The sequence below is a fragment of the Phoxinus phoxinus genome, assembly GCF_949152265.1.
Source record: "Phoxinus phoxinus genome assembly, chromosome: 16".
Lineage (NCBI taxonomy): Eukaryota > Metazoa > Chordata > Actinopteri > Cypriniformes > Leuciscidae > Phoxinus > Phoxinus phoxinus.
The window spans coordinates 5,237,046-5,306,311 of record NC_136891.1 but is presented as its reverse complement, the minus strand read 5'-3'; the positions used below and the strand labels follow the sequence as shown (position 1 = coordinate 5,306,311).

The window sequence follows — 69,266 nt, the reverse complement described above, 5'->3', positions numbered from 1 at the left end:
TTCATTTGCAAATCAGACGCTAGACATTGATGACAGGCCTTTATATGTGACCTTCACATTTCAATTATTTTGAGTGGGGCAAAGAGAGGAGGCTTCAAACAAACACGACTGCGGGTCCTCACATAGCCTATACCCGGAAGAACAGGAACAAAAGCATGTCTGCCCATGCACTTTTTGTCATTTGGTGAAACACACAAATAAACATCAGGCAAATAATGATATACGCAAAAAAAAGGCCGGATATCAGAAAATGAGAGATCTTATTAAATACAGTTCACATTAATTTACATGAACGAGTGGTGTGATTAACTCTGATGCTGCCCTTTGTGTATTTAAGACTAACTGATGTAGATTGTTCACTGAATTAGAATTAGACTGGTATTCATGCAATTGAATAAAAAGGACAAGCTAGAGGGCTCCTTTCAATCTTAATTTTGTTTCGAGAGAATAAGTTGAATGGCCAATTTATTTTTCTTAAGTTTCTTCTGTAATAAAGCACTTTTTGTTTCACAAACAGGCCAGGATTAGTACTTAGTTCAAATAGGACATTTAAGTGTCTTTTATAAACGTGCCTCAGACAAAAACCACTGTATGTAGACATCACTGGTGTATATCGTGAGACAAAACAATGGCATTGACATATTTTAAGATATGTTCAAATGTCAATACGATCAAAAGGGCACTTTACTATAAGCTATTAAAGGGCCAGGGGTTCGAGACCCCCGGCCACCCACTCGCCACATAAAAAACAGTAAATGTGTGAACAAGTGACCGATTTCAGCCACAGCTTCAGCGTCTATTTATAGAGTAGGGGCGGAGCTTTAGATTCTAGAGAGCATTTGATTGGACAGAAATCTGATGAGAAGCTGAAGTGCAGAGTGATGTCATCAAAACCTTTGATCCATATTGGCGGAAGTGAGAGACTAAGTTTTGAATGCTGATATCTTCTAAATGTGAATTGTGTCATTGTTTTAGAGCACAGCTTATAGATAACCTTAAGGCTAACATATTCATACTAAAAGCCAAAAAACTTCAAATTTGATTTCATGGGGACTTTAATTTATTCCTGTGATTCAAAGCTGAATTTTCAGCATAATTACAGTCTTCAGTGTCACATGATCCTTCAGAAATCATGTTGATTTGCTGCTCAAAAAAATGTTTCTGATTATTATCAGTGTTGAAAACAGTTGTGCTCCCTCATATTGTGCTGCCTCAACAGAGCAGCATTTATTGAAATAGAAATCTTTTGTAACATTATATTTAAATGTCTTTACTGTCACATAAACAGTTGTTCTTTTTCAGCTGAGTAATGACATTATTGTCTTTTTAAAGAGCTGCTTTTCTACAGAATTGAATTCTGTCTTCATCATTGATTCTGCTGTAAAGCTGCTTTAAAACAATCTGTATTAGATAAAGCCCTATAGAAATAAAGGTGACTTGACTTTTTGTAAACTTGCAAAGTTATGATGCTCACCTGATGAAAACAGTCCATCACATTGCGGTTGTCCTTGTCTCATTTTTCCCAGAGTTGTTATGAAAAGAGCCACAGGGCAGCATTTGGTCAACCTCATTGACATTCATCTTTGAAAGATGCAGTTGTAAGGTTGGAAATAATCCAAGATTATTTCAATGCAACAAAGACATTTGCTTTTCTCTCAGACATTCCCAGCACAGCAGTGTTAAGAGTGCTATAGGCCTGTAGGCCAGGGATTTGGGACAATGGGGGAAATTGTGATGGTCTGATTGGTCAGTTTTGAATGTCTCACCTGGGAGTTGGGCACATGGTCTAGAGAGATGACAAAACAGGACGGCAAATGTTCTTCGCTCTCTTTTCTTTGGATGCCGAGCTGGGTGGAGGGGGTCTCTCTCGGTCTCTCTCTCTCTCTCCCCCTCTCTCTCTCTCTCTCTCACTCTCTCGCTCTCTCTCTCTCTATTTATGCTGGGCACAAATGGTTTAAATTCTCATTACATCATGTTGTAACTATTTAAGTGTAAACATAACCTTATTGCACATTGAACTTTTATTTAATTCATGGAGTCAGATTAAAACGAGATAATTGCATATGAGAACCTGTGTCTTATTTAACCAAAATTCCTGGTTAAACAGGAACACACGCTTCCTTTACCGGCTGTTTGGAGACCGGAAGTTGGGCCAAATAGCCGGCGTTTTTACACAGTCTAACATTTACTTTTCTCTTGGTTTAGTTTCACAACGCCGCCGGTCATGCTGGAACACCAGGCTGATGTTTATACCTCCTCTCCTCGGATCATATTATCCAAATGGAGATCACACCATAGCCCCGAGGCATCAGGGATCAGTCTGGTGCACAGTGTTCAAATGCCAGATCTCAGTTAAACAGCTCTGCCACTGCGAGTTCTCATCCGGATCATCATGTGTGACGTCTGATCGATTTCAGATAGGGCACCAGAGGTGCGATCAGCTGACAAGTGTGACCTCGCAGGGCAATTGATGAATTAAAGTTGATCAGCAGGTCATCTTTGATGTGGAAACTTCTGGAAGGATTGGATTAAGTCACTAAATTGGCTGGAATTGTCTTTTAAGGCAGTCTGCGCTTATCAGCTTCTCTCATTTCATCACGCTCTCATTTGATTATCTGAACGACTGGAGGCTGAGATCATCACATCTGTCTGTCTGTCAGTCTGTCTGTGAAATACAGAGACACTTTAGTTATCCATTCTCACATGGTTCTGCAGAATATCACTCTTCTTAACTTATTATTAAAGAAAAATGTATGCGAAAAGTAAAAATAAAGGCTATTGATGGTTTCAATAAGGACCATCCATGCAACCTTTCCATTTCACAAAAGGTTATTTATAGTGGAAAAAGGTTCTTTAGATTTAAAAAAATGTTTCTACACACTAAGAAAAGAAATGGTTCTTTTAAGAATGTTCACTGAAAGGAGACAAAATGGTTCTTCCGGCATCACATGTTTTGGAACCTTAATTTTTAAGAGTGTTAGGAGAAATATCTTAAATGATGATTGCATAATACTTTCATGTCGATCAGGTTATTTACATTTTTCTATAGGGGATAAAGTATGTTTACGATCTGTTTAATTCATAAAATTATATATATATATATATATATATAATGATTTAAACTATTATTTGAACTAAATCCTAAAACCCATGACAGAACCCTGCTTCTGTAGAACCTTTTATTCTTGCAACTGTATCTATTTGTGCATGTTGAGTAGATATACAGCTACAGTAAGACCAAATGGGTCACTGAAAAAAACAAGAAATAAAATTGACTAAAGTAAATTTCACATACTGAATTAATAAGTAAGATATGTCACTCTAACTTGGTGACTAAAAAGTTGTTGGGTAACTTCTTTTAGTTGAAGTTTCCTTAATAATACTTTTTACTCAAATAATATAACTCGTGTATGCTTTGTTAACTATTAATTAATAATACAAAACTGATAGTTAAGAAGATAGTTACTGCATTACAGTTTGGCGGCACTTGAACACATGAATACTTGGTACACTACACAATGACGGTTACATTCGATGGATACTTTTTGAGTATATGAATGTGACATTTTGAGTAGAAAATTAACTTCAAATGTCACAAAATGGCAAGTTACTAAACCTAACAACAAAAGCAATGATACAACAGTGTAAATACATCTGGAAAACAGCGAAAAATCAACATAATTAATTATTCATGATCATGCACTGGTGTAATGATCATGAATAATCAACCTTATTAATTATTCATGATCATTACCCCAGTGCATGATGGGAACACCAGTATCAGAAAGGTTGAGTTTTACTTAATTTTAAAACGTTGATATTTATGCTTTAATACAAGCTTGAATTGATACTGATATAGAATTTACTTTTTTTTTGTTTACTTTTGTTTTTTGAAATCTTGCCTGAACAAACTTTTTCATGTAGAAATTACATTAGTTTTTTATGTAGTATTTACTTCACCACGTAATCATTTTTATCAGTTTACATGCACAAAATATGAAAATTAAACACATTTTCCTTGTTAATTTAAGAAAACTTTTCCCTTTAATTTTTTTCACTTCCCAATGAAAATATTTTATATGCATATTTATTGTTTGTTGTGTTTGTGTTTGTACACATTGGCATTTACTTTTTTTGACTGAAAGGAAAAGGTTATTATTATTATTATTATTAATTTTCCTTGAATGCAAAATAAACAAACCAAGTGAACACTCCGAGAACAACAACTGAAAGGAAAAGTTGAGCAAACATATTTTAGTATTTTATTTGTTAAAGTAGTTTATTGTACTTTTTATGGTGATAATTTGCTTTATCGGTGTGATAGCATGATGTAAGTCTACTGTGCATAATGATACCTGAATGAAATTGTCATGGATAAAAATTTTTATGATGGATTGTCACTTATCATCATTGCTGTATATGAAAATGTATTTCATATCCTGAAAACTACGAGATATTGAGCGGGATATTCTTACAATATAATCAAGCCAATGTGAGATGTTTTTAGATCTGGGTGAACAGAAAAAACCCCATATGAAATAAATTAATTAATTTAGAAAATAAAAATGCATTTATGTTTTAGATAGGCTAACTGCATAATGTGTAGCCTATAGAGAGAGAGAACTATTGGGTGAATGAAAAAACTGTCCATATCGTGATGTTCCCAGTATGGGCCTGCAAGTGTCAAACTTTCTATTCAATAAACCCTCCACATTACAGTCAGCTTGAGTGTTTCTCTAAAATATGTTTGCTGTGTTGTCCTGAGCCTGAACTGCGGCCTGTGTCTTGGATGAATTATAAAGTGATTTCAGTGGCTAAAGGGAGAATAACTCCTCTCCTGAGCACTTCTGCTGTCTCCTTTAGTTTCTCTATTCAACATTATCTAGACTGTCTGAACGCTTCGGGTCTCACACATATTCCTCTCAGAGGATTTCATAATGAGAACAGGACTCAAAGCTGGAAAAGATGTTCGCACTCTTTCTCAGCAGATTTCTGTCTAGCTTTGTCATTGTCTGGTCGCTTTCTAACCTCAGATTTCAAAACCTTTTGTTTTAAATGAATATTATTCAGCAAGAACGCATTAAATTGATCAAAAGGGACATTAAAGACTTCTATTTCAAATACATGCTGTTCTTTTGAACTTTCTATTCATCAAAGAATCCCAGTTTCCAGGAAAAATATTAAGCAGCTTTTTAATTTACTGTTTTCAACATTGGTAATATGAAAAAGCATTAGAGACTTTAGATGAAAACATCAAAATCTTACCAACAGAAATATCATACTGTAAGTATCAGTGATTGATTGCTGTTTGCATAGATGCGCTGAACAAAATATAGGGTTTAATGGGGATGGATAGGGATGGATCTGGCTGGGGATACTTATGATGAGGTCCTGATTTATGCTAAAGGATGCTGTATTTGTGTGAGAGAGGACGCAGTACCAGGTCAACACAGGTTCGGTAGCAGTGAATACATAAAAGAGCAGCGCGCTTTCACTGCACACCTGCAGGAGGGCCTTGACTATAATAGACTGCACGTTTATTGTATTTTTTTTAACACCCTTTCAAGACCTAAACTCCTCCAAACTGTGCAGTCACTGTTTCCATCTATTTTTAAATGTATAAGATACTTGTTTGATGTAGATTGAATGCTAACAACAAGAATATGATCCAGCTATGTGTCTTATACAAAGCCTGAAGGTGCATTTTCCTGTTTTGTGCCATGCTCACATATGAAATACTTTGTTTGATATTGCAAACATCCTGGCGTTAAAAAAAGGATGATTTAAATAATATTATTTTGCATATGTTCAGGGCTGTTATGGCAACTGTCCTGAGGTTTGTGATTTTTAAAGGTACACTATGTAACATTTGGCCCTCTAGTGGCTAGAAACAAAACAAAACAAAACTGCATGCATTTTGCGGAAGAACATTGTTTTGGTTGTTCTATGGCTCCGTGTGACTGTGTGGAATATATTACCCCTCACCACTGTTAGAGAGCTATGGCAGTTTATCTGTCCAATAAAGTATATCACTCACCTGTTGAATAAATTAAAATGCAATCTCCGCATTGCTTTGACAACATTTCACCTCAGTTCTCACCATCTTAGAAAGGCCAAGCCAATGCAACGAGCAACTTTTCTCTTATTTATGACTCTAGCAACACACATGCGAGTGTGGCATTTACACAATTTCCCGCAAAAACTATACTATGCCGACAGGTCTAAAAAATAAAATAGGCTTATAACAGGCTTACAATAGTGAATTTTGAGCAACAAAAAAAAGTTAAATAGTGTAGCCTATACCTTTAAGGCAGTTTGTTCTTAATAGGCTATAATCTTTCATTAAAACTTACAGAAATTATCTTTCACTGAATGTTTTAAACACGTGAGTAGGTGTGTAATTTTGTATTCCACAATCATTTAACTCGTAATGTCTTTGCCAGGAGTATTATATTGTTTCATTGACTGTGAGATATCTGCTGTGCTGTGTGTATGCTGACAAAGCGCTTCGGGGAAGCTGTCACGCGATATATTTACAATACCTCCCACCCTCGGACCACCGGCAACATTGGATACAAATTCAGAAATATATCTCGTTTTATGATGCCGTGGATTCAAAAAAGAAGATCAAAGAAACGAACCCTCAGAGTCTTCGCGTGTGCATTTGCTGGCCTCCGTCTTTTGTTTCTGTATGCAAATGCCTTTGATTAAAGCCAGACAACCCACGAGCTCTACTCAATTAGTACATCAGCTAATATGTACCAGAGCCGTTGATATGTACAAGGTACTTTGCACCCTGCATCTAATTCTCCCTGTTTATCGTGTCTACATATGCGCGGCTCGAAAATCTTCATATTGACTGAATAAATTATGAACGTTTCGGCTTTAGAGACAAGATGTCTCTATAAATCATTGCATTCGAGCTTCACAGCTGAATAGCTAGCATGATAGATAGGGATGTGGGATTTTTCCTAAGCGTGCCAAAGGTTTGGATTTCCCAGGGGAGGGGGAGAGGTGATAATAAACATGATAAATTCTGGGATATTACTCGGTTCGTGTTGCAGTTTGGAACATTAAACAACAGTGCATGTTGGTATCTTTTAGTATGGTGACAAATATCCAGACAGGGCTATGCAATTATCACTTATTTATCCATGAGACTCATTATGCTATATTTAATTAAAAGACATCTATCAATGCTTTTCAGAGCCAGTCTGACAGTATCATGTCTCAGTCAGATGTCTCATAATATGTCAAGTGCTAAACAGTTAGTTAAAAGTGGTAAACTGAATTCAAATACAATTCAACCAGACATGCACAAAGGCACCCGCACCTTTTAATTGCAGATGTTGGCTACTGTATGTGATAAATGCAACAAACTAATTTGATTCAACACAAATCATCTTGAAACACTAGAAACTTGAGAAAATGAAAGACAGACTTTAATAGAGATGCATGCATATGTGAACACAAAAAGATAGTTACAATGATAATAAAGCAGATGTTTTGTTACTAAATCAAGCCCAAAACAACCATGCAATTTTTAAAGTACAGATAAATGCCTAAAACAATATATGATTAAGTTATTTAGGTAGCCTATATAAAAAAAAAATTATGACTCTAAAACCAAAAAGACCTATAGCTATAAAAAAAAATAAAAAAAAGTTTAGATTTTTTTTTAAACCAATGTCCATCATTACTGAAACTCTATTATTTTGGCAGATATCTAGGACTGAAATGTGCATTTTTGAGCATTAGACTTCTACCTGTACACTCCGTCTCTCATGAAGATTTAAAGTCACATTACTGATCCTTCTCAAGCCACTGCTTCCTCTGCCTGGTTTTGACAGGCTAAAATGTGGCCCGTTCCTTGTTCTGCTTGAGTGGATGATAAATCAAAGCCTCTTTTAACATTCTGCAGCTATGAAAAAACTCCAACCGCCCCATGATGTTACCACAGCAACTACAGCATCCCAGGTGCAATCCTTCTGAAACTCAGAGCACCTGTACCAAACATTAGTTTGCAGTTTCACAATTCCCTCATGACACATACGATCCATGAATGAAGTGTCTGAGAGTTGCACAACATTCTGTCTGATTTCAAGTGAAAGGAGACTTTTATTCAATTTTGGATGATAATAGGCATTATTCAGATAATTAACAATACATTTAATTAATAATATTATAAGCTGTTTTTCTCATGGGGACCAAAAAATGTCTCCACAAGGACACAGATTTCAGACATTGCCATCTGTGTGGGGACATTTTGTCTCCATCACGTATAGGGTTCATCACCATAGGGTTAATATTTATAAAGTTTATATAAAAAAGTACATTTTATCTCTTTACTTGAATTTAACACAAAACCCTGCTAGAGAAAACAAGCATTTAAAGTTGGACTTTTGACTCAAAACTTGAAAGCCAATGTGACAACTTGCCCCGATTTCCTGTTTAATGTAACGCAACACAAAACTCCTGGATTGGCAAGTGATAAATGACAATTATAAATCAGTATATGCACCGATATAAATGCATCTTCAATGATATACACAGGCTGGAGTGGAAGATTAGATCATTTAATTTAAGTGGGGGTGGTGGGGGTCTCATTATGGTTTCACATTAGGCGTGACGTAAGCAACCACGAACTCAGACCCTGTGTGTCCCGCGCGCTCAAAACAGACGCAGCGCGCACTCCGAGCAGCAACACGCGGAACGGAGATTGTCTCTGCCTCTTGAGTCTGCAAAACCAGACAAAGACCTCTCCGGATAAGATCAACAGCAGACAACATCTGTGTGCATCATGAAGTTTGCGGCTTTGGTCTGCTTGTTTGTGTTCCTCGCTGCGGGTAAGTGAAATTCTCATAAAGAATCATTGCATAAATCATTTCAGCACCATGGCCAGCGACACGACAGTTATGCTGCAGAAACAAATAGTACATCACAATGGGAATTTTCGTTTTTTTGCACAAGTAAAACGTTTGGATAATTGGTGATATCGAGATGAATAACCTTAAAAACATTTTGCATTACGATTTGCACAAAAATGATACAAAGCTTTTACTATCCCAGATGGAGATTCCATACCAGTTGAGCAGGACAGCCGAAGAGAGGATCTGGTATGCTGTTGCTTCTGTTTATGAGGGGAAAAAACCCCTAATGCATTTATTTCTCTACTCGTTTTATTTATGTACACACTTTCATTTCAGCTTACCCGGTGTTTAGTTCAGATCCTTTCAAAGGTGCTCTACAAGACTGATGATAATCCAGTGTATCCAGAATGCAAAAACATCCTTACACCAGGTACGTTGTTACTTTCCACTGTTCGTATTGTGTTGCTTCAATGTGTTTTTGAGGTAAAAGAACATTGGTTTATTATTGGATTAACTCAAAAGTGACTTCTTCTGAAAGGTTATTCTAGCATTGCACTGTTTGCAGAGCGAACTTGCATATACATTCATCAAAAATATAATTTGGACATATAACGTGAAAACAGTCAGACTACATTATCGTCATAACTTCTAATCTCAGTACATTGTGTCTGGTGGAGGAGACAGTTATGGGTCAGTGGTTTCATTCTAAGACTGTGGAATAATAATTGGATGTATTCATGCAATGCATAAGCAATGGAGTGGAAATGAGTTACGAGTCATTTGCATGTGTGTTTTGTGCCCATTTTTTTGTCTCCCTGAATTCAGGATCAGGTCATTCCACAGTTGTGAAAAATCAGGAAGATGTTTTACAACTGGCTCAAGAGGAGCTGAAAAAACCAAGAGGAGAGTCTAAAGTCAAGGATGAGGAACTCATTGAGGATCTTCTCAAAACTGACAAACGCGAAGAGCTGGATGACGAACGGAGCCAGGAAGAGTTTCCAAATTTTATGAAAAGAAGAATAAAAGACAGGCGTGAGGAAATGGACGATGAACGGAGTCAGGAAGAATTCCCAAGTTTTATTAAAAGAAAAATCAAAGAAAAACGCGAGGAACTAGATGGGGAACGGAGCCAGGAAGAGTTTCCCAGTTTTATGAAGAGAAGAATCAAAGAAAAACGTGAGGAACAGGATGATGAACGGAGCCAGGAAGAGTTTCCCAGTTTTATGAAGAGAAGAATCAAAGAAAAACGTGAGGAACAGGATGATGAACGGAGCCAGGAAGAGTTCCCTAGTTTTATGAAGAGAAGAATCAAAGAAAAACGTGAGGAACAGGATGATGAACGGAGCCAGGAAGAGTTCCCTAGTTTTATGAAGAGGAGAATCAAAGAAAAGCGTGAGGAACAGGATGATGAACGGAGCCAGGAAGAGTTCCCTAGTTTTATGAAGAGGAGAATCAAAGAAAAACGTGAGGAACAGGATGATGAACGGAGTCAGGAAGATTTCCCAAGTTTCTATAAAAGAGGCTACAAGCATAAAAGAGAAGATTATGATGATGAGAGAAGCCAAGAGGAATTTCCTCAAAAAAGACATTTTTCCATCCTTTACAAGCGTGATAACCCCGATGAGGAGCGCAGCCAGGAGGAATTCCCTCCATACGAGTATAAAAGGAGTCATCTTCTGGCCAGCAGAGAAAAACGTGAAGAACCAGACTATGATAGAAGCCAAGAAGACTTCCCAAGCTACACCCACAAAAGGAGCTACGGGGATGGAGAAGAAGAGGATGAGGAGAGTGAGGAGAGACAAAAGCGGATCTGGAAGCCATCACATAGATACCACCACAAGAAAAAGCACCACAAACGCAGTGAGAATGAGGCTTTTGAAGAACCAGACTATGACAGAAGTCAAGAAGACTTCCCAAGCTACACCCACAAAAGGAGCTACGGGGATGGAGAAGAAGAGGACGAGGAGAGTGAAGAGAGAGAAAAGCGGATCTGGAAGCCTTCACATAGATACCACCACAAGAAAAAGCACCACAAACGCAGTGAGAATGAGGCTTTTGAAGAACCAGACTATGACAGAAGTCAAGAAGAATTCCCAAGCTACACCCACAAAAGGAGCTATGGAAATGCTAGGCACCAAAAACAAATCGAGGATTTGCTCAACGAGCAATCTGAGGACATGAACTCTCAGGAAAAGAGGTCTGAGGAATTCGAAGAGGTAGACGAGGATATTGCAAAACGATACTGGAAACCCACTCATAGATACCACCATAAGAAGCATCACCACAAGCGTGGCGACTCCACAGAGCTCGAGAATGAAGATGAACCCATCTCAGAGAAGACTCACAGTCTCCATGAGTCAATAGACAAGGCCATCAAGCTCCGTTCACCTGAAGAGGAGGAAAAGGAAATTGTCCATGAGCTGAAGAAAGGACACAAGAGTTTGGCAGAGGAGAAGCTGGACAGGGAGGCTGCGTTGAGGTACCTAACAAAGAAAAAGAACGAGTTAGAGGAACGTCTACTTAACAAAGGTGATGTCTATGAGAAACGCTCCCCATGGATTTACAGAGGATACTACCATCCAGCCTGGTACAAAAGAAGCCACAAGGTGGGTGAAAGCACTGAACACCCCAACCTCAAACTAGAAGAGCTCGCCGAGACCCTCCGGTACAAAAGGGGCCTGCCTTCTCAGGAGTCGTCACCTGGGGAGGAAAAGGATGTCTCCCAACAGAAGCTTTTCACACCAAAGGAGGTATAGTATGGTAGTTTCATCCAACAGACAGTGAATTTATTACCAGGATTGCCCACCGGGAGTTACCAAAGGTTACTTGATAGTTTAACCTTAACAGTACGCTCTTAGAAAAAAAGTGCATACATTTTAGCTTTAGGGGTACAACAGCATGTCACTAGGAGGCAGTACCCTCAAAGGGACATCTTCATACCTTATTTACCCAAGAAAAGATTCACAGTACACTAAAAGGAGAATAAGGGTTTTTATATGAAACCTTAAAGGATTGTGTGCTTCATATATAGAACTTTTAGGGGTTCCCATCATGGGATCATTTTATGAATTTAGTTTTAATTCATTTTTAAGATTGATTATATTCTATTGGTTTTAACCGCTGGTAAACATACTTTATCACTATACATTTTTAAATAACCAATTACATATGAAAGTATTATGCAACAGACATTTCTCCTGCTATAGATACTTTTTGGTATAAAGGGCTCTTCAAAACTGAGTCAAGAACCCTAGGGTTCTATATAGAAAACCATTGAACTTCTCTTAAGAGTGTAGTACCTTATGGATACATACTGTATTACAACTCTAATATGCACCTTTTAGGAGTAGATACAAGTAAAAAGTTGTCCCTTTAAGGTTACTGCCCCAGTGACAAGCTGTTCTACCCCTAAAGATACATTTTTGCAAGCAAAAAAAAAAAAAAAATTGATCTGACAATGTACACATTTTGGATGTCTTCCTACTTTGATTCAACTCGTTTGTAGACACCAAGTCCTGGAATTGGTGTGCGAGATAAGAAAGATATGCAAAATGTGTACTACTGGGGAACCTTTGGGAATTGGTTTGGGAGCCCTAAAGCCTACATTCCTAGAACAAACGGGAATAATATAAAGCATGGACTGGCCTGAGATGTTTATGAATAGACAGGGATGCATTGCAAGCAAAACATGACATTAATGCAATCAAACGTTGCTCCATGGAGCGCTTGAAAAACAAGGCCAGTTTTTCTGCTTGAAGTAGCTTATCTGTATCTCTGCTTGCTGAACTTGGGCAAGTTGAGTTACTAAGAGAGGACGTGGGTAGACCGTAACCCGTTTCTCAGTTTTTATTACATGCAACTCCAACCGCACCAAAAAGTGGTTATTACCTCCCAGCAAAAATGTATCTCTGGTGACTACTTGTGTCAAATGTTCTCCTATTACAAGGTCATTTGAGTTATCAGATATGCCTGCAAGCTATGCAGAAACATTACTTTTAGTTGAGGGTGTAGAGGGAGGGATAGCTAAACTCAGAGAGAGCATGCTAAGAGCAACATTCCTCATCATGACAGGGATATTGTATAACTAAATGTACTTCCTTTTAACTTTTCTACTGAGACTGTGGAAATAGATACTTCATTCAGGGGTGTCCAATCCTGCTGGAGGGCCAATGTCCTGCTGAGTTTAGCTACAACCCCATTTAAACACACCTAAACCAGTTAATCAAGGTCTTACTAGGCATACTAGAAACTTCCAGGCAGGTGTGTTGAGGCAAGTTGTAGCAATACTCTGCAGGACAGTTTGAACACCCCTGGACTAGAGCAACGAATTGTCTTTCATTCATAAAGAAACAACCTTTGCAAACACAAAACGATTGTAAACAGATTGCAAACACACAAACACACACAAAAATTGGGGACTGATTAAGGCTGGTTTTTAAGCATCACTTAAGAGTTAGAAGTATTACATTTAATCCCTGCTCTTTTCTTTCCTCAGTTAACCGAACTTGAGAAACTGGCCTCTGTAGATCAACAGATGAAAGAGACAACTTATCCATTCCAAGAACCAGCTGAGACATCATCTTCCTCTGCTGCCTGATTGGACTTTCCATCAGCTTTATGTGCGCTCACTTGGGCTGCTTTATATGAATGCATTATTATATGTTGTACCCATTTACAACTGCATAAGACTTTTGTTATTGGTGTAAATCAGTGAATATTCAATGTGAGAGTCTGAGAAACAAGACAGTCTATAAAAAGCAAAACTAGCTCGATAATGTCATGTGAATTGTTTTTTCTTTATTACATAATCTAAAATAAGTAAGACAAATGCCCATGTACTATTGACTAGATTTAAGAGCATGCTACGTGAAAGATGCTGTACGTGTTTTAAAAATTCCTGTTGTTCTTTATGGCCTTCAATAGAACCCCAGCATTGTTTGCATTTAATAAAATGTGTAATTATGGGACCAAAGCTGATGGATTCAGTTATCATTTCTGTTTTGATGCTGGAAGCCTTTTGAACATTATTAAAAACCGATAAATATACTGTTACCCTCATGATTGACAGCTTTATTGTGAGCAAAACTTGGTTATTCGCCAAGTGCAGAGGATGGAGTCTTATACTAAAGTAAATGCATCTTTTACATCCCCCACATCTTGCTAAAAAAAAGAGAAATAAATAACGATGAAGGGAACATTCTGTAGCTCTTAAATGCAAATCTTGGCATAAAAAAAAAAGAAGTAGACTTTGAATAATAAAGTCATGCAACCATACAGAGAATAAAGAACTGCCTGAATGTGTGAGTCAACACTTATTTGGTTTCTTCTCACTTAAGCAAGTTACACTAAACTAATTGCCTTGGCAGAGACGTCACAAGATGAACTAATCTCATCCAGTTTCAGCCTCTTGGCGGCAGGCTCCTCTGATTTGTGCGGATTCCTAGCTTTGGCAGCGTCTGTAGCGACCGTGGTTCCAGACAGCAGATACCCTCCACCTCCACTCATGAGCAGCACTGGATGAGTCCGGTTGGGCAACACCTGGAACAACGATACAGAAGTGAAGAAGTCATCAAAGTCTTTGTAGGGGTGGGCGGTATGACCAAAATCTTATTTCACAGTCTTCTTATATAATAGTAATTGTATAACAATGAAGGTGTTTTTGCTGGAAATGCAGCAAAAAATGCTTTTACATAAACCATGGTGATGGCAATTTTGGGAAAATCCAGAGATTTAAATGCATCACAAATGTTGATTTATTTATTTATGGAATTTGATAGATGTACACTACCATTCAAATGTTTGGGGTTTGTGAGACTTGTTTTTTGTCAAAAATACAGTAATATTGTGAAATATTGTTACAATTTAAAGTAAGTTTTTTATTTGAATATTTGGTAAGATGTCATTTATTCCTGTGGTCAAAGCTGAATTTTCAGCATCATTACTCCAGTCTTCTGTGTCACATGATCCTTCAGAAATCATTCTAATAATGATTTGATGCTCAAGAAACATTTATGATTATTATCAATGTTGAAAACAATAAGCTGCTTGATATTTTTTTGTGTGGAAACTGTAATGCATTGCATTCAGGATTAATAAGTTCAAATATGTATTTGAAATCAAAAACTTTAAAACAGTGTAAATGTCTTTAATGTCACTTTTGATCAATTGAAATGCATCCTTATCCATTTCTTTAAAAAACAAAATCGGCAACACCTGGTCTCGGTCTCATTCGTTAACATTAGTTAATGTATTAACTAACATGAACTAACAATATTGTAAGCAACAGTATTTATTAATCTTTGTTAATGTTAGTTAATGAAAATCCAGCTGTTCATTGTTTGTTCTTATACTACAGGGCCGTTGAATGCTTGAATCTGATTGGTTGACGAACGTTCTGAGGTGTGCAATTATTTTCAGGGAACCACACGGCTAAAGTAGTTCCAGGCAGGTCTTGACCTCATTACAGTTCCATATCACTTCGCGTAGTCAACTGTAATAACGGAAAATAGGATACAATTCATAACAAGAGACACTGCAGCCCCATGCGCTTGATCTGCAATTTTCAATGTCTAACTTCACAATCAATGGAAACATGCAGTTTAATTTTAATAAATAAAGTAGGCTATACAGTCCTATACATAATCAATAAAAAATAAACTGAATATTTAAATAAATTGATAGTCCTGTTGCACGGGTTTTCGTAATTATTGAAGATAATATAACAAATAAATAAAATTGATAGGTCTATAGCCTACTTGTTAAAAGGGCTTTGTGTTTCATTTATTAGTCTAGTCTACTGTCACTAATAGAAAAAAAGAATGAACGAATTAATTAAAACGAATTGAATTAATAAATAAATAATAATATTGACGCACATGCTTCTCTCTAAGGCCGGTTATGAATGTAATTTGATACTTATGACTGATCATGCACGCGTTTTCAGCGCGTTCAGTCTGTGTTCACAGCGGTGTTTAAAATCTTCTGCATTCACAGTCAGAGAATGTTTCTAGTCGTTAAGTGTGTGTCCAGCATTACTCTGCTATCAGCGGCTCAAACCTCCGTTACTAACTCTAAAATGACGTTTTGGAATTAGCAACGGAGCATGGGTTTAGATGCGCAAGGAATTAGTCCTACTTACAAGAGCGTTTTAATGACAAAAACTTTACAAACGTCTTGAAATACATCATCTGAACAATATTCCGAGGTGTGGTAACTGTAGTATAAGCGGAATAATTGACTCCAGGCCGTTGAATTATTATAAAAATAATGCACACCCGAGGTGTAACGGCCACTCCGCTTCGCGTCGTGACCGCATTACCACCTCGGGTGTGCATTATTTTTATAATAATTCAACGGCCTGGAGTCAATTATTCCTTACATGTTAGTTCACAGTGCATTAACTAATGCTTAACAATACGCATTTGGTTTTATTAATGTATTATTAAATGTTGAAATTAACATGAACTAAGATTAATAAATGCTGTAAAAGTATTGTTAATTTTTAATTCATGTTAACTAATGTAACCTTTATTGTAAATTGTTGCCAAAAAAAATCATACTGACCCCAAACTTTTGAACAAGTATAAATCAAAGCCTGGCATTAGTGAAAAATCAACTGTGTAAAATGAATATTGAAATGAATAATGAAGAATTACCTGGTAATGCCTGATCCAGGAATCTGTTAATCTGAGACTGATTGCTCCTCCTTGTTCCCTGAGCTTTGTGTAGCACTCAATCAGCGGCTGTCCAGAACAGATCAGAGTAAATATTACTGGAAGCAGTTATCAAAACACTCCACTCAAATTGATTATGCAAATGTTTTTGAAGCAATGGTAAACCCTGATTTACAACGGAACTGAATCAACACTGAACCGACTTCAGCTGAACAACAGCCGAAATGCATCATTTTCCTGTTATCACTGTAAAGCTGCTTTGAAACAATCTGTATTATATAAAGCACCGTTTAAAAAAGGTGACTTGACTTGATTATATGGTATTCTTTAGGCCTTTGGAGAGCCGTTGGAGAGTCGATTTTTTGCTTAATAACACCATGACGATTAGTAGGCGATTATAAAATCTTCATTTTTGGGTGAACTGCCTCTTTAAAACTCTTGTCAAATCAATCGCTTTACCTCTCTGTACTGGCAGTACACTACGAACGGCCGTGATGGTGCTAGGAACTTCAGCAGACCCATTAACACGGGACAGGGGTGGAGCCGACAAGCAATCACCAACCTGAAACAAACATTCAAATCAGCTTCACCCAGTCTCAAGCGAATCACTAGAAGACTGCGGATCAATACAAAACATGACATGACAAGACGCGTCAATATTACAATAAATCACTTATATGCACAATCAAATACCAGGACATATAACATTTTAGTTGGTTTTAAATGCATTTAGGGCTGGACAACAAAGTTAAAACTAACATAATCTTTCCTGTAGCTCATACAGTAGAGAGTTAGCGCTTGCAACGCCAAGGTCATGGGTTCGATTCCCAGGGAAAGCAAGAACTGATAAAAATGTAAATGTGTACCTTGAAATGCAATGTAAGTCGCTTTGGATAAAAACGTCTGCCAAATGCATAAATGTAACATCTTAGCTATATAACAAGCCTTTAACAATAACATACCCATCTGCATTTCTCCCCTCTAGCAGAGCAGCAGCGGAGGCCAGCTTCTTCCTCTTCTCCTCCATCTTCACCTTTTTCTCTTGAGCCTGTAAGGTTAGAACGGACGGTGAATTAAATTAAGTATTTGACTTATACTGATATTTTATAGAAAAAAATCTTAAAAGACACTTCTACCAGCCTGACTAGTTCAAATTGCCCACGAACATTGTTCAACTGGTTTTTTTTTTTTTGCTGTTTTTTTTCTGTTTTCTATCTTCACACATATAATTTCACACATTTCACCTCAAGCTGCTCTTCATTTAAACTTTTGTCTCCTTGGTAACCAAGTAGACCTTTAAAAACACTTTACTGAGGGCAAAACAATACATTTTTAAACAGTTTTATTAGCTGTTGTTTAATTTTTATAATTATTGACATTTTATTCATATTTTAAAATGGACTAAATACAGCACATTTTTAAATGGTTTGTGGATATTTAGCTTTTTCTTTAAATTATCATATGTATATATATGAGAGAGAGAGAGAGAGAGAGAGAGAGAGAGGGAGAGAGAGAGGGAGAGAGAGAGGGAGAGGGAGAGGGAGAGGGAGAGGGAGAGAGAGAGAGAGAGGGAGAGAGAGAGAGAGAGGGAGAGAGAGAGGGAGAGAGAGAGGGAGAGAGGGAGAGAGAGGGAGAGGGAGAGGGAGAGAGAGAGGGAGAGAGAGAGGGAGAGGGAGAGGGAGAGAGAGAGGGAGAGGGAGAGGGAGAGGGAGAGGGAGAGAGAGAGAGAGAGAGGGAGAGAGAGAGAGAGAGGGAGAGGGAGAGAGAGAGGGAGAGAGAGAGGGAGAAAGAGAGGGAGAGGGAGAGGGAGAGGGAGAGGGAGAGAGAGAGAGAGAGAGAGAGAGAGAGAGAGAGAGAGAGAGAGAGAGAGAGAGAGAGAGAGAGAGAGAGAGAGAGAGAGAGAGAGAGGGAGAGGGAGAGGGAGAGGGAGAGGGAGAGGGAGAGGGAGAGGGAGAGGGAGAGGGAGAGAGATTTTAGAGGTAATCATTAATATTAATAATTATATTCATATTTTAAAATGGAAAAGTTTGGTTGTGGACATTACAACATAAATAGTTTGAAATCGTTTGTTTATTTATATTTTTGTTTAAATTACTTTTTGAACAAAATAATAATTGATATTTGTAATTATTCAATACATATAATATGTAAAACTGGAAAGGTTTGGTCTTGGCCTTTTTTAAATGTTTTTAGCTTTTTGTTTAAATGATCTTCAAGTAATAAATAAAATGTATAATAATTTTAATTATATTCATAATTTAAAATGTTATATTCATGTTTTCAAATTTAGAAACAATAAAATCTATACAAAAAAGCAAAATCAGCAAAAAATAAATGAAGGCATGGAAATATGTTTCCAATTCAATGAAGGTTAACAATATATGTTTTTATAAATCAACCCCTAAGACATAACAGCAGTTGCAGAAACACACAAAGACGAAGCGATATATGAGTGTTAAACTCTCTCACCCTCTGTTCTCGCAGTCTTTCTCTCTCCGCTCTCCTCATTTCTTCTTGCGGGTCGACGCTGACCTCCATACTCTGAGGTTCTGACTTCTTCTCCTCAGACACACCTGAGGTTTCCTGAGAAGAGTCAGATCCACCGATCCTGCTGCCGTTGGCCTGAGAATCTGCGTCCTTCTCCGTCAAATCCAGGGTTCCCGCCAGCAGAGCGTTAACTTTGCATAGAGGGAAGTCATGCAGCGTCTCGTGGAAGTGTGACGGGAAGCCGAAGCTCTCCATGCCGGCTCTCGTTGGCCCTCCACCGGGATACATCTGAATCACTGAGCCAAAACCTGAGGAAGAAAACATTTAGATCATCAGCATAGTGGAACAGTGGTCAGCTATTGCATGAAGATACAGAAACAGAGAAAAGTAAAGTGTGATTACCTCCCATTCTCTCCATCACTGAGCCCAACACAAGACCAGCACAGGTCTCAAACACAATGATTTTACTGCCAGCGTGGATGTTACCCAGAGTCAATATCTGAGCCAATGTGTCGTACCGCAGGTGACTAAAAGAGTGGAAAAAATACTGTAAATGCTTATGAAACATTCAAATCCTGATATGTACTAGTACAGGGTTTCTCAAACTGGGAATCTATTAGCTATTAATTAAATCATAAAAATGTTAAGTAAGCAATCAAAATAAAACACTCTTACTTGAAATGAAACGAGGCATTTATATACATACAAACTTTTATGTTAGATGCCATTAATCACGATTAATCGATTTGAAAGCACAAAAACAAACTAATTAAAATGAAAAAAGTACATAATAAAATTGGAGAAAAAAAATGGAAAAAGAATAAAAGTCAATTTGAAATATTAATACATAAACTTGTGGGTTTGAAAAGGTGCGAGTAAATGATGACTGTATTCATTTTTGAGTGAACTAGTCTTCCTAGATCCCATACCATATTTTTCCTGGTTCTCTGCCGTGGTACATCATGGCGAGGAGTCGAGCGGAGGGCTTCAGGACTGTTATGTCACTCTCGTACCTGTGTGCATATTGGCAAAGTACATGTTAATAGTTATATTTTTTCGAGTGATTGATACAATATGAGTTAAAAATGTTTATCAACTGTTTGAACTCACTTTTTCTTTTTCTTCTTGATGTATTTCGCTTGAGCAAATTCAGTTTTGTCCTTGAATGTTGTACTGTTGTCTATGAGCTGCTGAACAATCTCCTTAATGCACATGAAAGAAAGGACATGTGAGAAAAGTGTCTTTGTAACCAAATATGACAACCTAAATACCTTCTATACGGGTATCAATAACACCACAAAATGGCTTCCTGTCAAGAAGCGTGCTACTTTTCTAAGCAACTGGCCAAACTAAATTTCACCAGTGAGTGATTAAACGGCAAAAATCTCACAGGCTTACACTGAAGGGGCGACCAGTCATATTTGGATTTAGTTCTGTATTTGAGCCCTATATACGGTTACGTTCACATACAGTTCAGTTATTTACAGGAGTGACAACCGCATTATATAGCCACAATAGACTCACAACTGCCTTCTTGAAGATTTTAGGCTGCATTTACACTGGCACCAAAAAAAGAAAAAAAGAAATCTTATTTTTCACTCACCCTGACATATGAAACCTGATATATGAAATATATATATGTATATATATATCAATTCAGTCAGATTTTGCGCTGCAAACATCAATGACAGCTTTTATCGTATCCATGCTAGCAAATAATCACGGCCACCCAACGTGAATTAGAAAATAATTTTAGTACAACCCGAGGGTCAACCATAGTAAAGCAATCACCAACAGAATAATTTTGGCCGGGATTAATGTAAACACAGATATCGGATACCAGTCGTGTCTAATGTGAATGTAAACAGGTGTGGGGAAATCGCATAAGTGATAAGACCTTTCAGTTTTATCGACGTTGCCATCTTTGATATTATACTGGTCACTGTCGCTATGATTACTGGTAAGAGAATACGGGTTTGACTCCCCATATAGACAGTATTTAAGATGTTACTATAAGTTGCTGTTTGAACGGAACATTTCGAGACTTACACCTAAGTAAATGCGGCTGTAAACGTAGCCTTTACTCGGGTACATACCTGCCCCTTTAACCCTTGCTCTTTCAGTGTTTCAATATCATCTCTGGTCAGTTTTTGAGATCTGCCATCATCCACTATATGTCTGTTATCCTGGCCTGCTTCCTTAGAATCTATGACAGCGGAAAAGAGAAACAAATTCATCTCCACCGGGAGAAAATAAATGAATACACAGATAACAACGCAAATCTGTAATATCCTTACCTAAAGAGTCTCCTGCACCTTTTACTGCCTTGGGTTTGAGTGAACCGCTGGCTTCGATTTCAAACATGGTCCTGTACAGCTGCCCAACCACATTGTCCAAGAAGAACCACTGCTTCTCAAAGATCACTTTCCTAAAACACACAATACACAGAATGTCAAATCAAAGCAAGTGAGGCGAGCAACAAGCCCTTAAAGGCAGGGTAGGCGAGTTGATCCAGAAACTTTTTTGTTATGCTGGTTGTAAGTCTTTTCACATCCTGATAGCAATCACTAAGTTAAGTGGTCTAAATATATATAGTCTGTGGAAGGCGTAGGACCATAAAATACAACCTGCCTGTCAACGAATGTTTTTTCAAACCTCCACACAACTGTTCGCTCAGACATCGCATGTCATCAGCGCGCTTCATGCTATGCAGAGTTAGACAGACATCAGTCACCAAGCACATACACAAATGGCCGCCGCCGTGACATAATGCTCAGAGTGCTTTATGACTATAATTTATGCGTTTCAAAGGGAACACTATCAGCGCTGAAAATAATCTGCAGCAGTCAGGTGGTGCAGGTCAGTGAGCAGGCCTTAAACTAAGTGGATTTTGTTCATTATTACTGTAATGTTATGTGCTTTGAAACATGAGGTAGTTTGCTCCCTGGTTGCTATTGCTACCCTACCTGTAAAGTCGGCATGAGACAGAAGCTGCAATAGTATATTATTCATTATTGTGATGAGTGAAAGCTTTCCCGGACAAGAAAAAATGTTCGGCGGGACTTGATTGGATGATAGTGGTTTGCTATTGGTGGATCTCAAGTGAGTGACAGGATGCCATAATAATCCATAAATAAAGTCCATTTTGATTTCATGGTGACTTTAACTGGAGTGATATTTGAATATTATACTTTATACTATCAATTGTGAGATTTACAACAGCTAAGATTATTAGCTGCTCATTTTTTACATGGCTTTAAAAATAAGCAGTGGTCTTCTTCACAAGTCTAAGACCACTAATGAAAACACTATATATATTAGAATAATTTAAGTGCAAAGATGAATTTAAAAACTGACATGAAGTCTAAGTTTATGTCATGTTTACCTTTTGCAGATTATGACACCTAAATAGCGCAGAAAGCAATACATGTCTGGTTATTTTAATATTGTAACTTTACTTTGATGTGCAGGTTTAATTCGTTTTATTAATCCCATCGATTTTCAAGGTGGTGTATACAAAACCTCAAGCCATTAAACCTGCAAGACTTATAATTTATGACATTTAATAAAAAGTTGTTAAACTCACTTTTTATTTTCGACCAGCACTGATTTGAAGACATCTCCTCGTTTTAGCACTACATAATCTCCGTAATTTATAGTGCTCTCAGCATCGCTGTCATTTACACACTCCGCCATTTACTGTGATCAGCGTGGATAAAGCTAGGCCGGAGAATGTTTTAAAAATAGTTTACACTTCAACAAACCCGACGCGAAAGTTGCAGTTTCTGTCTGCAAACAACAGTAATTTCACATATGCTCCAGCTCCTTAGTCTCCGCACGTGTGTTGTGTTCTGTCACTTCCTGTTCTGAGAGGCCAGTTAATCGAGTGCTGATTTCTAGGGCCACAGTCTGTCAGGAAGACTAGTAAGTCACAGATCAAAACGATTTTAGTCACTTAAAAATAAACGTGTACATTAATACATATCCTCATTTTTAAGTGACCAAACCTCACATTAGGTTTATACTAATGAAAACTATATAAAATATTATATTTGTGTGTATTATCGTAAGTGTGTATTTAGGATTTATGTTTAGATGTTTTGTACAGCACTTTGGTCAGACTTGTGGCTGTTTTTAAATGTGATTTATAAATGAACTAAACTTGAAACTTGAAAAACTACCTAAACATAAGCTACAATGGTTGTCTGACACGTAGGCTACAATGACTATATCATGGAAGGAAGTGTCTCTGTACTATGGCACTGTGATTGTACTTTATAAGTTTTTGTTTTATGCGCTATTATGATTATCATTACTAAAATACCAATATTTCTAACATAATAGTGCATGTATTGCAAGTACTGTATATGTAGGCCTACTGTAGTCTATAATATACAGTTAGATCACATTTGGTTCTATTATTAAAAACTAAAGGCTAATTTTATGTCTAGTTTATACGCATATTAAGTTAGTTTTTACAAACATTCGTAAAACAGCTGTTAAATATATTCCATTTCAAATATGATAAATTACCAGTAGGCCTACTTGATTCTGAAATTCAGACAACATTGGATCTCATAAAGGAAGTGAATATCTAATTAGACTATTTTAAGATTTTCCAGCCAACATAATTATTTATATTAATAATTAATTATAATTATTACTTAAAAAAATAAATAAAAGCACATTTCTTTTCAGAAAACAAGCCAAAAGCACCAAGACATTTTGGTGATGCGCAGTGTTGGGGGGTAACTCATTACAAGTAACTTGAGGTGTGTAATTAGATTACTTTTTCAAGTAACAAGTTTACAATAAAATATCTTAGTTACTTTTTCAAATAAGTAACGCTAGTTACTTTTTCACATTTATTGACTGACAGCTCTCCTGTTCCCGTGTTGAGAGAAATAAATTGAGGTGTTGTGTGCGCTGTGTAAACTTGATGGTTATTGTAGTTCTAGACTAAATGTGAACATGCATTTACTCATCTCACTTGCATGTAAACATTCAGTATTCCTCAAAATGAATAAAAACAGTAAAATGCAATCTCAGAATTTTACGCAAAACTTTTATAATTGATTCTATTAAATGACACAAATATACTTTATGTATTTAATCTCACTTTATTAACCAATGTCTTTGCTGCTGACCTTCAGCGAACTAATTCAACCATACTAATAAGCAAAAATGACTTTAGATTAGATTTAGAAATAAGAGTGTTGAACTTCCTTCTGTATCCTATTGTTCTTTAATCCAGAGTGGCTGAAAGGTTTGTTTGAACGGCGCCCTCTACTGTACAGGCCTAAATATGCATTTCCTTCAGCCTGAGGCTTATTCATTTCCCTTTTGTTGTGAAAGGGCCTTAACATTTGCCAAAACTATTACTTTTTTGTTGTTATTAAAAAACAAACAAGCAAGCCCAGCCCAGCCTAGGTGAGAAAAAGTAAAGCAAAAGTAATGTAACGCATTACTTTTCATAAAAAGTAACTAAGTAATGCTCAGTTACTTTTTGGGGGAGTAGCGCAATTTTGAAATGCATTACTTTTAAAAGTAACTTTCCCCAACATGCGTTTAATGTAAACTCATTTAACATTCAAAAACTGACCTGTCAAAAGCTCTTTATTTAGTACACAACTTCAAAGAAACCAACAATGGTAAACTAGCAACTCATTTAAATCCAAACCCCACCGTAACCGTACTGTGTGTCACATATCTATAACACAAATTCACATATGGAAATGTACACAGTAAATTATGTATATTGTTCAGATGCAAAAACAACAAAAATAAAGATGTCAAGAGTCAGCGAATGTATTGTTTCAGATCAAAAATAAGGATTGAATAATCCGATTTATTTTCTCTTTTGAGCACAAGGCTTCTGTGTCTTAATACAAATATAAAACGACTTTGGCAGATTAAAAAACAAAACAAAAAAACACACTATACAAATTGCTTTCCTGCTACACAGAGTCCTGGCGTGTTGATGTGAGGTCAGTCTTGTCCTCCCGTGAGTTTGTGGAAGAGTTCTTCATCTAATGTTTCATTCTGGTCTTTTGAGCGCGTTGAAAGGAAAATGTATCCTCCGATATACTCGTGAACCACTTTGCAGTCGCAGCTCTGGCAGGAGAACGCAATGGACACGCTCTGGTCAAACTCAATGGCCACCTGTAACACAAATAAACACACTCACTAAAAGTCATCTTTGCACCAGCAACACGGGCTACAAAGGTCGTTTTATTCACCTGTTTAATCTCCCAGTTGACGTTCCATTGTTTCATGTTGGAGAACCTCCAGGTGGTCACAGGCAAACCGGTCGACATGTCGATGCGGATCAGCCTGTTGTAGGAAATCCCCAGGAGCTCATCTTTCTTGCTCCCTCTGAATCTGTGGCACGCACAAGACAAAGCGAAATGATTTTGATCTTATTTCATGATTGAAGGGCTCAATAAACAGTAATGCCAGGCATAAATCAATCTGTAGTTTAGTTAAATTACCTGAAGATACTATTATGTCTAATTTATGGGGGGAAAGATCATATTCAGCATGCGTTTGAATGATTCATTGACTATAGTTTGTTTAAACATATCACATGCAGCTGTGAAAGTCTATTGCATTTCAAGCACCAAAAATGATCAGTGCTTGATTATGAAATTAGACAATATAATGAAGGTAGACATATCAAACTCAATGAGAACAAAGTTACAATTGCAATCGAACCTTTAAATGGAGCGACAACACTATTTAATCTCAATTTAATTTTTGTTTTTAATAGAAAAATAGCCAAACGCACTTGAACATTTTAATGATGTGTTAATGTAAACTCATTTATTATTTGAGAAATTGAACTGAAAAAAGCACTTAGTTATGAGTACAAATCTTTAAAGAAACTTCAAATTTGAATCATATTTCATTGTTTAAAGGCTCAATAACCCTAGAAATGTCCCTGAGAAATAACAGCCACAAATCAACCTGTTGTTCAGCAAAAGTACTTGACAAATATGGCACTGGAAATGTTATGTTTTGATAAAAAAAATTATAAAAAAAATCATATTCAGCATGTGTTTGAATGATTCAGTGACTACATCATTTGTACAAACCGCTGTGAAGTATCTGTATATTTGAATAATGAAATTAATAGAAAGTTAAAATTGGACTATATGAATAATTGAATAGTCCTATGCATTTAGTATTATTGAAATACTAAATGAAAAAAAAAAAATATCTTAAAATATTTAACCTTTAAATGGAAAGACAACTCTCATTAAACGACCATTTTCATTTTTCAGAAAACAAGACTAGACAACTTCTGATTTAACTTTAGAAAAACTGAACTCTAAAAGCAACACAACTTCAAAGAATAATACAATCTTAATCATAATTTGTGGTAGAAGGGTTCAAAACCACACTCAGCCTTAGCATGTCCCTAAAAATGCATTGCACAAATCAATCTGTTGTTCAGCAAAATTACCTGACGATATATAACTTGATGCCAAATTCGGGCAGGGACTGCCAAGCTTGGATAAAACGCATTTTAGCCTCCATGAGGGAAAGCTGGGAAATATTGTGATGGGCCTCCAAGATTCGTGTGGTCAGCTAAAATAAGAAGAATAAATATTAATATTGCTATTATTGTAACAGAACTCAGTAGCCAATGATGTAATGTCATGTGAAAATGAGCAATATCCTGCCATTCTGTGTCGAGATGTAATTTCACCTGTTTGGTCTTGTACTTCTTTGCATATCGAGGAGAAACGAAGCACTCGGCGTTCATGTCCATGGACTCTACGTCAGGCGCTGCCTGGCCAGGAGGGGGCGCTAGACTCTTCATCTGCAGGAACGACTGGATGTTCTTCACCTCGGTGCGGTACGAGCTGTAAGCCATCGTCTTTCCTTTAGAGGCCAAAATACAGGCAGCTTTCCACTTGGCGTACTGCGTTTCCTGTTTTCATTTAGTTTTAGCAGAAGAAACAAATAAATGCAAACGCTCATGAAGCTTCTGGTTGTAATTTAACCCTGTAAAGCCAGACATATGACACAGTAGTCTGAAAAATCAATTTTTTAGTAGTTTATTGAACCTTTTTATGCATATATATAATGACATATTATTACAATGTAAAATAACTTTTCTATTTGAATATATTTTGAAATGTAATGTATTCCTGTGATGTCAAAGTTGAATTTTCAGCATCATTACTCCAGTGTTCAGTATCACATGATCCTTCAGAAAGCATTCTAATATGATTATTATCGTATTAGACATGTATTATTATTATCAATGCTAATATTTTGTGGAAGGTGTGGATTTTTTTTTCCAGGATTCTTTGATGAATAGAAAGTTAAAAAAAAAGAAGCATTTATTTGATACAAAAACCTTTTGTACCTTAATGTAAAAAAATTTTTTTTAAATAAATAAGTTTGCATGTTTTATGTTTTGTATCATATCTGATACTTTTATAGTGAGAATATGTAGCTAACATTTGAGGAGGATTTCCTTTTTTTTTTTTTTACTCAGAGGCCCAAACTAAACAGAAATATGCAAATTGGTGTTGTTTATTCATATGGCCAAAAAAGTAAGATGAAATTCAGATTTTTAACATCAGTATAACAGACAACTTACAAAAAATGCATTTGAAATTCAGTTGTCACTCTGTTTCCCCCCATAATACGTCTTAATAATATGAAGCTTAGTTTTATGATACAATTTCTTTAGTTTTAATCGTAGGGAGCAAATCATATAATGCTATGAATTACAATGATGATTGAGAAATTAACCAATAAACGTTCCTTGAAATCCTAATGTGTTATATTTGACAATTTAACATGATTTTTCTACAAAATTATAATCAAGTGACGTACGTTTCTTCAGCTCAGTAAATGTTTATTGTGAAATATTAATAAGAATACGTTTCTTATGTTCACTTTATAAAAAATCAAAAGGACGTGTGTAACAATCTGCATATAAAACACAAATATAAAACTCACATTGTCACAGCGAATATAAACCTCGTTCATTCCGTCAGCTGCTGGCAGTAACAGCTTAAGGCCAAACTTCCTCTCGGTGACGTTGACATCAGGAATGACCTCACATCCTGTATGATTAATGATGTGCATTATGTCGCTGATGCATTGGCTATATTAAAATGAATGATCTTCTCTCTGATTGGCCGCTCACCTCGTAGATGGAGTTTCTCAATGGGCTCCTTATTGGCAGACTCTTTGTTTTTGAAATAAGAAATGTTGGTGTCCCTAAAAACAAACCAGTACTCCTTATACGGCTTTAACGTCAATCGTTTGGGCCTGTAGAGCAAACAAATGAACAGGTAAGTAAATATGCACTGTATTTATTGCGGATTATAGCAGTTCTCTAGACACAAAAGTACTGTTTTGTACATGGAACCATGGTATATGAATAGGCTCTCATTCAGTACCATGACATGCATCTAATTAACATAGTATTATCGTCTGTATCATAGTCCTAAGATGACCTTTTTACACCTCAAATAAAAAAAATTTCAAAAGATTATTTGTTAATAATTTGCTTGGCTTTCAAAGAGAAATCTGTAACAACTTTTATACTGAAATAGTAAGTTGATTTATTTTTCTCTAACAATTTTGATAACCTTAAACTCACCTAAACAGTTTAAGTGTATCTTCCAGCTTTGGAATATCAGTGATATCTTCCTGGAAAGAAAAGCAAGTTAATATTCATAAGATGGTAAGACTTTTAATGTTTTTTGGAAGAAGTCTTGAAAAAAATGCTGCATTTATTTGATCAAAATCAGTTATGTTATAAAATATGATTGCAATTTAAAATGACTATTTTCTATTTGAATATATTTAAAAATGTAATTTATTCCTGTGATCAAAGCTGAATTTTCAGCATCATTACTCCAGTCTTCAGTGTCACATGATCCTTCAGAAATCATTATAATATGCTGATTTGTTGCTCAATAAACATTTCTTATTATTATCAATGCTAATATGTTATTGGAAGGTTATGCATTTTTTTAGGATTCTTTGATGAATAGAATGTTTTGAAAACCAGCATTTATTTGATATCAAAAACTTTTGTACCATAAATGTCTTTACTGTCACTTTTGATCAATTTAATGCATCCTTGCTGAGACAAACATTTTAATTTCTTTACAAAAATCTTACTGACCCCCTAAATTATGAACAGTAATGTATATAAACTACCTTAAATATCAGCCAGATTCATTCCAGATATAATAAGCTGGCTATTATACCAGGCAACCTAATATCAGTCATAAAGCTAACATCCTTATGAAGAAAATCTAGTCATAATATCAGGAAAATCACAGATACCAGGATCTTATCAGCGTTCCGTCCTTCCAGGGTGAATTCTAAGTTTGAGAGCGCAGCCTCGACTTCATCAATCTCTGGTTCGTTGGAATTAGTCAGTGGCTCCGTTGACAAGGTCAGTTTACAGATGTGATACTAGAAAAGATTCAAGTATTTTACATTTAAAAAGCCAATTAAGATGCATTGCAAAAACTAGCACCAAAAACTCATTTTGGTCAGTCAATAACGGAGTTCAACACTCAGAAGACACTGACAAAATGATACATTTTACCTATGGATGAATATAAATAGAGTTTTAATGGCGAGTTCTCAGTAAATAATTCATTTAGTAAATTACAAACTTTACTACATGCTAACATTATAAAATAAAAAAACTTTTTTATTAGGAATTTGTTGAATTTTAGCAACAAATGATGTGCTAAAGAGTGAGGAAAAGTTGGGAGAATGCTTGTCTGTGCGAGCATTATTCTGTCATCTGATATTCTGTCTTTTTTTGTTGTTCAGGCATGTATCCCATCATCCTGCATTCAAAACAGATTTCCCGCCCAAATTACCACCTGACCTGCGCCCACAGTGGCACAGTTAGCCAGATTTCCCATCTCACAATCATTATAGATATAGATTACCAGCACAAAACTGCGTAACTGAATGCTATTTTGTGTTGTGGAATGTCACATCCTTTGTCCTCAAAGTAAGTTATCTCATAGCTTCAGGCGAGAAAGGACGACACTAAAGAATTGACCGTAACTCAAAACCATTTAAGGTATGTCATGACACTAAATACTATTATGTAAGAGCATACTTGTCAGATGATGTTTTATTATAGTTTAACAAAAACTAAAACCATAAAAAATCAATTTCTCATTTTCCTTACTAGCTTAAGGTCAGAATTGTCTAAAAAACTTGTATTCAAATTTGTTTTAACTGTCTTTATATACCAATACATAATTAAAATGCAAGTACTCTGAAATAGAGAGTATAAAAAACTGAGTGACTCTAGTGTATTTAATCTTCAATAAACACAGCTCATTAATTCCATTCACTCCCACCTAAAAACGGGTGCGCGACTGCGCGCACGTGGGCAGAGCCAGTAATAGCGGCGGTAGTCATGGCGACGGAGAGTGACAGTCGCGCAAGCCAATCACTTGTTTCGCCCCGGTAGGAATTAATGAGCTGTGTTTTTTGAAGATTAAATACACTATAGTCACTAAATTTTTATACTCTCTTTTTCAAAGTACTTACATTTTAATTATGTATTGGTATATAAAGACAGTTTAAGTCAATTTGAAAAAAAGTTCTTTAGACAATTCTTACCTACCCAACCTTTAACTAATACAAAAAAAAAAATAATAATAATATAAAAATGTCAAAAAACAACACAATTACTAAAACTAACTAATATTAAAATGAAAACAGAAATTATAAACAAAAGCTAAAACAAAATATTAATAAAAACTATAATAGTATCTCAATGATACTAAAATAATACTGGAGCCAACGAATTTCTAAATAACTTTTCTTGCTTTCTGGAACTGGAATAAATATTCTGGAATAAATCTTAAATAAAATAATGAACAGAAACAAAAAAATATGTTCTAAGAACGTTGTGCTAACATCCTCATTTAGTTATGGAAACGTTATATCTTTTTTTTTTTTTTTCTCCTGTAAGTTAAAAACATTTTTTAAACGTTTAGAAAAAAATAATAATCTGATTTATGCAATCTATGCAAACATTAAGGGAACATACCATTTTATAATTTTGCAAACATTATGGGAATGTTACTTTTGAATGTTGTCTTAAACATTCAGTAGTAACTAGTTAAACAGTAGTAACAAAAAATGTTAAAAGTAGTAACTTTTAAAAAATGGTAGATGAACATCCAACTAAAACGGTTTAGAAAAAAAAGTCCCATGAATGATCAATAATACCGATTTTGTGCTAAGATTTTGAGAACATATTTAAAGAGCAGATAACTCTGAATGAATGTTCTATTAAAGTTTGCTCATAACTTTGAGCCACAGCTCTGAGGTTGTTCCCTGTTAGCTGGGGAACTGAGAACAGTCGTCCTGTACCTGCAGGGATGCGAACATGAGCATCTCTTCTTCAGTGCAGTCGATCTCCTCCAGCAGTATCGTCCATCGGGCCTGTTCATACAACTGTGTGATTCTCACAGCATCATACTGCGAGAAGAAAAAGCTCATTTAGACATATCGTTGTCATCCATAAACATTTGAGTCACATCTTAAAGATGCCATACTATGCCTGTTACAAAGTCTTGATTTTGTTTGTGGAGTCAACTGGAATAGGTTTTAATGCTTGAATTTTTAAAAAACATTATTTTTTCACATATTTAACATTGTTGCAACTCCTCTCTTCCCAGGCTGTCAGTAACGCTCTGTTTTAGTTCCAGTCCATACTAAGCCCCTCCTTTCGAAAAGTGCAATGTGCTCTGATTGGTCGGCTGGACCAGTGTGTTGTGATTGGTCAACCGCTTTGAGTGGTTGACCAATAACAACGCTCCTTACCATAACCTTGAGTTTCAACACACAACTGACTCAACTCAACCAGGCCTGCCCCTTGTTCTGCATATGTTTATTTAAACAAGGAATATTGTGACGTGTTTGTTCCCAGAAGAAAACTCAAGACTACAATGAAGGAATTTCAGGGCGTTCAGAAACAGTGCTCACTGATATAGAGAATAACTTTGCCGCACTTTTTCATGCTCAAACAGTTACATTACACAATGTAAAGAAAGTTGAACATGTAAAAAAGCATAATAGGTTCTCTTTAGTATAATGTGGTATAATTTACAGGAATAGTTGGTCTCTCACCTTTGGGTTGAGGTCAAAGAAGCAGTGGTACTTGAATCGCAGCAGGAGTCTGTCATTTTCCTGAATTCCCTGTTCCATCAGCGAGCGAGAGGAATCCAGCCACCTGCAGATCAACGACTCAATTAGAATACACATCACAAAAACTGATCAATAAATACAGCAATATATTATTAGTCAACTTGACAATTCTTATTTTTTTTATGTTGCCCAAGGGTTTTAATAATAGTGCACATTATTTTAAATGCATGTGCCTCGTAAACAGAATAACTTGCAGCCACATCTCTTCTCTTCTCTGATGATGTGCTTGCTGGCGTGAGGGCGGGGCAACCTGTCACTCACATGAGATCCACCAATACCAAACCACAACCATCCAACAATCCAATCAATTCCCAATAGACTAGAGATGCACCGATTGATCTCAAATTGAAGACTCAAAAATATTTATAGAAAATGTATCCATTTAAACTTGTTTTTATTATTCAGTTTGGGTAAAAGTATATGGTGAATGAGATCGAAATGATATCGTAATCGGCCTAGAAAATTGTAATCTGTGCATCTCTACAATAGACAAAATCAAGTCCTGTCCTACATATTTGCTTGGATAAAAGTCACAAGAGGGAAGAAACGATTATCACAACTTTAATTATTATAGACTTTATTATTATATTATATAACTTTATTATATCATATTATATATTATATAAATTTATATAACTTTAATAATTATTATTAATTATTATAGAATTTAATTATTCAAAGCGTGTGCTACTGTGATTTTACCATAGAAATGAATGTCTTTAGGTATGAGGTTAAATATATATTGTATAAAACAGTAGAAACAGCAATATGCTGGAAATAAATGCTGAATACATTTAAAAAAAAAATATGTATACATAGAGTAATATAGTTGTAACAATTAAATCACAGGTGTGTGGCTATTGTAATGGTGCTTAACGCTTTTGAATGAATGTCTTATCAGATTTTAGAAACAAAACTACCTGTGTTATGAACTGAAGTATGAAGATCTATTAATAAAGACATTGAATGAATCTCTATTCTTGGAGACATAGGGTCAGGGGTCAAACACTACATTCAAAAACGTAATTCAGTAATTTAATGCATCCTTGCTAAATTTAATCAAAAGTGACAGTAAAGAAATTAAAAATGTTACAAAATATTTTTATGTCAAGTAAATTACAAACCTTATATCCATCAAAGATTTCTGAAAAAAATTGTGTATCGGTTTCGACAAAATATTAAGCAGCACAACCGTTTTAAACATTGAAAATAATCTAAATGTATCTTGAGCAGTAAATCATCCTATTAGAATGATTTCTGAAGGATCATGTGACACTGAAGACTGGAGTAATGATGCTGAAAATTCAGCTTTGCATCAAAGGAATACATTTTAAATTATTTTACTGTATTTTTGATCAAATAAACACAGCCTTTGTGAATGTAAGAGACTTCTTTTTGAATGGTAATGTAAATGTGCCTGTCTGTGTCTTTCTCTTACCCAGCATTAATGGCTGCTTTGTCGTCCACAGTAAGAGGCTTGTAGAGTTTGGCCAGTTCCTCCGGTGGAAGGTTGGGCTGGCTGGCCGTCAGGGGACTCTCTCCGAACCACAGACTGGTGGACGACGCAGGAGAGCCGCTCTCAGGGTCATAGGTCGGAGTCATCGTTTTACTGTACAGACCAAGTGCTCCTGTAGAAAGTATAAATGTAAACTTGTAAATTATTATTTGTTTAAGACTTACATGTTTATCCAAACTGTTGATAACTATCCAAAAGCAATCTACAGTATTTTCTAGAATAAAAAAATGCATATTAAAGTGTTTAAAACTTGTACAAAATCATTTTTTTAATTTTATAATAAGATTTTTATCTGGAAGCCTCAATGCATAATGCTTACTTAATCACTTTACCTTTAGGTAAAATGAACTTTATTTACCTAGTTTTTGTTTAGTTTTTTTGGGGGGTATTTATTTATTTATTTTTGAAGAAAAAATTATGTAAGGTTAACAGTCTAAGAATGTATATTTATTTAAATAAATGTTTTATTGTTTTGTATATTTGCATGTTATTGGTTATGATTAAGTGTTTTTTTTGGTTTGTTGATGCTTGTTTTTTCATTGTAATAAAAAAAAAATCCACAAAATGCTAAATCCTCATGGCCATGTTCAGCAAATGAATACCTCCTGCAATTCCGCTGGCGATGTCCATGTTTAATATCTCATCAATGGCTGATTCTGCACTCTTGTCTTTTTTCTTTTTCTTCTTTGGTTCGTCTATTGGTTTTAGAAGAGAAAGTTCTTCAGATCTTCTAATGTCTGAGAACAAAGAATGAAAACATACACAGTTTAGTTAAGAATCAACTAATGTACTAATGGAAACTAAAGAAATAATGGAAAAATTAATTACTCAGCATTTTTTTTCATGTAAAAACGTATTAACTGGAATTGCACACACACACACACACACACAAAAATGTAAATCCTTATATATACATACTGTATATAAAACATTCTAACCCTTTTTTTAGTTTTAAATGTATTAAGTGTCTATTTTTTAAAGTTTCAAATTGAATTGTATAGAGGCATCTTCATTCAGCTGAGTTTCTCGAAATTCAGTGTAAAGACGCAATGCTGCATTAAAGTCAGACTAAAGTATGCCTGCTCTGATCCACCTCAGCCCCTAGTATAACAATATGCAATTCAAATTGTTGTGTAAATGCATTTATGCCACCTCTGAGCAGCATTAAACCGTTGCGTAGACACCTAAATGCCACCTCAGAAGTGCTTCTGTGCCACATTTCCAGTTCAATTTGGAAATTCCAGTTCTAGTATCAGCTTCAATCAAAAGTGTTAATCATAAACGTTTGTTTTTAATGATTGTCCATATGATATAATGTGGCATCTAAATGACACGAACCTCAATTAGTATTACAGCACATTCATACATTTTACACAATATTTAAAAATAGGTGAATTAGGGTAAATTTGGACCCTTTTGTCATGAGTGTAAAATAAAATCCCGATTATCCCAAATTAACCCAATCTCTTTTTCATGTAAGCATTTGCAATGTAATATTATATTATTAATATTTTACAATATAACAAATACATGATTTTCCTTTGCACTTGTTCTTACTGAGTGCTTTGCAGATCTCAGCCACGGCTCTGAAGACCACGCCAGAGAAGGTAACCGGGAGCTTGATGGTCTTCATGTTGGGCAGCTGGATACACAGGGGTTTGTGTTGTGGAGTGTATCGCAGGTCAGCGTCCGCCTGGACTCCATATTTATCCAGAGTCCAGTGTGTCTTCAGCAGCCAGCAGCTCTTCTGCTCCCACCAGATGGCATGATCGGACCAGTCCTGAGGAGCCTCTGACACAGAGAACGTCATACTGTGAGAACATGAGCCTGAGGCAATGCTCTGATGCCATTTATCTCCACACACACATATAGAGCACAACAGTAGGGCTCCAAAAGTTTAAAAAAACACAAGCAATTCCATAGTGAAACAGATTTTTGTAATAACATAAACCTTTTAAGACCTAGTACACGGAGGCAAAGTCCCCTTAAGGCATTAATGTCATTTCACTCAACGGTCATTCTTTGAAACGCCTCTCTGGCAGCTTTTTCAGTCATGAAAGTACAGCTCCTATCTCTTTGAATGGGGAAGCATCAAATTCTCCAAAGCTGTTTAACAAGCTTACGATTACATTTCATTTTTGAAATCACCAATGAAATCTGACAACAACTGTCTCATAAATGTTGTTTCTAAAGACTCATATCATGACCAGCCAATGCTCATGTGTAGTCATAACAGTCATAATCTGTTTATGTTATCACGAAAATCTCAGAACTCATGACTGTTTCTACAGCGTCCGGAGCTTCTGACGGCAGTTGCAGTGACGCAATGACTTTTATTTAGAAGGCGGGACTTATTTCGCCATATTGTGCATTGCACATTCTCCCATTCATAAGCTGTGTCCCAATTCAGAGGCTGCATCCTTCAAAGCCCACAGCCTCCGAATTGGGACACAACTATAGTGAGTGCACTGTCTTTGTGTACCAACAGTCTTTGACTGAGAAGACAGTCACTAGTTGCGTTTCCATTACAGATTTGCGCAAAACTTTTGCGATTTTTTTCTAAATATCGATACAAAACTATAGCGAAATGACAGCGTTTCCATTAACCGATGCTATGCGACTAAAACGTCATTTATTCCTCTCGCGATAAGTCAAAGATCATGGCAACGGACGTTGGTAGGTTTATATATCACAGCCACCGCACTGGCCATTATTATTATTAGCGGAAGGAGACATAGGCGTGTTATCCAAGCATTAATGGCAAGGAAAGACTTATACTGTGAGCGGCACATATGAGGAGTTTCTGGGTGTTACTCCCTCATTTCTGCTCCGAGGTCTTGATTGTGGCATTTCTTTGATGTTTAGAATCCAGCATTCCTGTAATTATTTTGTCTTTTATGAATTTAATAAACAACTCGTCTCGTATTCTGAACACACCGCGCATTCTAAGTCAGGTGACTGTATGTAAATTGTGTAAATGTAAATTATGCACAATTACATGCAACTAACCCTACAAATATTTTTACCTTAAAAAATGTAAGTTGAAAAATAAATTAAAACTATAAATAATTTATCTTAAAAAAATTAACAAAACGGTACACAACAAAATGATTAAAACTTAAATTAAAATGAAAACTGAAAAAAAAGGATATTTACAAAATATTATGACATACGATAATAGCATATAAATAATAGTAAAATATTTTTTTTCTTTTACTTTGCGCACGTTAATATAGGACTTTGAGGAAATTATTATTAAAGAGCTGAACAGGAAAAACGTTATGTGGAGGGGTTTAACGTGTAGTTAAACTATAACCATGACATAAACCAGACCAGATGCCACTGAGCAATACAAAAATGAGGCAATGTTTGATGACACGACAAATTCATTTAAACCTTGATGATTCTTCTTTTACTCACATTTCCTTCATCCTCCACACTGATCATCATCTGACTCACGCCCCGTAATTACTGTACCAACTAGAGAAATTCTGGGGTGCCTGTACTGTCATATACCTATTACATTGACTATAAACAGATTGTGTTCAAATGGCTTCAAGAATGATCATTTACAATTAAAGAGCTACATGGCAAAGCATAGTAATTAGCATCTGGGTCGTCTGATGAGTGTAGAGGAAAGCAGGATGTTTTGCCAACGTCTCTCTGGCTGACACAGTTATAGTGAACTTCAGACCCTGCGTATGCAAACAACGCCTGAGTCAAAGAACAAAAGCTCTGAGCACGAGGCTATACAAAGATACGTAAGGCAAACATGGGCGTACCTGTGCATTCAACCAGTGTTTAGGACTCTAGATCTGCACTTGAACGGGATCCAGAATACTTAGTTTTCTGTTCCTTTGTTTATTTTTTAACAGGGGTTTCCCATAAACTCTGACTGCTTTTTTCAACCCATCCTTACAAAACACTATTCTTACTTTGAGCTTTGGACGTGTTCTTACAAAGCTTTTCAGAATTGCACTCAGAACTTCTTTTAAATCCAAATGAAAATCTTGCATTTGTATTAAAGTAGCAAACAGAGTCTGAAACAAAACTGCAGTTAAAATGGAATGAAATTTAAAGACATTACTGCGGTAAGTGTAGTATTATTAATACATTTTTTTTTGTATGAATTACACATAAAATATGTTATCATACACACAACATATTAAGTATTTCCAGAAGCATTACTTCCCGGCCAAAAAAAGTTGCTGTTTGGATTTAAATAGGATTTAAATAAAATCAAAATTTAAGTTTTTTAGCTCTTAGGATGAACATATTAGCCTTAAGGTTATGAATAAGCTGGTGTGTTCCAAAACAATGACAAAATTCGTATTTAGGAGATACAAGCATTCAAAACTTATAGTCTCTCACTTCCGCTAAAATGGATCACAGATTTTTATGACATCAACGTGGATCAGCTTCTCATCACATCTTCTGTCCAAACAAATGCTCTCTCGAATCAAAGCGTCTCGCCCCCTATGCTATAAATACCACCTGGCCAATGCGACGTCACGGAGCAATATGGGTTGGAGATGAGTGTTCGGTTGCTCAAACGCTCAACTTTTATTCCGTTTTCTAATATACATGTATGTACGTTGATTAAGATTGAAATGACTAGAATTTATTCACAATTCTACTATTGAATCCAACATATCATTAGCGGATTCGCTTCCATGGTGCTGTCAAGTACGATTTGAAGTCTGTGAGGTAAACTAAAAGTAATTAGCTATTTGAAAAGGGGGAGGGGCCTTTTTAATATGTCCCGCCTTAGCTTCCTGAAATTCCATCAACGCATCATACAAAGCTGCGCGTTCCAAGGCACCTCAGTGGGCCTTTAAAGGCACACTATGCAGTTTCCGTCTTTGTCAAACAGCGACCACTAGAGTCGCTGTGGAGTACTTGTATTTAACGTTACTGACATAAATACCACTAAAGCAGAGCCATCTCTGAACTCACGGCCTGATCCCCTCCCCCCTGTATACCTGTATCTGTTCAGTAGGATGGAAGCGTCGGACATCGAACAGGCACAGATAGACTCTCGCCAACGAGTGAAAGCCGAGTGGGACTCTTGTCCGGTTCCTCACGCGGTCAGTTTCTCGTTTTCTTTTCCTTGACTCTTCCGACCGCGCTTTCTTAGTTTTCTTCGTCTTCTTCGTCTGAAATGCGTGCTAGTGTCTTCCATAGAGGCTGCTTCATATGTTGTTGATGTATGTGACGTTGTGCCGTAAAGCAAGTCATGATTCTCGCGAGATTTGGCGGGGCGCCACATCTCAAATCTGCATTGCTGGTTTTGCCAGCAGCGACAGCCTGCTTTGCTATCGGGATGATTCGCCCTACTACGAGTTAGTTTACCATCAAAATGACTTCGAAGCTGTTATATTAAGGTACAAACCTTGCATAGTGTGCCTTTAAGAGCCTATGATTGGATCATTATTGCAATGATTATTATGTTTCTAGCATGTTATATGTTTGTAAATTACTCACTGATCTTCTCTACAAGTTTGAGCATGAGACCCCCGACGTGGAGATCCCCTTTGACCCGTAATTTAAACTTCATGCCCTCATCTCCCTCGCGCTGGTCCACCTGGATGCTGAGCTCCCAGGAGTTGGCTATGGGAGTGGCCATGATTCTGCCTGCAATCAAATCACAGACAAACACAAACAGTCACGAACCACCACAGACACATGATATAATCTGATCCAGAAGACTATTCATGTGATTCAGTGTCACAATACTTTTTTCTTCATTCCAAACAGCATATTAATTATTTTATGATTTGAAAACAAACATTTATGTTTTGCTTGAAATGTGTGTTTTGTTATCTTATACTTCATTGGTAACACTTTACAATAAGGTCTCATTTGTTAACATTAGAAAACTACATCAGTTAACATGAACTATCACTTCTAAAGCATTTAAAAATCGTAGTTAATTTCAACATTTACTGATTTATTATTTAAATCAAAAGTTGTATTTGTTAACATTAGTTAAAATCACTGTGTGAACTAATATGAACAAACACTGAACAATCATATGGTAACACTTTACAATAAGGTCTCATTTGATAACATTAGTTAACCACATTAATTAACATGAACTAACAATGAAAAATACATCTAAAGCATTTATTACAGGGTTCCTACACATTTTCCATTTCAAAATTCCATACTTTTCCAGACTCAAATTTCAAATCTTCTCTATAGATTTTCAGACCATATTAAAAGTGACCCTATTACGGTTTTTCAAATATTCCCTTTCATGCAATGTGTAATGCAGCTCTCTGCAAAGGTATGAAAATGAAAGAGCACGCAATAAATAAAGTTATTGTTTCTAAAAAAGAAAGAATCGACTTTGAACCACTTAAAACGAGTCATCAGGAATTTGAATCCCACTTCCGTGACAGCTACACGTCACTGGGGAACCAACCCGGTCACACTAAATGCGTCCCTAGCACCTACTGTGTTTTTACCGTGCAATTTATACGCGAGAATTAGTTTTTACGTGCATAGGATACGCATGGGTAGGTTAGGGTAGGTTTAGTAGTGGTGTGGGCTTCCGATAAGCACTGTAAGTGGTAGACCGATCACAGCAGAGTAGGCTCGTGACAAGGAGGGATTTAAAGAGACTGAGGGCCCTATTTTAACGATCTGAAACGCAAGTGTCAAACGCAAAACGCAAGTAACTTTGTGGGCGGATCCCGGCGCTGTTGCTATTTTCCCGGCGGGATAAACGGCTCTTGCGCCTGGTGCAAATCTAAAAGGGGTTGGTCTGAAGTCGCTTCATTATTCATAGGTGTGGTTTGGGCGTAACGTGAAATAAACCAATCAGAGCGTCCTCTCACATTCCCTTTAAGAGCAGGCGCGCTTGTTCCACGGCGGATTGCTATTATAACGGCGGATTTGCCAGCGCACGCCAGGAGCGGTTCACAGCCGAGGAGACCGACGTTCTCGTCAGGACCGTAAAACACAGAGAAGTGACATTGGGGATGATGGGAGAAACCACACAAATTAGCTTCGGTTAAACAGGCGTATAATTTGGGTAAATGTGTAGCCTAATCTAGACTTTTCTTTTTTATCTAGATAGATCTTTTTCACATCTTCATGGACACAACAATGATTTCCCTCGTGTGTTAGTATTTTTCCTTGTAATAATGTATGATTTGCACAAATGAAAACTGCTGCGTCTGTTTATATTAGAGAATCAAAGTGGATGCGCGTTAACACACTACATTATGGCCAAGCACGCGCCCTTAAAATACCACATCACTAACACGCAACGCGCCGCTGTCTTTAGGCTATTTTTTTCCTGGTCAGTGGCGCAAGTGCTTTCTAAAACTGGAAAATAGCACTAGGGGAGTTTGCGCCGGAACACACTCCTCTTTTTGCGCTGAACCGCCCCCGCGAGTGCAAGTTACTTCCCTAATTTACAGACGTGTGTCTGTGGAGGGAAAAGTCCGCTGTGCGCTGGTGCAAAATAGGAATGATACATGCGTCGGTGTTCAAAGTCAAGTGCGCTGGGTGCAAGATAGGGCCCTGAATCATCGAACCTGTGTGAGAATCATGAAAAATGTGGTGATGTGCAATGTATATTATGACAAAATGAAAGCGTTTTTTGTAGGAGACCTCCAAAGCAAAATTAGGATATTCACCCCGCAAAAATGATTTTAAGCCAGTTATTGATATATTCTGCTGGAGTGTCAGTAGACATAGGTTATATATAAAACTATAAATTGTAATGTGCAAGCATGCAAAACAATTCACGTGCACATGTGAATAGTTTCTCGAGGGCACAAAAAAGTTTATCATATACACTACTGTGCAAAAGTCTTAGGCATGTCAGTGTTTTCACCCCAAAAAGTGTATTTAAGCCGGTATCACCTGTGTCCCATCATCACAGTTTCAGAGCATCCCTCCACCACCCCATCAGCTCACTCTTGGCTGGTTTTCTATCCCAGTCAAAGGGGGGATAAATTACTATATCTGATTTCATATATGTGTGTGAAGTGAACTCGTGAATGCACAGCATTTTTTTTTTTATTATTTTAAATTCATTAGATTTTCTATAATAGAAAACTAAACAGGGGCAATAGTCTGGAAATGCAAATATTTTTCCATACTCTGCTTTCTTTTTTCCATACTTTTCCAGACCTGGAAATTACTCAAATCAAATTCCATACTTTTCCATACTTTTCCAAACCCCGTAGGAACCCTGTTATTAATGTTAATTTCAACATTTTCTAATACATTATAGAAATAAAAAGTTGTATCTGTTAATATTATTTAATGAAGCGCAGCTAACATGAACAAACAATGAACAGTTGTATTTTTTATTAATAATTGTTAACAAAGACTAATAAATACTGTAACAAATGTATTGCTCATTGTTAGTTATTATGGCATTAATGGGACCATATTGTAAAGTGTTATTATAATTAACATTAACAAAGATTAATCGCTAAAAAAATCGGTTACACTTTATTTCGATAGTCCACTATAGACATTCTACTAACTATAAGTAACTTGTCAACTACATGCCAACTAACTCTCATTAGAGTATTAGTAGAGTGTAGTAGACTGTCATTAGACTGGTAGGTTAGGGTTAGGTGTTAGGGTTCGGGTTAGGAGAATAAGTTGACTTGTAGTTGCCAAGTTACTTATAGTCAGTAGAATGTCTGTTGGGGGACTAACAAAATAAAGTGTTAGCAAATATTAAGCAGACAGTCTATTAATACTCCATTGACAGTTAGTTGACATGTAGTTGCTTGTAAAGTTACTTATAGTTAGTAGAATGTCTAAACTGGACTATCGAAATAAAGTGTTACCAAAAAATCGCTTGTGCATTGTCAGTTCATGTTTGCTAATGTATTAACTACAAATCAGACCATATTGTAACGTTTTACCACTATTTGCATTATTGATTAGTCAGGAAATTGTTTTATATAGCATTACAGATATAAAGAATAAATAAAACAAGGGGTAAACATTCTGTTTTTGATGTAAGCACAGGTTTACATAGGCTACACAAAATGAGAGGGACTGACAGAGAACTAGGGTGGAGGAGGGATATGTGATTACAGAACAAGAGAGACTTCAGCTTAAAATTCCTGACAAGCTGAGACAAGACCACAGTCAGAAACAACAGAACGACTCACACAGAGCCGTCATCCTGCTGTCTTGTTGGGTTGTACATCAATAAACAACAAAGCCCGGGTCTTACACACAAAAACACAGAGTCAAGATCTGCTGTGTAAACTACACAATCCAAGACTTTATGGATCTTTTTGTGTGACTTAAGATGCAAAGCACTAATGTTGCATTTGAGTTCTCAATATTGCTATTTGGAAAAACCAGGTCTGTCCATGTTCACTAAGGAGGGTGGGGGAGGGAGAGATGTTTGGCTAGATTAGAGATAAAACACACTCTCTGAACTAAGACAACTATTTATCTAGCCCAAGGGCCAAGCTGGTAAGCGAGCTGGTTAACATGTCCGCAGGCGAAGAAAATGTTTTTACTCCTCCCTATGTAACAGATATTTGAATTCAGATATAAACAAGTAGGACATTTAATTCATTATACAAGATAAACTCATCAGCTCATGTTTGCATTTGAAGATCATGCCAAAATGGCTTCAAATAAAAGCAGCACTTCAACGTAAACAAAAATGCACTTCCTAGGGATTCACTTTTCCTGTTACAATATGCTGATCTGAAGGATCCATAACTGTGTCATCAACAACTCTTTTAATCTACAAAAGACCATAATGTAACTGAATAACACAAAATATATGCTGTAACTAAGGTGCTGCAAATGTCAATTAAAACCATATATGAAAGAATATACAATTACAAACATGCAGACAAATGAGTTGTGCTCAATATCTCGAAATACAAGAAATGTATGATTGTATATGCATTAGCCTATGTGTGTTTACCTCAGAACAGATCAAAGTCTTACTTTTCCCAAAGGAAAGAGTACAGAATGTATTGTAATGCATACGATCCGACGTTTTTCACAAATAACATGATGATATAAAACATTTCTTAAATAGGCTACTTAATCTACTTTTAGCCTATATATCAAACTCTCAGCATCGTTAAAACTCATTTTAAGCAACTTTTTCCAAATAAAAATAGCCCAGAGCAAACGAAACAGAAAACAGTTATGCTATATAATAATCTAAATTGAGTAAAATATATTTTTTTCCACTCACCTGAATGCGTTCCTGAGGATTTTCCCTTTGGAAAGTGAAACGGATCTCCTGTCCAGGTGGGCAAGCTGGAGAAAACACCGCCCAGAATTCTACTACGTCGAAGGCCGAGCTCATGAATATTAATTAAATCGTGCCGCACGTCTGTCAAGCTCTCCAATGGTAAACTCGCGTGCGTTAATTGCTTGTCGGTGACGTTACGGTGTTCGATTTCAGCAGCCAAGGCTTGTTTTATTAGTCACTGGCTTATAAAGGTTAGGAACACAGTCTTCACCATAGTAGCATAATAGCGGTGTGCCATAGAAATACAGGAAGGGCCCGTAACGGAAGTGACTAAACAAGCCACAACGCAAATACCTGAACACTAACTAGGTTGTAATTGTTGCCCAAACTATTACCACATAATGACTAACTTGTGCGCTGTGTCTGCGAGATTGAAACCAGTTCGAGCCAACTAAACTAAAGATTTAAACTGGATTATACAGCCAGAAGGTTAGCTACGGTTAAAATGGTTAGTCACACCTTTTAATTTAATTTTGAACAGAATATTTTATAACTTACAAGCTGTCAACCCTGTTTTTTTGTCAAATGGTTTGCTTGAAAAGTTTATGTTACACTTTTAGTTTAGTTTTGTCTAATTTAGTTTTTTAATGTGGAATACAAGACATTGATTTAGTTAGCGTTATAGCCTATATCCTACATAATACACATTAAGTTTAGCACAATCCACGTGTTAGGCTATTTGGTCCCAATGTTGTATTTGACCATTTTAATTAATTTTTTCACAAAAGTAGGCTAAATATAACTGATGCTTAAAATGCGGATAAAATAGCCTATAAGAAAATGAGAACAATTAGCCTAATTTAAATGAATAATTTGTAATTGAAATATAGAAATGTTAGGCTATATAGCCTAATAAATATAAATCTTACCATAAAAATATATTTTTATATCCTAATCTTTCTTCTTTGCTTTCTTATTTGAAGTTCATCTGTCTTCATTCAGTTAATCTGTCCAGCAGAGGTCAGACTTTGCATACTAATATGATATCATGGAATTGCCCTTTTTTTTTGTCATGCACCATATTCTTTAAAGTACATTGGAGTCCCATACAAATACCATGGTATATGAATATGGTAATCATGCAATACCATACACTGTGCTGAGAGAGAGACATCCAATGACACATAGTGGTCATAAAGTGCAGAGAAGATTATTAGTTTATGAGAAACAGACAGACTGTTAACAAGTTCACAAATAGAAACCTTTTTTTCCCTAAACAAACTTAACCATGTGACATTTTAAACAAAACAGAAATGCCTTGAAATGTTTCCCAACTGTGTTTCTCCAGCACAACACCAGGTGTTGCTGTACAGCTGGTGTGCAGCCAGAGTTTGGCCGCAATTTCGGCTAAAGACTCACATAGTTTCTGTCTCCCTATGGACATTATTTTATGGTTTGGTAAACCTTTCAGGGAATGTGGACTTGACCAAAATATCAAATGTCAATGCTCAGCCTAAAGACCCTAAACATGCGCCGTTAAAGCAGACTCCCATGGGAGAAGTGTCCTCTTACATTTATGCTAATTCAAACCATGTCCAACGCTTATGATCTTTTGTTTTCTAGTTGAAAAGCACAACGTTAACACTTGCATTCAAAAACACCAGCCGGAATATTTCATCATAAAGAAGGGGGCAGTATATATCAAACAGACGCCCTTTTCTCTGAACTCAACCAATTACTCAGTTTATAATAGTTTGATCAGGCACTCAGCGGCATCAGCGTGTCAAATAGAGAATCTATTGTGCGGATGATTAGATCCTTCCCTAGCCAGTGTTAAAACTCAGGTCGGGTCCGATTGCGATCTAAAACCTAAATCCCTGCTAGGAATCCACACACGGAGGCCGGTGGGATCAAGCTACGCTCGCGGTGCGCTCTTTCCCTAAGTGGATCAGTCCATTAAGAAAAAAGAAAAGAAAACATTGTTGTTTACATCCTCCGTATGACCTCATTTGACCTCTCTGCTCCAGCATTCCTGCCATAGTTTTGACATTTAAGCGCAAGTACACGAGGCGGACAGGGAAAACAAGGCTTAATCACACCCAAAGGGCGAGCGGGAGATAACAAAACAACTTCTTAACCTGAGAGTTCAGAGGGGTGATGGATGCCACTCCATCTGCACATCAGCCTTTTAATTTTCTCTTCTCGCCTTTAAAGACGCTCTTCCTGCGAACCCAGCAGATGATTCTTTGAAAATGTTATTTTAATAATTACGAACGCCAGGAGGGCCTCTCTGTGAGGTCATTCCATATGAACTTGAGTTTTGATGCCCAAGTAAGTTTCCACAGCATGGGATGAAGCGTGAGCACAGGGGTTATAACTTTTTAACAACTTCATGCAACAACTTTTGCCTAAAAACAAAGAAATTAACTTCCGGTTACACTTTATTTGACATAGTTACATTGTACTTACTCAAATAAGTAATATTAATTAACTATGTACTTACTATAGATTTATAGGGTTTGGTTTAGGGTTAGTTATTTGTAATTATTTACAGTTATTACTATAGTAAGTACATGTAGTAACATGTAACTACGTCACCTTAAATAAAGTATTACCCAACTTTCATTTCAATATCTTTTTAGTATCACTAAAGGTCACCCCAAAATCAAAAAATAGTTTTTGGCATTTGGAACTTTATATTTATTATGCATATACGTTTTTTAAGTCAGTTAATGTAAAGTTGAGTTGAAATGACTTAAACATCCAAGTTGATTGTACTTTAAAAAAAAAATATTTCCACTATTCGCTCCGTTCTTCCTTTAATTTCTGAATCCAAGAAACTGGTAGCGTCCAATAATTTGCATTTGGAGTGGCATTCTGCACTTTTCATTAAGTGAAGATTCATCTAAAGGCACACTTCCTCTTCCTCTTCCTCTTCTATGTGATTGCTTAAATCTCACTAGATTATTGGATAGCCTTGTTCTTTATCACTTATCTTGTGCGACATTATATATTGCTACTGAAACAAATATTAAAAAGTATCAAGTTGAGTTGTTTGCTCATAAAGCTCCCTCTCTCTTATATATATGTGTATACCAAGATTTGGATTGTTCTAGAAAAATAGTTGTAGAAAATTCCAGAAAGTTGTCAACAGTTCTAAAGTGTTTTAGGAAGTGCTACTTATAAGCAGTAACGTTTGGTATGGTTGTTCCAATTTTTTTTAATCTGGGGTGACTTTTTTAAACTTAGGGCCTTTTTCATTGTTTTTAAGCTAAAGTTAATCGATTTATGATGCAGGAAATCGTTCAAAGTCAAAACGTTATAACCCTCGTGAGCACAGAGTCACAGGACACAGAGAGAGTAAATAAACAAGCCAAAAAGTGCACTGAACCTGTTGGTTCTCATTTAGTGCCGTATGGCGACCAGTTTAAATGAGTCTAATTAATTACTTTAAGCTAAAACACATTTACTGTGTAAAGAAGGCATGGTGCAAATGTAGTGCACAGAGGGCTGATGTTGACTATTACGGGTTACATACTCTAAGCAGCGCAGTCCTTTCTAGTTAAAACTGATTTATGCCATCCCGACGTTCCCACACTCATTATTTGTGTCTCACTTGAGTTTTACAATGTGCCTCTGCTCTCGATTAGCGATGAACCCCTCTAGATTTCTTATTTACAGCCACAGATTTAATTCGAGTCAAACATGTCAACATGGCTTAGGAAACAGTTGAGATCACTTGTGTGCACGGATCAGGCTTGGCTAAGTAAATATTACTGGCCTGTAGTGAAAATAAAGCCCGGCTCAGGTTACGATAGAATTAAGCGAGCAAATGTTTGCTGTAGTGACGTTGGCATGTGCGCACACCGTACAATTATTCCACAGACCTCACCGAGTGAGCTAACTGTCTCTATCTCGCACACACAAGCACAAATTACATAGTACAACCACGCGTATGATGATACATGCTCGGTCACTAGACTGGATTTCAGCTCGATGAGTTTAATATTTAGATTACAAAACAAAACCCATGAAGCAATCGTTCAACGCAAAAGGAAAACTTTCTTTCATCTGTGAAATATGAACATTGATATATTTTTCAGCTGTTCTTATTTTATATCACGAATGGGGATTCAGGCTGCAAGCTCAAAAAAGGGGGAGAAAACACCATAAAAGTAGTCAATGCCACTATATTTCTATACATTCTGTCTAATATCTGTCTAAGATTGGGGTTGGCAAGAGTTTAAAAAAATATATATTTTTTTAGAATTCTCTTTTGCTCACCAAGCCCTCATTTATTTGATAAAAAATGACGTAATATTGTGAAATGTTATTTTTATTCGTGATATATTTTAAAATGCAATTTAATCCTGTGATCAAAGCTGAATTTTCAGCATCATTACTCCATTCTTCAGTGTCACATGATCCTTCAGAAATCATTCTAATATGATGATTTGCTGCTCAAGAAAAATATATTATTATCGAAAAGTTAATGTCAATGGCGAGGAAAAAGTTAAGTCTCAAGACAACTTTTAAAGTTTTAGACAGGTGCTGGTGAAGCTAGAACTGATAAATAAAACTAATAAAATTAAAAAAAAACATGCTGATTTATGTAACAGAGTAAAAAAACATGATAAACAGCAGCATTAAACAATAACATACTGTATATTTAGCTAAAAAGGACATAAAATGTTGCATAAGTGAATGTTTTCTTACCTATGCTTTCAAAAATGAATAATTTGTTAAATGACATTGCCAACACCACATCTGCAAGAGAGAAAAAACAACTAGATTACAAATTATTGCAATATGGCTTCATATGCGAAACAAAGTCACATAAGAACTTTTACCCCCGGTTTCACAGACAAGGGTTAAGTCTAGTCCCAGACTAAAATGCATGTTTTTTGACCAAAAGCAACTGACCTTGTTCATATTTGTTAGTGCTTTGTTTTAAGATGCACATGAGTGATGTTTTAAGGCACGTTTGTAAAAGCTATTACATGTCTTAATTGAACTAAGGACTAATCCTGGCTTAATCTAAGCCCTGTCTGTGAAACCAGGCCATAAGTACACGACTTTCAACACATTCTAATTGTTGTTAAAAGTTTTAGTCACAAATGCTTATTTTTAAACATTCCTACCAACTAAAAGTTTGGCAGACACAACTGTGATAACACACACTAACCAGTGGGTTATACTTAGATCTATTCGAATAGAAAAACAGGATCTTTTCTCTACATATCTGCATGCCAGTCTCTAAATGCCTAATGCAAACGAAAGTACGTGTGACAGTCTAGTTTAGGAAATGGTCTACCCACGCTGGATCCAGTGCTATTCGGGGCTAAAACATTCAATAGTAAAACAATTCTTCACTGCCTCTCTGCAGACCTCTGCCATGTTTCTGAAACCTTACGAAATGAAAGCCAACAGGGGGTAGTGTGCAATCATTCTCCTCCATCTGGCCTGTCCACTTAAATTAGCCGGGCCTTGCATCCAACGGCATCTGTTTCCAATATGGTGCAAGGACGGAAGGGTGGGTGCTTGGCTTTGCAGCGGAAAATACAGCCTACTGTACTTTTAAATAGCCCACGGGAGAAGCGGGACGGATGTGGTCCGTATATCGCCTTATCCCCAGATTCCTTGTTGCTGGACTGCCACTTCTTCGGCTTTGAAAGATGTCAAATGTACAATTAGGAAGGAATTCGTGTAATGCCGTCTGTGCATGTGAGCGCAGCTCTGGTGGCACATGTTTCCCATATTCCATGTTGCACTGCATGTCGGATAGAAACATGCTTTGCTTTAAAAAAACTTGCAAATAATACCGCTTCCATTGATTTGAAAGTGCTCCAGCTTCCCCATAATTAAAATCGTTTTTCTTTCGCCAATTGCGTGTTTTACACCAAACTCTTGGTGCAGCAGTGAAACTGTGTTGAAAAAAAAAGCCCAGACTAGTGATGTTATCTTCACATGGCTACAGTTGTGAACGAACAAAGCCTTTATATAGCAGTCACACATCACTTCACGGCTATACGCGAACATAAATATTCCTGTTTTTACACATGTGCACATTCTTACGGTGCTAAATCATAAATCCAGAGCCTTTTTAACTTGTTCCTAAAGCGAGGAAAGGCAGTGAAGACAGTTCATACTTCTGGACTGCTTAGCCCAGCAGGTTCGAACCCTCATCCAGTGATGCTCAGACATTTCCTGTCCCAGAGTCTGGCTCAGACCGCAGCTTTAGCAGAGCTCTGTGGTGACTGCAGCAAACCTTTCAGGCTTTATACGGAGACAAAACGACGTACAAGAGCCACTTGCAAAGATTATATCTGTGCACAAACTTGTGTGACACAAAAAGATGAAGGTTTAGTTTTATTCAAAGAGAATTCTGTCATAATTTACTCACCCTCGTGTTGTTCCGAACCCGTATGATGTTAGTCTGTGGAACACAAAAGGAGATCTTTTGAAGAATGTGTCATGCAATTACAAAACTGTCCCAATGAATGAGGACTAAAGTTTAAGGACTTTCCATTCCACTTGCACACAAGTATTCCTGAAGCATGGAGATAGCAATGGTTTTGATTCGCAAGGAATACATGAACTAATAAAATGTATTCTTTCAATGCTTTGGATAAAAGCATCTGCCAAATGCATTCATGTAAATGTGGCAAATATTCTTAGGTAATATGGAAGAGGAATGAATTTGACAATCAGTGGTTTGTTAACTTGAGAACCATTGCGAATGGATCAATAAATCAGTGAACTGAACTGGAGAACCAGATTAATTTGTGAATGAATCATTCAATCATCAACTGATTCACTGAGGATCTGACTCAAAATATGGATTTGTTAATGAAAACATTATATTATAAGTCATATAAACTACGTTCAGAATAATTTATGGGGGTTTTCTTATTTGTTTAGAAGTTTACAAACTAATTTCATAGAAAAAAAGCAAACAGAATCCACAGAAGAAAGAAGGGATTTGGAACGACAAACAAACAAACAAACCAAAAATGACATAATGCTAATTTTGTGGTTAACTACTCATAGTGACAGTAAATAAGCCAACAGATTTGTTTAAACACCATGACAAATGAGTTAATGTTCAGTTTGTAATTGTTTGTTGTAGTTCGCATATATCTCAGTAGCAAGTAAACAAAAGATCGTTGTGAAAAATGATTTGTTATTGTACACGTCTCAAGGGACACCGCGCACACAGTGCCACATTGAGTCGCGATCTTAGACACAGGGCTGAACCGGCAAGGCGAGGTGTTGTGTGAAACCATCTGGAAGAGATCTGGCATTTTTCAGAATCCATTTTTGTTTATCCAGAGTCAAAGACACACAGAAGCGAAGCGGCCATACAGTTTCCAATGTTGAATGAATGAATTCCATTTTTCCATTCACACTCAGGAAGGAGATGTACTGCAAAATCTGATAAGGCTGATGACAAATCAGAAGAATTGCTGACAAGCTCCTGACATTTTTTGGCATGGCTTTCCAGAGCCCTCCATGCATGCTGAAATATAGATCACTTTGGAGGGCTCCTCTCAGCACAGAGATAGATCCTCAAGAAATGGGGTAAATAGTTTTTTTTTTTTTTTTTGAATATCCAGTAGCCAACTGTTTAAAAAAAACTGGTAACACTTTACAATAAGGTTTAATTTATTAACATTAGTTAATGAACTTTGAACTGACATGATCAAAGGTAATAAATGCTATACAAACAATATTATTATTTTTTGTCTGATTAATACAAATAAATAAAAACTGATTTTCAGAATAGCTATTAGATGATTTCAAATGATTTTTTTTCACATTGCTTATAGTACACTTTAGACATTCTACTAACTATAAAACACTCTGTAACTACATGAGTAGTCTACATGTCAATTAAGTCTCCTTAGAGTATAAGTAGACTGTCTGCTTAATAAAATTATCTTCATAGCATCCTTCCTGTAAACGGGCCTTTACGGTCTACTAATATTTGAATGACTTGTAGTTGCAAAGTTATAGTTAGTAGAATGTCTAAAGTTTACCATGCAGTCACTTGCTTGCCTTGGCAAATGCCACTTATTACGTTTTATTTGGAGGTATACATTTCAATTGGCAAGGTGAATAGCTTACTGTTCACTTGTTCTTGACGCTAGAGTTTTGACATTTAGAAACCAACAGTAAACTGTTTAAGTTAGATGCAATGCTTGAGGCAAGAAGTGACAGGAAACAAGATTTATGGATTGCAATTTACGCTTCTATGGTAAATTTGTTTCCGAGCTAGGAATAAAAGTAAATATTTGAATGTTTCGCACACTTTATCGAGTGTCAGTTGAATGTCCGCCATGCCCGTGTAAGTTTAGACGTGCTTTTGGAGTTAGTCCCTTCCTGTTCCTATAGCCATGGTTACAGCCTACGAATCCACAGACATTTGTTATAGTTGAGAGTTTTGAACTGCAGATTTCTCACACATGGAGAAGGAATTCAGACCATTGAGAGATCCACGTCCCACACTGTTTTCTGATTAAATACTCTGAGATATATATATATATATATATATTCAAGTGTTCTCCACATGCTTCAGGCCGCCCTATAGCAAGACTCCCCACATTTTTCAGTTGGATGGCATGCCGAACTCATCTGCGGTCATCTTCAAAAGAGCTGAACGCCTCCGGCAACACCTTCTTTGTGTTTGCGCGCTGCCTGAAACATGTTAAAAGGTTTCATTTCTCATTAAAGGCAAGCATCGTTAACATAAGCTGTTTGTAAAATATTCACTCCACCTTATATTTGGCAGTCAAAGGTCAAGAGGATCCATCAGCAACAACATGAGGATAATCCCGTTGACATTCCAATTTCGGAGCCTTTTCTCTCTGACTCATGGGAGAAAGGTCCTGCTCTGTGCTGGCAAGCCAGGCATCAAGGAGCAATTACTGTCGCATTAGGGATCATCATGACATGCTGCTCAAATACACAGAGAAGCTACTGTTTTCATCTGTTCCTTGAATGCACGTCCATCAGGTAGACACATTTAGCCTGCCTAAAGCCCGCCTGGAGAACTTTGAAGTGCGCTCGCGAGCAACAAAACTCACAGGTGTCCTCTAGTTGAACCTATCACAAACGATTTAGCACCTCTTGGCGCAATTTCACTTTATTATTCACGTACCCTTCTGCTGTCCTTTTAAGAAGAAACATGGATACGGTATATTCCGTTGATGTGATGATGTTATCTTTGGCAGGCGGAGAGGAAATGATTTTATCTTCCCGGTTTTTTATATGCTGAAATATTCACTACAAAGCATTTGCTAATGATTACTTCTCAATTACGTTCGAATGCAGTTTGTCAGAAACGTTTACAGACACTTGCAGTTACTGCCACTGGAATAGCAAATGTCATGCAAGATTTATCAGCTTTCCACTTCAAATATGTTGAAATAATCACTACAAATCATTTATGATTTTTCCAAAAAAAAAAAAAAGGGGGAATTAACAGCTTTCTCATTCAAATATATGTTGAATTACTCATTGAAAAGCAAATTGCTAACAATTGTTAACAAAAGTTATGTCTTTCACACATGCACACATGTAAAAGCTGCACTTACTGCACATGAAATATAAAAACCAGCATTATATAATTATTACATTTTTTACTTGAAATATATTTATACAGTAAAACTGACAGTTGAAATACAAAGACAAAACATAAGAAATTATGAGATCATCAGGTTTTTACTTGAAATATTCACTACAAATCATTTGGTAATTACTTCTTCTCAATTTCACTGAATTATCACATCGGATTTGAGTTGCATGAAGTTTGGAGATATTTGAGGTTTACGAAATTAGGAATTAATACCTTTTTCATTCAAATATATGTTGAAATTCTTATTGAAAAGCATCTCAATAATCCTAAATTCTGGCATTGATTATGACAAAGTCCATTATAATAGAATTATTAGCTTTATACTTAAAATTTGGACATTTGCTAATGATTGCTTTTATGGCTTTTAATGTGACTTACCACATTGCATCATAGTTTTTTGTCAGAAATGTTTGAAGATGTTTATAGGTCCTGACAGTGAACATTAGAAATAAAAATAAATGATTTTTACTTGAAATGTGCACAACATCATGAAGTTTGTCAGAAACATTTGTTGACAATCTCAGTAACAGCCACAGGAATATAATAATTATAATAGAAATATTTGCTTTTTATTTGAAATCTGTGGAACTATTCACTACAAAGCATTGCTTTGACCTGAAATATCACGTCACTTAATGGAGGTCATCAGAAACGCCTGCAGACATATGCAGTTCCCGCCAGTGGAACTGCAAATAAAACTTAGACAACAATGGACTTATCAGCTTTTCCTTTTTTCTTCAAGTGAAAGAGCATCGGAATTCTTGACATTCCTGTCAGAGCCGGCTCTGGTAATGGATCTCAAGATGGCAGGCCTGTATTGTAGCAGCTCATCTGAGATGTTCTGGGATCGCTCTCGGCTTACAGGAACCTCCCTGAAAATGGCCTCAGGTGCAGGGATTACCGCTCTTCTGTGTTCTGAACAAAACCCAGGCTGAGTTTCCCCTCTCAGTCCAAATCCCACAATGGGAGTTTACATCATAACCACAAGAAAGAAATGATGTCTCACCAAACAATGCGAGACAATGCGTGTTTATCCGACCCTGGACCTTGCGGGATCGCGCACAAAGTGACTTCTTAGACTTTCATTAGTTGTGGAAGAGAGGAGTGAGCGATTAGATGATCATCCTCGGGGTATAAGGAGTCAGATGTGTTTTTGTTCTGCCATTTTTTGTTGCGTTACCAAACGAAGAAAGCGAAATGAACGGCAAACCTTTTCACAGCACAGTTAATGTTTATAGTTAAAGTTAACAATTAAACACATCGATTCAAAATTTTCTTCTGCCGCATTCAGCCCGGATGTGTAATGTTACACAGAAACCGGAACCTGGTGAAATATTTGCGTAATGGCGCTGGAATGTGCTTTTAACCTATACAGCGCTCACCGTTTAGTCAGTGGTCAGTGATTTTACCACAGCAGGCCTTGAAACCATTTCCGCAAACACATGGCATCAAGGCTGTCTATGGTAACAATTAAGCCTTTAAAGATGCCTGGACACCCTGAAAAGACAAATTAAAGCCCATCCTTCCTATACACCAACCAGCCCACAATGTCTGGAGCTGGCGACCCCATCCCAGAGCTTTCATCCCGATCGCTCATCTAGCAGAAATTGATTAAAGGCCCTCTAGATTACTTCCTTTTCACAAAGCTATTATTTTCCAATAACAGGAGTCCAGATTGAAGACTGTTTAACCGTTGTGTCCCTCCACTCATTCTTATTTGTGTTTTTGTTAGAGGTAAATGAAGCGGCCTCGCTGTTTTTCTCGCTCGTCATCAGGCCCTAATACCGGAGCTGCTCGGGTAACATTAGACGCTTAAACGTCTCTGAGCACCAGACCTGTCACGGCTCTGAGTGAAACCAGTCACCCTCCAGACCTCGGCACAAAGGGCCCGGGTCACAAAAGGTTCTCTGAGAGAGTCTACTGTTGTATTTAAATGCTTTTGAAGTCACAAACAACCGAGTTCATCTGGATAATAGTGGTCCCTCATGACTTTGACCTCTCGGGGATGAGATTCCCCCATGACTGTAAGGCTCCTTTTCTTCCTACCGCTCCACTCATCACCTAAGAGTCATGCTATCCCTTCCGGGGGTCATCGGCAGGGTTATTGGGGTTAAGGGATCAATGCAATTTCTGCTGCCTTTAACAATGGAAGCAGACTTGCCGTTCGGGGATTAAAAATGTGGAAGTGAAACAGACTAACTAGACTATTAGCACTAGGTTAGTCCGGCAACAAAGGGAAAAGTTGGCCACGTAAGAAATGAAATAAAGAGGATTACGAAGGTGAAGCAACATCTCAAGTTGTTGTTATGGTTTTTCAAAACAGGCATGTTAGGTATACGTCATGCTTTCCGCTTATATATATCCTTTCCAGGGATAGTTGGCATGAAAATTCTGCCATGATTTGTTTCAAACGTGTTTTTTTTTCTTCTTCTGTGGAATACAAAAGATCAGTTTTTGAAGGATGTCCTTGTCTCTTTTTTCAATACATTAGAAGTGAATGAGGACCAGCGTGCCAAAATGAAGGATAAAATGCACCATAAAAGTGGTCATTATGACTTTTGTGCTATATTCATATGATAGTAATCTATTTAAAAAAGGAAGCGGCAAGGAAAATGAATATTTTGAAGTACTTTTGGCACGATTGTTTACATGCAATTTTGCCATAGCATCAATGCACTTAAAAAGAGAAGGAAAAAAATTATAATAAGTCAAGACAAGTCAAGTCAAATCAAGTCATCTTAATTTATATAGCGCTTTTAACAATGTAGATTGTTTCAAAGCGGCTTTACAGTGATAAACGGATAATTTAAGGTAACAGAGATTGTTTTGGTTTTATAGCGGTTCTTGAATAAAGATATTTTCCAGCTAAAGTTAGTTTTGATTGATTTACTTCCGTCGCAACGATCATTAGTTATTAAATTAGAGGCCGCTAAGACGACACTGTTCTCTCTACACAGACTTTAAACGCGAACCTGTGAGAAACACTGAATTAAAAATTAAGAATTAATTCTATAGTTATGCGCATTTGAATATGTGCGCAGGTTTGTAATTCCCTACAAACCAAGCCTAAACAAACTACTTTTCTGGCCTTAAACATTTTTATACAGAATTGTATCACTTCGGGTTAGATACACGAAACCGAAATTATCCCAACAATGGTATATCTGTGATAATAACATCCAAATTATCTTAAAGTCCAAAATTTTGTCACTGGATTGAGACTGAATTGAGTAAATGAGGTGGAGAATCAAATCTGATTAATTAATAAATCATTATATAGATCATATATTAATTATAAATCAGACTTTTGATCATTCACAAAAAAGCACAAATAAGATTCAGTTCTCAAGTTCAGCTCACTGATTTAATCTGTTCACAGTGATTAATGAAGGGCAAGATTGTGACTCAGTTTTGATCTGTTCGCCACACAAAGGCATTATATGGCTGCAGGATACAACAATACAGCGCACAAGTCACTTACGGATTAGATTACTTTTACAATTCTTCTATGGTGGTTTTGGATTGTTGAATTTCAAATACGCCAGTTCCCATTCACTATAATTGCATGGAAGAGTGACCAGCATATTATTTAAAACTTTTTTACGATACACAGACGAAAGAAGTGCACGAACGCAAAATGTTCCTTTTTGGATGAACTAATCTTTAAGAATGGAGTTGAAAAGGTAGAAGAACAGCTGGCTGACATCAAAAGATGAAGATAAAGAGGAATGAGACACTTTGATTTTTGAGAGGAACACCAGAAGAACGTTTGGCCTTTCAGAGACTACTTGGCAAACAGGATGTTCCACCGCTTTAAATACAGCAGTTATCCAAAACACCTGAAACACCTGCTTTTATCTGGGCTCGGTATCGGAACAGGAACATATTTTCCATTCTTGTTCACTTGTGTATGGCAACTTCAACCAATTCACGTCTCACTTTGGCAACATGAGACATCTGAAGGAATGACTGCGCATGAAACAACGACCTCAAAAGAGGGGGAAGTCCGCTTGAGGGAAAAAAACAATATGCTTACAAATGGTTTTGCCAAGAAAGCATTACAGTACATACGCACATGCAGGTGGTCCCAGACACGCTACACAAACAGACGCGTTTGATCGGACAGCATCTTCCCTGGTGGCTTTAGTGATTAATCTGATGGTGACTGACTTTTATCTGGAGACACCTCACGTTTGGAGACAAGTAAGAGCAGGTGCTGATATGTCTCATGTCGTAGGCCTGTATTCTCAGCTCAAGAGCATTGTGGAAAATCGTGAGGGTCAATGAAGATGCTCTGAAAAATAAAAAAGCAGAAGAATGAGTAAACACTACAATAGCAAAAAAAAATTTTTTTTTCAAAATAGCACTACTTTTAGCACGGCTAATAATCAGAATAATGTTTCTTGAGCCGCAAATCAGCATATTATTTTTGAATGATCATGTGACGCTGAAGACTGTATCGATGCTGAAAATTCAGGAAAAAAATACATTTGAAACATTATTCAAATGGAAAACATATTTCTAAATTGTAATATTTCTTCATAATATTGCTGTTTTTACTGTATTTTTGATCATATAAATGCAACCTTGAGCTTCTTTCAAAAAATCTTATCAACCACAAACTTTTGTTTTAAAGCAATAAAATTTAGATAAAGTAATGCATTAAAAATGCCTCTGGTTTTAACTTTTAAGAATATTGTGGGTTATTTACAACTTAATGTAAATGGGCGTACTAATCGTTTTAATGCAATTTCACCATAGTCTTTACACATAGCGTTCAACATTTCAATTGTACAAATTTTTCAAACGTACTTCAAAGCAAAGTTCAATCACTTATCTTTTGTTCCTAAACTTTTCGTCCCATACTGGTGGCCAACACAGCGAGCTTTCTGGAGCAGATGATATGACTTGCGTCTCCTGAGCAGACCTTTCATCATCAATTTGAGCGTCAAAAGAACAAGCGCGTTTTAACGAGGAACCACAGCGTACTTTTCGACGGAGGGAAACAAAGCTAGCTTTTGTGCGCCTGTTCTGGGAGGCCGGTAGCTCTTGTCATGTACATGTGAAATTAATTATGAGGAAATACTAAAACACTTGGGTGGAAATTGCTTTTCACCAGATGTTCCGCATGTGAGGATCAATTTAGTATTCTTAGCAAAGCGAAATGACTCCATCAGTTCGATTCTGGCCCCTTTGATGAAAGCCAATCTGTCACTCAAGGCACGTAAAAAGGGAGCTGAACTTCTATGCTACTGTTTGTTCCACTTTATGGAGCCTGAGGTAATATGATTACTTAACCAGGTTATGAAAATAGAATGTATGTTCTTAGGTAGAATTTGACATAATGACAAGGGGGGCCCAGTCTTTCTCAATGATCCATACACAAACCAAGTGAGAGGGCCTTTTTCTCATTCTCATTCTCAGAGACGGGAACGGAAAAGGCCAAATAAATCAAAGATGAATTACAGTCTCTATATGAGATAACTGTGTGATCTGAGAATTAATTACATGTCTGCTTTTAAATAGGACCTCTGTCTCCTCTCATTGAGTTTATCTTCCGTCTTTTAAAACGCGGCATGGCTCACATCCACGTTAGCAGGTCTGCAGGCAATACAGAATATTAAAAAAAGGTTGTGAACACTGACTTTGAGCCAGATTTAGAGTTTGGTATAGAGCTCTGTAATGCTTCATGGGATTTCTGTCTGATTGATAGTGTTGTGTCACGATACAGAGAAATGAGGCGCAGATTATGCACTCCATCTTTTACAATTATGCATGTACTGAGCTCAATCTCAATTGTTTATCCTACACAGGGCTTTCGCTTAAAAAAGTCTCCTCTAGAGTTTCAGAAGATGACTCAATGTTTCAAACTCAAGATAAACTCAGATATTTCTCAGCAAATTCATCCAGTATCAAATTATCTGTGCTGAGAACTTCAATTTAACAAGTGAAAAAAACGTATATTCAAAGATGATGAATTAAATTGATCAAAAGCGTCAGTAAAGACTTTTATAATGTAAAAAAACAACACCATTCTATTCATCTAAGAATTCTGAAAAAAATATCACAGTTTCTACAAAAATATGAACCGTTTTCAACATTGATAATAATCAGAAATGTTTCTTGAGCTGCAAATCTGCATATTATAATGATTAAGGATCATGTGACACTGAAGACTGGAGTAATGATGCTGAAAATTCAGTTTTGAATCACAAGAGTAAATTACATTTTAAAATATATTAAAATTGAAAACAGTTATTTTAAACTATAATAATATTTCACAATATTACTGTTTTTACAGTATTTTGATCAAAGAAATGCAGCCTTGGTGAGCAAAAGAGACTCCTTTCTAAAACATTTTTTAAAAATCTTACTAACCCCAAACTTTTGAAAGGTATGTATCTCTAAGCAATAAAATGTTTTTCTGGTTTTAGCTTTTAAGAAATATTGTGGGTTATTTACAACATTATTTCTATGGGCAGCATTCGAGACATGCTGACGATTACCACAGACAAAAACAGTAAAACAGCAGGCGAGAGGGCAGCACTGTGAATAAACATTTCAAATATGCGACTATCACGGTGTTTTTAAAGTATAACCATAACATGTGTTTGCTTGAGACCAGTGTAACGGAATCAGTTCCCAACCTTGTCTGTGCAAAGATATAAACAATCTTTGTTTTAACCCATGTCATGATCAGCTAAAAACAATAAACCTGGATACTTGCACTTGGTATCCGGTCAGGGATATCAGGAAGGAACATAAAAGGAGCGTGATGTAGTTTGGAATAGTATGCAGGAAGTCCAATGCATATCCAATAGAAATCCTCATCAATCTTACGTGTCACATTTTTATGCATAGGGTGAGCATCAATATCATCTAAATCTCAAAAACCAATAAAAATAGCACACAGTATACATATTGCATAGTGTGCAGTATGCCATATACTAGTATTTATATGCTTTAACAAAGGTAGTTCAGTCATGACAACTCTCAGAGAGTTTGGGATGGTGATGGATATGACAATGTTAATGTATTTGGTGTTGGCGGACTATATCTGCTACACTGCTGCAGCAGAGCAAGAACAGAGAGACTTGCTGCTGCCAATACATCCACAGACACGCTGCTGTGAACATGAAAGAAGAACAGCTGCTGCTGAACATATAACATACATGAAATTACTTGTAGCAGATCTATACAGTTGGAGCAGGGAGAGGTGGAGGGTTTCTGACTGCTTACAGCATACACACTCAAACAAACTATTCAAAAGTAAAGCTGGAGGCTCGTTGGCTGCAGAAATCCAATCAGCTTGAGCCATGTTAGATGATGTCATTGTTTGCTGATTTAATTTAATTAATTTTTTCTTATATATTATAATTGATTGCTAACCATAGACATTAAGTTGTATATATATATATATTTTATATAGCATGTTAGCATATTATATGTTTAGCAGCAGTTTTTAAAACTAGGGCTGTGAAACGATTAATCGCATCCAAAATAAGAGTTTGTGTTTACATAATATATGTGTGTGTACTGTGTATAATTATTTTGTATATATAAATACACACATGTGCATGCATATATTTGAGAAATATTTGCATTATATACTGCATATATATTTTTATATAATTTATATTATATATAAATATAAATATTTTATATATAAATAACACATTTTTCTGAAATATATACATGCATGTGTGTGTATTTATATATACAAATTATACACAGTACACACACATATATTATGAAAACACAAACTCTTATTTTGGATGCGATTAATCGCGATTATGGAGCTAATTGATGGAGTGTGTAGCTTTTCATTTCTCTAACAACCACATAGGAAGACACATAATGGCCATATTCCATTGTGAAAAAATGGTTAGGAGAGAACATGAAGAATCAAACTCTTGATGGAAATAACATCTCAACATTTATTTCCATCAAGAGGTGCATCAATGAAAGATCTTGTATTGACAATGCAAGAGTCCAGCACTCTGTAAAGTCTCCTCCAGCACATCCCAAATACTTTCAATTAATTTAAGGTCTGGACTCCAGACCTGAGATGAAATTCATGTGTGAAAAGTATTCTTCATCCTCCCTCCCAACCATTCTTTTACAATTTGAGCCTGATGAATCTTGACATACTAATTCACTGACTATTTTTGAAAAAGTGTACATTTTATAGAGCATAGAATTCAGTTCAAAGTAGGTTGCTTACTGACGTATGTTCTGAGTATGATCTCTTCCTGTTTCCTAAGGTGGTCTCTGAACATCAGGTGGAAGGGGTACCAGCGGATTCAGGGAGGTCTTCGAACCTGGATCAAAGAGGTGTATTCTTGAGCATCTGGGGTTTGTTTACGACAATGTTAGTGGCACATCACTGTAATGGAGTGTGTGACGAGAGAGAGAGAGAGAGAGAGAGAGAGAGAGAGAGAGAGAGAGCGAGAGAGAGAGAGAGAGAGAGAGAGCGAGAGAGAGCGAGCGAGAGAGAGAGAATTGAATTTGAAAACACATTTTATTACAATCAAAAATAAAACATTATTTCATTACATCATTCTACATTAAGATGAAAAACAAACAAACACATACACAAAGCACACTTTATACTTCTATTCATAAATAACACCATAAAAATACTCCTTTACTGCAACCAAATAGCAAAAATGAATGCCCCTTCATGAACAGAACAAAAAACCTCTCCACTACACCATTTCATTTCAAACAATGACAAATCATTCATAGCCTTGAAAAAATTAAAATCTGTAATTATTCTTGACTTGATTAGATTTCAAAACGGGTTCCATAAATCAGTGGTTCTTGAAGTAACCAAAACAAACTTGAATTTTGTCCAATATTAACATCAAACAAATTCCAAACTTTAAAAATGTTCTGATAAAAAATTGGTCAAAGAGAGAGAGAGAGAGAGAGAGAGAGAGAGAGAGAGAGAGAGAGAGAGAGAGAGAGAGAGAGAGAGAGAGAGAGAGAGAGAGAGAGAGAGAGAGAATTACAGGCACAGTGTTTACCCACGCGGATGAATAGACATCAGCCGCTATTTGATTCTCTGCTGTAATTTAAGGCAGTGTTTGATCCAGCTGATTATTCTCTACACTTTGTGAACCCAGAGCAGTTTTTCACAGAGATAAATAGAGCAAACAGGCAATTAAGTCACATGACCCATGAGGGTTGGAAAGTTGCTGCATACTGATTCTTGCTTACTAGCACCAAATGTCTTCATTTACTGTTTTCTTCTGTGAAAATTCAGAATAATGTCCTGGACGTAATATAAATACAATTAAAATAAAACGTACTTTATTATTTTTTAATAGAAGTAATTTATTACTGTGATGTCAAAGCTGACATTTTCAGCATCATTACTCCAGTGTTTGGTGTCACATGATCTTTCAGAAATCATTTGAAAACATTTGTGCTGCTTAAAGTCCCCATGAAACCAAAATTGAAGTTTTTTGTCTTTTAGTATGAATATGTTAGTCTTATCTATCTCTATATGTTATCTATAAGCTAGTGTGCTCCAAAACAATACCAAAATTTGAATTTGTATGATAAGCATTCAAAACTTACAGTCTCTCACTTCCGCCAATATGGATCAATGATTTTGATGACCTCACTCGGATGACATCAGATTTTCTGTCCAATCAAATGCTCCGCCCCCTACATTATAAATAACTGTGGCTGAAATCGGTCACTTGTTCACACATGTAATCTTTTCTACATGGTGAATAGTAAAGTGCACTATATAGGGGATAGTGAACGATTCAGAGTTTAAATATGCTTTCCAATGGGGCGAATGAAGTCCGATTTCATGTTAGTGTCACGTGAACTCCCGCAGCGCACACATCCGTCTGCTTCGGTCCAGAGACACGATACACAGAGCGGATCATATGCATAAGTCAGCGCAGACCAGAAAACATATCAGACCCATTTGAATTCTGCACAGATTGCTCTATTTTAAAGTGATATGAAGGAGATTAGGAGGAAACTGCGGCTTTACCGAGCTCAATGGCTCTGGCCGAGCTGTGATATAAACTAAACGCTATTGGCTATTTAAAAAAAGGGGAGGGGCTGATCGATATGTCTCGCCCTGTCTTCCTGTTTCTTTTTTTTTTTTTTTTCAAAAAACATCTGTATGGCTTCAGAAGACTCATTTTTAGTCCCATCTATATTTTTAATGGTATAGGTCATTGATGTTGTGTAACTACATAACATTAGTATGTCTATTATTATACACAATAATATTAGTGTGTGTATTAGTATACACACAGTTTCATAAGGCAGATTAAATGCAAGTGTTGAATTCCTACAGCTGGTCGCAATGAAAACATCACTGCCAGGGTTATGTCAATATCAGCTAAGATGCAGAAAAGACAAGCGCAGGCATTTAGATAAGTGTTGATAAGTGCACAATTGCATCTAGCAAAATACAGTTAAACATGAGGATCCCGTACCGTGCCACAAGAGGCGTGCTCAGTTAAATGTTTACACAGCTGCTCTCAAGATTATTATTATTGTGAAACCACACACTTTTAATGTTGCTGTGTGGATGCCAAGACGTGTCTGCTCTTTACCTCCCTTCTGAGCACTTCCAACTTCTCTCCGTACTGAATAGAGCTCAAAGTGACAGATTCATGGGAGATTCGGTGAACGTTCGGCCATTATATCGCACATGTCTCCGGCTGTGTTTTAGAAAGATAAATAAAGAAGTTGTTGCTGATTTTACGGAAGAAAAAAGCCTGTCGTCTGCACCTTACTGGGCCCTCTCTTTATTTAACCTTTCTACAAATACTTGGCATGCTCTATCTACAGAGACACTTGAATAGTGTATCTGTACAGATACGCTATTCAATAGTAAAAATAGTAAAAAAAAATAAACTATTGAAGTAAAATAGTTAAAATAGTAAAAATTACTTTGACCCCAAACAAGAATTTTTGAAGAATGTGGATTGGTACTAGGGACTGTCAAGTTCAACAATGAACAAAAAGCATCATAAAAGCAGTTAATTTGACAAAATGACAAATATATTAAGGCAAATCAGCTTACACTGAAATGGAATTGTTTGATCTAGCAGGATTATTCTAATTTGAAACAATGTATGTGTGAAAAGTTCAACAAATAAAACTTGACTTGACAGGACTTATTTGTGTGTTATTTAGCCTACTGTAAAACTTACCTTGAAAAGAGTCTGACAGCTGTAGTCACCATTCACTTTCATTGAAAAGAGCAGCTTGGACATCTTGAAGAAAGAAAATCAGAAATGGGGTGAGTAAAATACTGACAGAACTGTTTGATTTTTGGACAGGAACTATCCGTTTAATATCTCAGAAGAGAATGCCACTCGCTTGATATTTGTTTATAAGTTCTCTAGACCAAAAGCGCTGACATGTTTTTGTACCATAAAGGGTGACTGGAAGGGCAGAAATAGATATGGACAAAACGAAGACTTCTAAACTCAGAAATACTTGACAATCATTCCTTTAACAAGTCCATCTGAGGTATGGGACATACTTGTAAAGGTTCTATGTAAATTGTGTATCTTTCCATGAAATAACACAAGCCTCTCACATGAACTCTCCCCATTTTGTTTGACGTGTACCCAAATGCAGTGTTTAGGTTTGTCTATCTTTGGTATGTGCACTTAAGGTTGCCTCTCAAGTGTAAACCTGCAGGCCAGGAGACACAACCCACCATCAGATGCCTCCAAATATCCCTCTTTGCAGACGTGGTGTCAGTCAGTCGAGCTCAAGTGACTGTTGAAGACTTTGTCAAAGTTGAGGGGAAAGATTAATGTCTTGTTTTCTCTACTTGTCAGATGATATATGTGGAATAGGTACGAAGTATGCTGCCCATTTCGAGGTCACGTCTAACCGTAAGCAGAAAATTATATTTGGGTAAAAAAGAAAACCTTGGCTTAAAAAACGTGCGCGCACACCAGCCACATCCTCTACTGCGCAGACTCCGGCGCGTTTCCTTTCAACTGACACTTTTTGACGTACTTCGTTGATCAGTAGCTGCGTTTTCCGTGGCCTAATTGAAATTTAATTTGCCACTGCATCCATTAACTCAAAGCCCCCTCAGGATAGGAGTTTTTAAAAGGTTTCTGCTTCTATGTATAGCCGGACCTTCTTATGTCTGCGGAGGAGTCTATAAACAGCTGCATGTGCTTAAGCGGAGAAATGTAAATCTTGACACGGGATGTTTATGCAGCCCAAGCTTCTAATCATGCGAACGTATAATTCAGTGACATGTGGTGTCTTTACGAGACCAGTTTGATTCAAAGGGCAGATCCCTGTATTTACCAGTCTCTCTCTCTCTGAACCCCGAGCGCGTTATATCTCTCATCTCACTCTTCAGATCTAACTTACAGAAGTTTTCTGTAGTGGTAGAATTTTTTCAAAGCAAGCTGTCTTGGAATAGATCACCAAATATGTAAATATATTATTAATTCATTAAAATAATTATTTACTCATTTGTTGTTGCCACGTTGATCAAGTTGACACATGCGCGCGCGCACACACACACACACACACACAACACACACCATAAACTCTCCACAAACATGTGCGCTATATTCCAAGTCTTCTGAATTGATATTATGAGAACAGACTTAAAGTTATTCACGGAAAACAACACATTTATTGATGTCCAACCTGAATCCTATAGGCACAGTATTTGAAAGCGACGACAGAGGGGAAGCTTTTAATTAAAAAACGGCTTTACTTTTGGTCTACTCCTCACACAAAGCTACCATATGACTTCAAAAGACTTGAAATGTATCACGTGAGTCATATGGACCACTTTTATTATACTTTTATAGTGCTTTTTTTGGCCTTGACAGATGAAGATGAAATAATGACAGAATTTCATTACTTTAAAGCTTTCAAAGAGCACCGCCTCACACTGTTCAAGCGTGAAGAGAGCTACAAAACCTCTTTTACTCCAATTATGAAATTGCCTTCTCAATAAAACATTTAAACATGATACATTTTCTAGGAAGAGAGTAAAACTGTGATGAAAGTCTGTCTAGCATGCACCTGTTTAATAATTTGCTTGAACTTTACTACAACCTGTCTTTTGTCCTTTGACAGACAGTCACTATCCATTTTAATGTTTCTATTATTGCTGTCTAGTCCTAAAAGGATTTCCATTACTAAATATAGCGCTATATAGTCCAATAAAACCATCAATATAACTCTGCAAAGTACAGAGAATGTATCCAAGTCAAAGTCAAAGAGTTTAGAGAACTTCAACCTGAAAAGTATAGGACATATTTCAACATCCTTTTTACATCCAGAACAAAAATTATAAAACAGTCATTGCTACTAGGCCTATATGTAAAATGTCACTGGTTATATATATCACTGGTTATATATATACAATGTCATCTCATATATTTATAACCTAAATATATATAGGCTATTTTTGTTTGTTTTTGTTTTTCATGAAAAAGAGCATTAATCATTATTTAGGATTTTCACAATAAAATCAGCTTTGACATCACAGGAAAAAAATACATATTAAAATACATTCAAATAAAAAATAGTGTAATAATGTTTTACAATATTACTGTTTTTACTGTATTTTTGTTCAAATACATATGACTATATGACTGGAGGGATTGATGGTTCCATAGGCAGGATTACAAAGACAAGCATTTATTTTCTTTAGAATAATGTGCATTGATGAACCATTCACAAAATACTGAGAATATGTATTATTAAAGTACACAGAGTCCATTTTGATATGACTTTATAAGCTTGAAGCACTAAAAGATGAAAGCAACAATCATATTTGCTTAAAGGACAAGTTCGGTATTTTACACTTAAAGCCCTGTTTACAGACCGTATCTGATGAAATAGAACGGATAAGATTAAAATTTGGACACATGCTCCTGTCCCGAGAATTTTAGTTTTATTTAGCGTTTGTGGACCTATTTTGCCAAACGCGTCACACCCAGATTCTTCCGTTGAGAGCTTGAATAATAGACACCAGTTGGTGGCGATAATGCACCTTTGTCGATTGCAAGCAAACCACTGGCATTTCATTTAATACACAGAAGAAGCAGAAGAAGAAGCGGCGGAGGAATATCGTACCTCACACAGCACATTCAATACAATCAATGCAGTTGGACAAACACTACGATAAAACCTGTTGGAATGCATCTTTTTCAGCGTTTTTTTTTGGGCCCGTATCAGTGAACACCCCTGACCACTCGGTGAGTTTCAGGTCTTTGTAAACGAAAGTTTAATGTGTTTTAGGAAGGAATCTTCCAGTGGCCATAGACAACCATTGTGTGGGGGTGGGGGGGAAGCGAAATAAACCCAAAATTCTCACGACAGCAGCATCTGTCCAAAGTTTAAACTTAACCGTTATATTTCATCAGATACGATCTGTAAATAGGGCTTTAAGTGTAAAATACCGAACTTGTCCTTTAAAACGATTAGTGGGGTTCTAAGCATCATTGCAAAGACACAGGGGGGTGGTCCGGGACAGGGTTTAAGGGGACCCAACTCAAGCACGTCCGATGACCAGTGGAATGTGTGGTGTAGCATTCTGCCAAACAACTGTTAGCACAATGTAAGGGTCTCAATCTGCAGAGTCATCTCCATGCCTTTTCCCAGACAGACCCATGGAATGCAGGTGATGACAGAAGCTCCACTCAGCTCTGTTGGAGGACACAGGAGAGACGCTCTGGCACTTTGATGCTCCTTAATGACGGCTGCTCTTCATCGGTTAGCCGGAGCGCTCAATAACATGCTGCTTGATTCATCCATGCAGACAGATGACTGACAAAACCCCATGTTCTACACTCATGGAGGTTTGGGATGGAGTCAAGAGGATTTGTGGGTGGAATTCTCATATTTCGTTCTGCATGCAGCTTTGTGCATATTGAAATAGCTGTGATGGTTAGGAAACCAAAATTCTTTGACTGTTGTTCAGAGTTTGGGGTTGCCAAGCTTAAGTTCTCTGGGCTTTCTTTAGGGTCAGAACTAAGGTGACCAACAGCCAGTAAATGATGCTCCATAATGCATATTTGTAATGCTACCTAAATAAACACATACCCCCGGTTTCACGGATAAGGCTTAAGCTAGACTAAAATGCACGTTTGAGCTGTTTTAACTGAAAGCAACTTGCACTGACATATCCTTAAAGGTTCACTCTGTATTTTTTTATGTATTTTATTATCTAAAATCAATGTCTTTATTAATAAATATGTCATTATTGGTGTAAAATGAACTCTGCCAATGATCTGACTTGTAAACGAAGAATTTCTTATCTTTATTTACATGGGACGGGTAAGTCCATGGATGCTTCCATGTCGTTCCGCCATCTTGAAAAACTATAATAGCAGAGAGGGATAATAGCACGTTTTGTTCAGAGCCAGCATCACGGAGATCACAAGGAGATCAGTGAGAGGCGCTTGTCACTGTCCCGGCAAATTTACTAAGAAACTAAGAAATCCTCGTCGCCAAAAAAGCAAAAAATAAATAATTTAAAAGGAAACGTGACCGGGCGAATTAAAAAAACGAGGGTAAATATCGGGATAGCTTTCCCAGGTGGAAAGAGCTAATGAAGGAGAAAGACTTTGACCGGGACGCTGAAGTTGCCTGCTTTCTTCTCGAC

At 36.6% G+C, this 69,266-nt stretch overlaps 3 protein-coding genes across 3 annotated transcripts; 1 reads left to right on the top strand and 2 right to left on the bottom strand.

Annotated features, from left to right (window-relative positions):
- The first annotated feature begins 8,669 nt into the window (after positions 1 to 8,669).
- On the top strand, positions 8,670 to 13,503 carry chgb (chromogranin B). Its single transcript, XM_079584109.1, has 5 exons — positions 8,670 to 8,846; positions 9,070 to 9,116; positions 9,207 to 9,300; positions 9,696 to 11,620; positions 13,366 to 13,503. Exons 1-5 carry the CDS (start codon positions 8,801 to 8,803, stop codon positions 13,465 to 13,467), a joined length of 2,214 nt encoding a protein of 737 aa, XP_079440235.1. The 5' UTR covers positions 8,670 to 8,800; the 3' UTR covers positions 13,468 to 13,503.
- A 169-nt stretch (positions 13,504 to 13,672) lies between these two features.
- On the bottom strand, positions 13,673 to 22,953 carry trmt6 (tRNA methyltransferase 6 non-catalytic subunit). The gene is made up of 11 exons (XM_079584110.1): positions 22,617 to 22,953; positions 21,328 to 21,458; positions 21,127 to 21,236; positions 20,141 to 20,232; positions 19,960 to 20,043; positions 19,433 to 19,557; positions 19,013 to 19,338; positions 17,506 to 17,591; positions 17,003 to 17,105; positions 16,526 to 16,612; positions 13,673 to 14,408 (listed from the first exon to the last, which is right to left on the bottom strand). Exons 1-11 carry the CDS (start codon positions 22,724 to 22,726, stop codon positions 14,211 to 14,213), a joined length of 1,452 nt encoding a protein of 483 aa, XP_079440236.1. The 5' UTR covers positions 22,727 to 22,953; the 3' UTR covers positions 13,673 to 14,210.
- A 1,180-nt stretch (positions 22,954 to 24,133) lies between these two features.
- Positions 24,134 to 44,073, bottom strand: fermt1 (FERM domain containing kindlin 1). The gene is made up of 15 exons (XM_079584719.1): positions 43,987 to 44,073; positions 39,261 to 39,410; positions 35,334 to 35,567; positions 34,379 to 34,513; positions 33,699 to 33,888; positions 32,183 to 32,285; positions 31,424 to 31,531; positions 29,354 to 29,485; positions 28,659 to 28,708; positions 28,200 to 28,324; positions 28,010 to 28,116; positions 26,742 to 26,966; positions 26,496 to 26,620; positions 25,270 to 25,411; positions 24,134 to 25,192 (listed from the first exon to the last, which is right to left on the bottom strand). Exons 2-15 carry the CDS (start codon positions 39,400 to 39,402, stop codon positions 25,019 to 25,021), a joined length of 1,992 nt encoding a protein of 663 aa, XP_079440845.1. The 5' UTR covers positions 39,403 to 39,410; positions 43,987 to 44,073; the 3' UTR covers positions 24,134 to 25,018.
- Positions 44,074 to 69,266: the final 25,193 nt, after the last annotated feature.

Excerpts from the sequence above, each read along its gene's own strand:
- fermt1 (XM_079584719.1), bottom strand. The coding sequence starts at position 39,402 with ATGGCCACTCCCATAGCCAACTCCTGGGAGCTCAGCATCCAGGTGGAC. Across the intron at positions 32,286-33,698 it reads AAAGCAGCCATTAATGCTGG|GTGGCTGGATTCCTCTCGCT; the intron begins GTAAGAGAAAGA and ends GTTGATCTGCAG. Across the intron at positions 28,709-29,353 it reads GGAACGCTGATAAGATCCTG|GAAGATATCACTGATATTCC; the intron begins GTATCTGTGATT and ends TTTTCTTTCCAG.
- chgb (XM_079584109.1), top strand. The coding sequence starts at position 8,801 with ATGAAGTTTGCGGCTTTGGTCTGCTTGTTTGTGTTCCTCGCTGCGG. Across the intron at positions 9,301-9,695 it reads CAAAAACATCCTTACACCAG|GATCAGGTCATTCCACAGTT; the intron begins GTACGTTGTTAC and ends CCCTGAATTCAG. Across the intron at positions 11,621-13,365 it reads AGCTTTTCACACCAAAGGAG|TTAACCGAACTTGAGAAACT; the intron begins GTATAGTATGGT and ends TTCTTTCCTCAG.
- trmt6 (XM_079584110.1), bottom strand. The coding sequence starts at position 22,726 with ATGGCGGAGTGTGTAAATGACAGCGATGCTGAGAGCACTATAAATTAC. Across the intron at positions 21,459-22,616 it reads GTGCTGGTCGAAAATAAAAA|GAAAGTGATCTTTGAGAAGC; the intron begins GTGAGTTTAACA and ends TGTGTGTTTTAG. Across the intron at positions 19,558-19,959 it reads AGAGAACCAGGAAAAATATG|TCACCTGCGGTACGACACAT; the intron begins GTATGGGATCTA and ends CCACTCTTTTAG.